General features: G+C 48.6%; 1 protein-coding gene across 1 annotated transcript; it reads right to left on the minus strand.

Annotated features, from left to right (window-relative positions):
- Window positions 1–8,922: 8,922 nt before the first annotated feature.
- On the minus strand, window positions 8,923–43,056 carry HOPX (HOP homeobox). The gene is made up of 3 exons (XM_030565566.1): window positions 42,707–43,056; window positions 18,288–18,474; window positions 8,923–9,493 (listed from the first exon to the last, which is right to left on the minus strand). The coding sequence occupies exons 2-3, from the start codon at window positions 18,429–18,431 to the stop codon at window positions 9,416–9,418; spliced, it is 222 nt and encodes a 73-aa protein (XP_030421426.1). The 5' UTR covers window positions 18,432–18,474; window positions 42,707–43,056; the 3' UTR covers window positions 8,923–9,415.
- Between the last annotated feature and the right edge of the window lie 28,479 nt (window positions 43,057–71,535).

A 71,535-nucleotide genomic window follows, 5' to 3' on the forward strand; every position in this document is an offset into this window, starting at 1 on the left:
TCTTCAAAGTGGCACCCTATGAGAGGATTTCGTCCATGATGCTGTAGCTCATCAAACGCCACATTGCCCTTATATAACATGTTTTAGTTTCATCTTCATGTGTGGGTCCTGAACCACCATGGTCTGCAAAGATATGCCTTTCGCTTCACCAGGAGGCACCTACAATCCAATGCAGAAATCCTTTCTGATGTTTTTCGTAAGAGATTTCCTTTCACTGTTAGAGCGGGGTGAATTTTTTCTCGCAAATAGTTTGTTCATCAAAAAATGCAGTTTCAGGTTGACTGAAACTATTTGCAAATTTGGGTTGAACTCAGTGAATAGTTTTGGCTGGAAAAAAAAGGAAAATATAATCTGAACATGCTGAAGTGAAACATTTTGATTTTTTGTTTCAAAATGATGATTTGTTTAAAAATTTAGCTAATTTCCCCCCAAAGTGTAAAAAGCTCCCAAAATGAAACGAAATATTCTATTTTGAGTTGAACTAAATGTTTTGTTTGACCCAAAACAAAAAAAAAATTCTTTTAGGGTGAGGAAATATTGAAAAATTATCATTTTGAGTTGACACGAAACAAAACATTTTTCTGTTTTTTTCAGTTTGGCCACTGAACTGAAAAAAAATCAGTCAGTCAACCAGCTCTATTCTCATACTTTTCTGAAACAGTTAAATAATACTTAGGATAGATTTACACTTGGATTACTTTGTAAATGAAGGATATTATTCACATATTGCTACTGTAACAGATAAAAGGGATGTGTGTGACAAAGTGGGGGGTTTTTCTTGGGTTTTCTGTGTTTTCCAGTGGGTTGCATGTAGAGAGAGGGGGACTCCTTGTCTCCAGGTTTTACAGGTTTAACGAGGTGAGGGGCGAGGGAATTTATTGTTACAGAGGACTGGAGAGGGAACTTGAGATTCCAGCCGATGGCGTGGAGGATGGAGACCCCAGCGATCATGATATGATCTGGGGACCAGGACACCCAGCTCAGGAGTCACAGCCGGTTTTGGCCAGTGGGAGGACAATGGGCTGCGAAGAGAGGACCCCAGTGACCTGACCAGCCTGTTCCGGCCAGAGGAGAGGAGACTCAGGCCTTCCTGTTTATGACCCTGTTTACCTGGAGAGAAGACAATGGACAGAGGCGGGGCTTGGGGCCGGGGATATCGGAGGCCCAACTGGGAAGCAGGGGTTCTCTGGGCTGGAGACGGGGAGCAGGCAGATCCCACCTGGCTGCAGGGAGACTGGGATGTGCTGTGCTGAGGGAGGCCAGGCCTGAGGCCCTGAGAGTTTCCTGTGCTGGGTTCAACTCTCAATAAACCCTCCTGTTTTAGGTTGGCTGAGAGTTGCTCTGGTCTAGAGAACAGAGTTGCATCAACCCCTTTGATTGGGGGCCCACGGCGAGAGACGGATGTGCTAAGGCTCAGAGAGGTGCGGCTCCAGGAGGTGGAGAGGCCTGACCCCAAAAGAGAGTGAACCCCCAAGAAGGGCTGTCGCACTGGAAGAGGCACCCCTCACGGACCGCACGGGGCCATGAGTGGGCACGATCTGTGAGTCTGTGACAATGTGTATATGCTGAAGTGTAATCTGTTCTTTGCTTTATGGACTGAAAATCCCATAAGGAATGCCAATAGGTGGGGAGGAGCACATATTTAGGGAACATAAGAACGGCTATACTGGGTCAGACCGAAGGTCCATCTAGCCCAGTATCCTGTCCTCTGACAGTGGCCAGTGCCAGGAGCCCCAGAGGGATTGAACAGAACAGGTAATCCTCAAGTGATCCAGCCCCTGTCGCCAGTTCCCATCTTCTGGCAAACAGAGCCTAGGGACCCCATCCCTGCCCATCCTGGCTAATAGCCATTGATAATAGCACCCCTTAGCAAAGCAGTTATTAAATGGGGTACTAGTAAAGAGGATAGGAAAGAAGCTGATAAAGTACAGGAAGAAGCTAGTGAGAAACAGTCAAGTGTAAAAGCGTCCCATTTAAATATGAGCTATGAAGGAAAGCAACTGAATATTGACAAACTGTACAAGTGCTTATATACAAATGTTACATGTCTAAATACTAGAGTGAACTAGCATGCCTGGCAATAAATGAGGATGTTGACATAACAGGCATAACAGAAACTTGGTGGAATGATAATAATCAATAGTATGTGGTAATACCATGGTACAAAATATATAGGAATGACAGAGTAGTTTGTGCTCGTGGGGGAGTGGCATACTGTGTGACAGAAAGGATAGAGTCAAATAAATTACAAATCTTAAATAAATCAAACTGTCTCATAAAATCTCTATGGCTAGAAAGAACAGAATTATCAGACTTAGATGGCCCTGAAATATTGAGGAAGAGTCAACACAGCTTTTTAAAAGGGAAATCATGCCTCACCAATCTATTAGAATGCTTTGAGGGCATCAACAAAAGTGGACAAGAGTGATCCAGTGGATATAGTGCACTTGGACTTTCAGAAAGTCTTTGACAAGGTCCCTCACCAAAGGCTCTTAAAAAAAGTAAGCTCTCAAGGTCCTCTCTTGGATCAGAAACTGATGAAAAGATAGGAAACAAAAAATAGAAATAAATGATCAGTTTTCATAATGGAGAGAGAAAGCAATAATGGGGTTCTCCAAGGATCTATCCTGGGACCTGTGCTATAAATGATCCGGAAAAGGGGATGAAAAGTGAAGTGGCAAAGTTTGCAGATGATAGACAATTACTCATGATAGTTAAGTCCAAAACAGACTGTGAAGAGTTACAAAGGAGTCTCACAAAACTGAGGCACTGGGTGACAGAATGGCAGATGAAATTCAGTGTTGATAAATTCAAAGTAATGCACATTGGAAAACATAATCCCAACTGTACATACAAAATGATGAGGTGTAAATTATTTGTTACCACTCAAGAAAGAGATCTTGGAGTCAGTAGCTAGTTCTCTGTAAACCGTTGCTCAATGTGCAGCGGGCAGTCCGAAAAGCGACTATAGGAAAGGGATAAATAATAAAACAGAAAATATCATACAGCTACTATATAAATCCATGGTACATCCACACTTTAAATACGATGTGCAGTTCTGGTCGCCCCATCTAAAAAAAAGTACATTAGAATCTGAAGAGGTGTAGAGAAATGCAACAAAAATGATTAGGGGTGTGGAACAGTTTCTACATGTGGCGGTATTAAAAAGACAGAGACTGTTTAGCTTAGAAAAGAAACGACTAAGATGATAGAGGGTCTATAAATTCATGAATGGCTTGGAGAAAGTGAGTAAGGAAGTGTTGTTTTCGACTTCACATAACAGAAGAACTAGGGGGACATCCACTTCACACAGCGCATAGTCAATCAATGGAACTCATTGCCAGGGGATGCTGTGAAGGCCAAAATTATAACTGGGTTCAAAAAAGAATTAGATAGGTTCATAGAAGATAGGCCCATCAATGACTATTAGCCAAGATGGTCAGGGATATAACCCGATGCTCCAGATATCCCTAAACCTCCAACTACCAGAAGCTGGACTAGACAACAGGGAATGGATCACTTCCAATTTCCATGTTCTGTTCATTCTCTTGAAAGCACCTGGCAGTATCAGAAGACAGGATACTAGGCTAGATAGACCACTGGTCTGATCCAGTATGGGCACTATTATGTTCTTAAGCACCCTCAGCAAATTTGTGGCTGACGCTACACTGGGGGGAGAAGTGGATACACTGGAGGATAGGGATAGGGATGGGTCCAGAGTGACCTAGACAAATTGGAGGATTGCGCCAAAAGAAATCTGATGAGGTTCAACAAGGACAAGTGCAGAGTCCTGCACTTAGGATGGAAGAATCCCATTCACTGTTACAGACTAGGGACCTACTGGCTAAGCAGCAGTTCTGCAGAAAAGGACCTGGGGATTACAATGGACAAGAAGCTGGATATGAGCCAGCAGTGTGTCCTTGTTGCCAAGAAAGCTAACGGCATTTTGGGCTGCATTAGTAGGAGCATTGCCAATAGATGGAGGGAAGTGATTATTCCCCTCTATTTGGCTCTGGTGAGGCCACATCTGGAGTATGGTGTCCAGTTTTGGGCCCCTCACTACAAATTGGAGAGAGTCCAGTGGAGGGCACATGACTTATAAGGAGAGACTGAGGGAACTGGGGCTTATTTAGTCTGCAGAAGAGAACAGTGGGGGAGGGGGAGTTGATAGTAGCTTTCAACTATCTGAAAGGGGGGGGGGTTGAAAGAGGATGGAGCTCGGCTGTTCACCTCCCCCTCATTTCATTTTGGCGAAGGGGAGAGAAAGTTGAGATGTGGTGTGTAAACGTGCAGAGATACTGCTGTGTATTGTGGAGGGGTTAAAACACTGTAAATACACTGTGCAGGAGGTTACAAGCAAGGTCTCTGTGTGGCCTGTGTTGTAGAAGAGGTGGGGGTGCAGCACGCTGCCCCATCACAATCTCTCCCATCCTGGACTGAGTTCTGTACCTAGTGGGCTATTGGACATAAGGGGGGCTGGCACTGCTACCAACACCTTGGTTTTTTGGCTTGGGCGCCTGGCTTCAGCAGAGGGTTTGCAGCCGTGAATCTCAAGCAGAGGAAGGTGGCTAAGAGGATGGGGCTTAGACCACTTCCCTTCTCCTCACTCTATTCTACTGGGTAGGTTGGGCAGCTCCCCTGCTCAGCATACTGCTTTTGTGGATCCCATTCTTGGGCGCTGTGATGCTCCCTGTGTCCTGGGCAGAGAGCCTAAGGGTTTGGCTACACTTGCAGCTATGCAGCGCTGGGAGTTAAAGCTGTCTTCATACAGCTGTGTAGGGAAAGCGCTGCAGTGTGGCCACATTGACAGCTGCCAGCGCACTGTTGTGGCCACATCTGCAGCATCTGGGAGTGGTGCATTATGGGCAGCTATCCCCCTTTCAAGTGGTTGCAACATGCTTTTCAAAAGAGAGGGGTGGGGTGGAGTGTGACAGGGAGCGTGGGGGAGACAGAGAGAGTGGATTTTTGGAGCCAACCCTCTGTCAGCAGCTGCCTTGCAAGTTCCGACCCCCTGCCCTACCCCACTCTCACTCACTGAAAGCAAACAGCAGCTGATAAGCAGCCTCCCCGAAACAGACCCCCGCTCCCTCCCTCCTGCATGCCATGCCGCTTCTCTCCTCAAGCCCCCTCCCTCCCTCTCTCTTCAAGCAAAAGCTAGCTGTGGGCGTTCCAAAGCGAGCCCCCTGCCTGCCGCTGCTCATTCACAGCAAACAGGAGCTGGGTTTGGTTTTTTGATAAGCAGCTTCGGGAGCCTGGAGTTCACAACAAAACAAAGAGTGTTATCTTTACTTAAAAGGATTATGGGAAGGTTCCGGAGGTCAGTTACAGCGTAGTAAGATTATTCCCTGTTTACACAGGCACCCCGGCGCTGCAGCAGCAGCACTATACTCTTTATTCCTCTTGTGGAGGTGGGTACAAGCAGCGCTGTAGCCAGGGAGATACAGCGCTGTATGTGCCTTGCCGGTGTGGACAGGGAGGGAGTTACAGCGCTATAAAGCCACTAACAGCGCTGTAACTCTCCAGTGTAGCCAAGGCCTAAGTCAAGGCTGAACATTCCGCTAAGCGGTAGGGCAGCTGTCGTTAGATGCTGCAATGCTGATGCTCAGTCACCTTCTGGCTCTGGTGTTGAGTGTGCCATGCAGTGCCCTTTAAATATTGCCCCCTTTATGGGCTGTATTCATGCTCATTGTTTGGAAGCTTAATGCAGGATGTTAAGTGTTTCTCCTTGGCATCAGTTCTTAAACCTCCCCTCCCCGCTAAAAACAACCTGCTGCTTTTCTCTCTTCTCTAGTGACTCAGACATCACTGCATCAGTTAGACCAACTCCAGCAAGGATAAGTGTGATATTGCTTTAAATACAAGGGCCTAGGATGCTAGGACTCTAGCTACTTGCACTGTAACTCTGCTCCTGCGTGAATGTCTAGCCTTTGCTACTCTCCATGGTGATGTGACACATCCCAGTGCTGGGCCGAGCAATTCCACAGCTCTTTGAAGGGCTGGTATTCAGAGCACTGGGGGGAATAAATATTTAGCATTCATGACAGCTGCCATATTGGGTCCTCTTTGAGATAGGAAAGGAATGCATGTCAGCCAGTTAGGAAATAGCAGAGATTCCACTCCAGCCTGTCAGGGAGAAAAGCTTACATTGCACTCAGGCCTGTTGGTCTGACACTGCAATAGTTCTTCCCTCTCACTTTTGTTGCCATACTCCCAAACCTACCCCACCCAGCTGTGGGCCAGCACAGCTAATATTTAGAAATCTCTATGAAAACTGTGAGCAACATGATCTCACCTCATTCAGCACCTTTGCCCCTAGCTGCCTCAACTTCCCTGCTCTCAGGCTTTCAAATCATGTCCCAGATGCTTGGGCAAGTCAAATATCCCTTCCAGGAGATGGTATTAAAACACCCCAGATCAGCTAAACAAAACAGACACTGGCAACTTCATGCTGGGCCTTCCCTGGATTGATAGGAGGTGCTTTACCAGGGCCTTGCACTGAGCAAATCAGGGCGATAGAAGAGAGACTTCCCCTCCCCCTTAATAAATAAGGGCAAGTGTCCAAGTCCCTCTTTGCTGTCGGCTTTTCAGTACCCATTTTCCCAGAGCCAGCTTGTTCTGCCTGAATGCTTCCCTCCAATGCTCCCTTTCTGGAGCTTCTGCCCCTCATGGCCTGGCACTTTTACCAGCCCCTCTCTCTGGGAAGCCTGGAGAGCCCCTTCCCCAGTCTGCTCTGACTCTGGCTTGCCTGTACATTCCCCTTTACCTTTGTATCAGGACAGCCCCAGTTCTTTCTTTCAGCCCCCACAGCTCTCTGCGCAGGGGAGTGCTGCCAACCCTGCTCCAAAGAGCTCTCCAAGGGCCTTCCTGGGCTCTTGAGCCCCCTCTCATGGGAAGCTTTGCCTGGGGCTACCATCGCATGATGCCTAGTCACCAGCCCCAAGTCCAAACCCATCACGTGCCTGGCAGGCGGGCTGAGCTTAGCCCCCACCTCCCCACACACCCCCGAAGGACCAGGTCACCCTATGACACAGGTTTCTGGGCTGGATTCACAAAGGGATGTGGACACCTAACTGCCTCTTTCAATATTTAGGTGCCACTGATGTTCTCAAAAGCCCTGCTCAGCTGCCATCTCAATGCCCACAGACACCTAAGGTTCGCCTGGTGGGCAGCCTTGTGTGTGCCTAAGTCCTGATGCTGCCCCAGCAGGATGCTCCAGCCAGGCAATTCCCTGCCTTTCTCCTGTGAGGGACCGACTCTGGTAGGTGTGCTCCGATCTCACCCAGACAGGATGAGTGGGGATGTGTCCCAGGAGTCAGGTGGGCAGGGTGTTTCCTGGGGAGAGGGAAGATCCAAATTCAAATCCCTGCTCTGTCTGCTTAGGAGAAGGGACTTCAACCAGGCTCTGGCATCTTCAAGTTGAGGGCCCCAGTCGCTGGGTTAGAGTCAATCCCTCACTTGCTTTCTCTGAGCCAGGTGACTGTTTATACATGGTGGAATGATTTTAACAGGAGAGACTGAACTATCCCCTCCCCTGAATATCCCACAGGGCCTCTCCTGAGAGCTGGGAGCCCTGGTTGTGAGTCCCTGCTCCAATCAGTCAGAGCACGGTTTGAATCTGGGTGTCTCATGGCTGCTGGCTGTAATGGGAGGGGCCCCTTTCTGTTTTTTTCATGAGAAAGGGCTGAGCGTGGGGCCAATGCCAGGAACAGGTTCGTGGCTGAGATGCCTGAGCAGAGACAGATCCGTCTGTCAAAAGCAATGGAAGTTAGGTGCCTGCACCCCACCTCCTTCCTCTGCAGTTCAGTCCTGGTTAGCTTAGGTGGCTCCTGCTTCGAGATTCCCTTTCTTAGCCCCTAGCTCTGCCCATGCATTCTATGGGGAGCCTGGGCCCCTAACTCAGGGCTGGGAGTTCCAGGGGCTGGAGGAGTGCCCAGGCATTAAGCTTTCAAACAGCACAATGTTAAAGCGCACCAGGAAGCCAGTCCTGCACTTGCGACCCCCCCAAACCTGGTCTGTGACCTCCCTGGGGGGTCACAACCCCCAGGCTGAGAACACTGCTTTAGCTTGACTAATGACTCTCACCAGTACAGTGGGAACTGAGCTTTTGGGTACACTAATGATTCCCACCCCTTGGTTTGGTCTAAAGCAGTCGTTCTCAACCCAGGGTCCATGACCCCTTGGGGACCACAAGCCAGTTTCAGGGGGTCTGCCAAACAGAGCTGGCATTAGACTGGCTGGTGCCCAGCGGGACTGGAGCCCTGAGCCTGAGCATCTGAGCTGGACTGTGCAGTTTTTATAACATGTTGTGGGGAGTGAGGGGGTTAGAAAGAAAAAGTTTGAGAACCTCTGGTAAATCAGAGTCATCTCAGTAACCTGCATTGCCACACGTCATTGCCTGAGCTTGGAATTTGGAGGACAAATAATACATATCCAAAAGCTTTTTAAAAATACAGCAGATGGGACAAAACTCCTCCAGTCATGAGACTGCCCCACGGTCTGCCACATGCGGAAGGCCTGCAAAATGGCCAGCAACCTTTTAAAGACAGTTATTGTGGAAGGGAAGAAAAGCCCTGTGTTGTCATAGTGAATGCTTTGGATGGGCTGTGAGTAAAGTGGTGAGCATGTGCTAAGAGCACCCGAGGCTGATGCAAACAGGCTGAAGAATGTGAACATCTACTTCGGGTTGTTTGGCTTGGCATGTGGGTGGCAGGATGGTGGTCATTGGCCTGTGATATACAGGTCAGACTAGGTGAGCTGAGGGTGGGGGCTTGTCTGGCGTTGAACTGACTTTAGTGTGACCAGAACACAAATATTTTCAGTTTTAACAAAAAGTTATAATTTTATTAGTATGTCAGAGAAATATTCCTTTTCCTTTAGTGACATTTATTAGACACCCTTCAGATAAAATCAAGGGTGCTTGGCATGATCTAGTAATTACGAATGTCCTCAGTTCTCCTCTGTGGTGACTTTCAATGCTCTGTGTGTTGAGCTGAGGAAGCTCAGTTAATGACACATCTGGTTTTCTGTTCTGGGAACCAAGAGGATGTTAATGCTGGCACTGAGTGTGCATACGGGGATCAGAAGAAAAGGACATTTTTCATACTATCATTCTGCCCTTTCATAGTAGCTTTGCTCAGAGGTCCTTAACTGGTTCTGCTCTGTGCAGTTGACATTACATTTATATGCCATATGGAACTCTATTCCACACAGGGTACAGCTGCTCTCCTCTTAGTCACTTGTAATACGTTACAAGAGCTGTATACAATTTTATATCATTATTTTTTTCTGGTTATGTACACTTTAAATAAAACACCATGTTAAATAGCAGGATGTTACTTTGGATCATAGAATCTATTGCGAGAAGGAAAAGCAAACAGTTGTTTTCAGTGCGTAGGGAAAAAGCGAGTCATCTTCCTTAGTCTCTAACGGATCCACACTCTGATGGGAGTCCTTCGGATTTTCTCCACTCTGCAAGGCGCTGCTTGAACCATTTCTAGAGAACAGAGAATTGTACAAAGATGAATATTTTGAAGGAAATTAGAATGATGCACTTAACTTCTTTGAATTGCTATAAGTTCCATTGCAATCACACATAAGGTAAAATTTTCGGAAGTGCAGATTTGATTTAGGAGCCTAAAGTCCCACCAAAAATCAACAGGAGTAAAGTCCCTAAGTCAGTTAGGTGCTTTTGACAGTGTTACCCATACTCTTACGTTCTTGCTTTCTAAAGACTCTGTCAGTAGGATCTAGCTTTCCAATAGTCTTATATCACAACCAGATGAATCCAGGGTGGGAGAGAGCATCAGAGAGAATGAGAGATGTGGCTGTCTTGTAGCAAGGGTCTGCTTTGATACCAGGTGTGCAGCAGTCATGTGCTCCCAGTTCATATAGACATCAGAGAGTGGGGAAAGAAATGTGAGTCACTGGACTGAATCTTTTACATATAAAATAGGTATGAAAGCTCCCTAGGGCAGGGACTATAGCCCTAATCCTGCATGGGCAAAGTACCTGCAGGCAGATTTGTGCACGATGGGAGTTGATGTTTGCGCATCTCCAAGCACACAAATAGGGCTTGGTTGGTGGTAGCGAGTACAAGTGTATGTGCATATTGAAGGCTGTGATCACAGTGCACTTTAATATAAGTGTGGAAATTATCTTCACTATAGGACTAAATTCTGTCTTTTTGCTGCAGATTTTGTAGGACAGATCATCTAAGTCACATTTTTAACACTGGCATTTTTGATTTTCTAATTCATAGAAGTAAGTATTGCCTAAATGGCCAGAATATGATTGGCACTGCATGAGCAGCAATGCTGGGAAACCTGGAGTAGTGAAACTACCCTTGTCCTCCAATCCAATGGTGGGACCAACATATGCTTTAGATGACAAGGGTGGTAATCAAAGAGGAAACTATTTCAAAGTGCAAGAGGAAGAAGCAGAATGGCTCTCTGTGGATATAGGTACAGTTTGGTTAAAAATTTAGATCCCTGTGGTGCAGGTAGGCTATTTTCTAGGTTCTGCACCTTTAAGAGTAAAGTGAACTCCCTAGCCTGTCTGGAGGGGCGTGCCCTGTGAGTTAGCCCAAGATGGCAGCTAGTATAGAGTGAGTCACACACACTGTGCTCTCCACAGGAGACTGCATATTGTTTTTTCTTTGCCTCTTGTTTCTTTTAATCTAAAAAGAGTCATCCCCAGTAGATGCCTACTATACAATGATATAATGCCTCAGCTCTGCTGTATTTCCTTAGTGTTCGCCTTTGCCACCTTTTAACACTTACATAATAAAATGTGTCCTGTCATCAATTCCATGGGCCTTCAATAAAACGCCAGCAGCTGAAATAAGTCATCCATACAGACAGTCCAATGTTGCTCTTTGTCTGTGAATAAGCACAGCACTCCTGTGCCTGTGATCTACTATTCTGCAGTTAGCAGTTATTTCTGGAGCTATTGTGGTCACTAGAAACACGAGTGCCACAACACTTTTCCTAACACTTATCATCATTAACAGGGATATTGGCCCAACTTCAGCCTGGTAACTAGCTACTTAAACTTCTCCCTGTCAGTTCAATTAGATGGACTGTTTGACATGTCCTGTCCTAAACAGTTGACCAGTTACCACTTTGCACTTCACCAGTAGTCTCTCTGGTGTCTGATTAGTGACTGCAGGGCACTGCAGGCGGAAAACACTGATATTAATAGTATGAGATGCAGTACATGTGCTATATAACTAAAACCTCAGTCTTGATTTATTACATAAACAACCCTTTTTTCAAACATCCTCAGCTCTATAGGAGTATTTCAGGTTCAGGAGCAGACAAGCTTGTCTAGGAAGGTCAAATTTTAATGTGCAGTAATTTTCATGAGAGAGGGTTCTGTGTGCCCTTTGCCCTGTGTGATGTTTGATCGTTACTTTGTAAAGAAAGAAGAAGTGAAACTTTAGAGCCACAGCACATCTCTAACAAACTAACACACAGCAGGGCCTCTGCCCATCATCTGATGTCACCCTTTAACCAGGGAAATAAGTCTCTTAAGGGGAGACTCCAGTGAGGAGCACGGATTCACTCTTGTAGCTTGTTTTAATCAGGAGATCAGCACAAAGAAGCTCGTGTGTGACTGATTCCCACCCCGTAACAGACCTGGAACCAGCAGCGCAGTGTGGTGTTAGACACAGAGACCTGCACTGCACCCCATTGAAGTGTTACTTTCACTCACTCATGTCAGTTGCACTCTGGGTAAACTGAAGAGGGAGAAGGGTGCTGTGAACAAAGGAATGAATATTACACCAGCTCCACTTATGCAGGCCAGGCCAGAGACTGTTCTCACTATGTTTACACCATTGTGATGCCATTGACTGCAATGGTACTTCTGAGTTATACAGTGTGAGAGCTGGACGGGACCCTTTCCATTCCACTTCCCCTGAGCTCAGAGACAGCCTTCAGCACGTGGCTTTCTCTTTAGATGCAACTTTGGCAATTTTCAAAAAGAAAACTATCATATGGAAATGGCCCAGTGAGTGCTTCGCTATCAGGGCCAGCTCCAAGTTTTTTGCCACCTCAAGCAAAAATTTTTTCCTGTGTCCCCTGGCCCCGCTCCAACTCCACCCCTTCCCCACCCCATTCCAACCCCTTTCCCAAATCCCCGGCCACCCCTCCTCCCTGGGCGTGCCACATTTCCCCTCCTACCCCTCCCTCCCAGGCAAGCCTGAGAGGGAGTATGGAGAAGCGGACCAGCGGCGCACTCGGGGGAGGAGGCGGAGGTGAGCTGGGGGGGTTACTTTCTGCGGCCCTCCCTGCGCCCCCCACCGCCCCAGCTCACCTCTGCTCTGTCTGCTCTCCTGAGCTCACAGCCGCCAGTCTGCTTCTTCCCCCCCCAACCAGGCTTGTCGCAAAACAGCTGAGCAGGCAGCAGTGGAGCAGAGGTGAGCTGGGGGGGAGGGTTACTTCCTGCAGCCCTCCCCGCGTCCCCCCACCGCCGCAGCTCACCTCCGCTCAGGGCCGGCTCCCGGCTTTTTGCACCCCAAGCCCCTTGGAAAGTGCCGCCCAAAGCACATGTTTGGAGTGCTGGTGCCTAGAGCCAGCCCTGTCTGCTGTTCCACTCTCCTGGGTCTGCTCATTGTGCTTGGTCTCTGTGCTATCTGGGCTCATCTGGCCCCCTTCACTGTACTGGCCTCCCAAGACCTTAAGAAGAGACGTAACAATCATAGTCTTGCTTTTCAGCCTGTAGGAGAACTAATGTAGTATGACTGGGTGTCTCTGGGTGTGGGTTTGAGTGAAACACTTCCCGGGGGGAAGCTAATAGCTGACGATTGTCTTTCATTGTGTAAGTGGCTAGGTCTGCAGTCACTCTACTCTCTGGTGGGCATGAGTCTCACATAGGCCTACCTGCTGGGGATGATCTGTTTCCTGGACTCATGAGCTTGCCTCCTACTGGCCAGCAGTGTCTGTGCTCCAGTAGGCTGTAGCTGTTGTGCAAAGCAGAACACCAGGACTATGTGTTCTCGGTGACCCGGGCTGCTGCGTTGTGTGTATGAGTATGGACTGGAACGTTCTCAGGGCTGGTGGCGTCAGCCCTAGATAGAATGAGCTGCATCAATTCAGCCTTGAGCTGGCCACGAAAGCATGGATCACCTTGGGCAGGTCTGTGCCCAACAGCACGGAGCACCAGTTTCTGGCCAGCCATGGAGGGAAGAGAGTATAGTGGGGTGTCCTGGCTGTATGGGCATTCAAGTGCACGAAACAGGCCAAGAGTACCGCTTGGCCCTGGCCTGATCTAAGGTGATGAGGAATGGAAAGGAGGTAGCAAGCTCTTTAGATGGGGGACTTTTTCACTGATCTGATCTGAATGTGGGAGAGCTGGTGTCTCCTCACGCAGCTTGGAGAAGAGTATGGCAGCTGTCTTGGGAAGTAGTAAGGCCCTGTTCTCCCCCTGCCCCTATATATTCACAGGTCTTCTCCAGAGAAGAATGAAAACAAACACATTTGTAATGCCCAGGGGTGGAGGATAAGATCCTCAGCCCATGCTGAGCGTGTAATTAGGTTACACCCAGGTATCAGCCTGAGCTGTATGCATGCCCTTGTGTCTCTGGGTATTGGAATGAACTCAGGCTGCAGCGTGCCTGAGGGAAGCTCCTGACTCTGCTGACTGCCCTGACCAGTGCTGGCTCCGCAGTGCACAGGAGCTGTGCTGGCTGGTGCAGAGTTAGCCTGTCTGCCCTGCTCAGGCCTGGGAACTAGCTTTGGTCCCAAAGAAGGGAAGAACATACTGCAACCAACCACAGGCCTCTGAGCTCGGGTCAAGGCTGGAGGCTGTGGTGGGCCATGTCATGCTGCTAATGGTGGGACATTCTGCGGGAGGAAACGTCTCTCTGACCTCAGCAGGGAAGCTCCAGCCATGCCCATTGCCAACCAAATGCTTCCAGGGAAGGTGTAAAGTGCAACTAGCCAGCTGAGCAATGCAATTCCCGAGAGAGGGAATGGTTCCTGACCCTGGCTAACCTTGTAATGGCAGCCCTGCTTGGCACTGAAGCTGCTGTTCTTCTTGTTGGCCCTCTTCGCCTTGCAGCTTTCTAGCCCAAGCTACTCCCACAGGCTAATGAAATGCTGCATCGAAATGCATTCCCATGGCTCCTTTTAATCCAGTTGCTTTTTTAATGTCCCTGGTGCCCTTTCATCCTGGTACTGACAGCAGGCAGGAAGCAAGCTTTCCAGCTGCTGCGTGTGGCTGGCTAAAGAGCAACACATCAAGGGGCCTTTAAGGTCCAGCCCTGCACTGGGGGGCAGCACTGAGCTGCATGGCACCAGCTTGTGCCATGGGGAGGCTATGCTTAGGAATCATAATACGTCCTCCCTGCCTGCGTGCTGGGGGACTGTGTGCGCTGCACCGTCCCTAAGGAGAATGCCGCATGCCCTTCCCGGTGCATTGCTGGCCCGGGGGTGGTCCCTGACTCCATCTCCTCTCTGCCCTCTGTAGGGGTGCTTGGGAGCACAAGCAGGAGGGGTGGGCTGGAGACTTTTTGTGTGTTCTCTCCCACCAGCACCTGCTCACTTTGGCCTTAATCCATATAATAAGATGCCAGGATTGTCTCTGCCTGTGTCACACAGAAGCCTTGAATAGCTGAGTCAGCGAGAAGCGATGGGAGCAGCTACGAGCATGGCTGAGAGCTTTTTGTTCAGCATATCACCAGGTTCAATCAGTTCTGGGATTTGCGGCCTGCTGCTGTGCAGTCTGTAAGTTCTGATGTTATGCATGACACCTGGGCGCCAGCACGACCTTTCAGCTATGCACTAACTTTCCGGTGGTGAGCTCCAAACCGTTCCATGACCCGGGCCTTGCACCCAAACACACGTGGCTCATAAGTAGTCCTGCCACGAGTAAGTGTGTGTCTGTGTGAGTCTGTCCAAGCAGTTCCCCAAGAAAAATCCATGGCCTGGAGTTTCTCAGCCGTGAGTGAGCTGTGTGTGTGGACAATCCTCCAAAGACTCTGTGTGCATGCACAGCACCCCACGGACAGTCTGGCCCACCTCCCAGGCCTGACCTTGCATCTTGCAGCCAGTCTGGCAGCTCCTGCCTCCTGCTGAAGGAACTTCCAGGATTTCTTTGACCCCTTTTAGTCCACAGAGAATTCTGCTGATGCTACTGATCTGATCGAAAGGGACGGGAATGAGGACACAGAGAGTTAAAGGGGCCACAAAGCAGCCGGCTGGGGGTGGAGCGGCAAAAGGAGAGAACAGCCAATGGGAAAGGGGCCGTTGTCAAGGTGCTGTAAGTTGCCTGATTGGCATTGTAAAAGCAGAGACAGCCAGGGCTGCTGCTGGGAGCCCAGCAATAGAGGAGCCACGAGGAGCCCAGCCAGGAGGGGAAGTGACAGCTAGAGCCAGCCAGCGGGAAAGAAACATGCTTGAAAGGAAGAGAGAGAGAGAGAGATGAAAAGGGGCAGGCCAGGCAGGCTGGTGGGAAGGGACAGAGCCCTGGGGTAGCAAGGGCAGGTGCTGGCGAAGTTCTGGGGAGCAAATTGAGGCTCTGGGAGGGAGTAGGGGAGCACTTACAGGGGTATGGGGCGGGATGGGAGCAGGCTCATGGGTGTGTGTTGAGCATAGGGTGAATGGAGCTGTGGCGTGGGGTGAGGAGTGGTGGGGTGGGAGTCGGGTGGAAGATGGACAGCATAGTTATGGGGCAGAGCGGTGAGATTGTGGGGCTGTGCTCTGGACAGCAGGATTATGGCAGTGTGATGCAGCTGTAGGAAGGTGTGTTGTGAGATGTGAAGTTATGGGGTGGGTTGTGGAGTGGGTTGGGGCTGTAGGGTTATGGGGCAAGGAGGGCGTTATGGGGTGGAGTGGGTCGGAGCTGTAGGTTATGGGCGAAGAGTGGAGTTATAGGGCGTGTCGGGGCTGTAGGGTTATGGGGCGAGGATGGAGTTATGGAGTGTGTTGTGGAGTGGGTCGGGGTTGTAGGGTTATGGGGCAAGGAGGGACTTATGGGGTGGAGTGGGTCAGGGCTGTAGGTTATGGGGCAAGGAGTGGAGTTATGGGGCGGTCAGAGCTGTAGAGTCGTGGGGCGAGGAGGGAATTATGGCGTGGAGTGTGGAGTGGGTCAGGGCTGTGGGGTTATGGGGCAAGGAGTGGAGTTGTGGGGTGGGGTGTGGAGTGGGTTGGGGCTGTAGGTTATGGGGTGAGGAGTCTAATTATGGGGTGGGCTTTGGGGTGGGTCAAGACTGTAGGGTTATGGGGAGAGAAATGAAATTATGGGGTAGTTTATGGAGTGGGATGGGGCTGTAGGTTATAGGGTGAGGAATGGAGTTCTGGGATGGGTTGTGGAGTGAGTCGGGGCTGTGGGGTTATGGGTCGAGGAGGGAGTTATGGGGTGGTTTGTGGAGTGGTTCTGGGCTGTAGGTTATGGGGCAAGGAGGGAATTATGGGGTGTGGTGTGGAGTGGGTCAGGGCTGTAGCTTCTGGGGCGAGTAGGGATTAATGGGGCGGGTTGTGGAGAGGGTCAGGCTATAGGGTTATGGAGCGAGGAATGGAGTTATGGGGTGTGTTGTGGGGTGGGTCAGGGCTGTAGGGTTACAGGGTGAGGTGTGGAGTTATGGGTCAGGTTGTGAGGTGGGTCAGTGCTGTAGGGTTACAGGGATAGGAGTTGAGTTATGGGAGGATTGTGGGGTGGGTTGGTGCTGTAGGGTTACAGGGCAAGGAATGGAGTTATGGGGCATGTTGTGGGGTGGGTCGGTGATGTAGGGTTATGGGGTGGGTTGGTGCTGTAGAGTTACAGGACAAGGAATGGAGTTATGGGGCGTGTTGTGGGGTGGGTTGGGGCTGTAGGGTTATGGGTCAAGGAGGGAGTTATGGGGTGGTTTGTGGAGTGGTTCTGGGCTGTAGGTTATGGGGCAAGGAGGGAATTATGGGGTGTGGTGTGGAGTGGGTTGGGGCTGTAGCTTCTGGGGTGAGTAGGGAGTAATGGGACGGGTTGTGGAGAGGGTCAGGGCTGTAGGGTTACGGGGCGAGGAATGGAGTTATGGGGTGGGTTGTGGGGTGGGGCAGGCTGTAGGATTATGGAGCGAGGAATGGAGTTATGGGGTGTGTTCTGGGGTGGGTCAGAGCTGTAGGGTTACAGGGCGAGGTGTGGAGTTATGGGTCGGGTTGTGAGGTGGGTCAGTGCTGTAGGGTTACGGGGGGAGGAGTTGAGTTATGGGGGGTTGTGGGGTGGGTTGATGCTGTAGGGTTACAGGGTGAGGAGTGGAGTTATAGGGCATGTTGTGGGGTGGGTCGGTGCTGAAGGGTTATGGGGTGGGTTGGTGCTGTAGGGTTACAGGGTGAGGAATGTGGTTATGGGGCATGTTGTGGGGTGGGTTGGGGCTGTAGAGTTACGGGGCAAGGAATGGAGTTATGGGGCGGGTTGTGGGGTGGGTCGGGGCTGTAGGGTTACGGGGCGAGGAGTGGAGTTATGGGGTGGGTTGTGGGGTGGGTCAGGGCTGTAGAGTTACGGCTCGAGGAATGGAGTTATGGGGCGGGTTGTGGGGTGGGTCAGGGCTGTAGGGTTATGGGGGTGTGTTGGTGCTGTAGGGTTACAGGGCGAGGAATGGAGTTATGGGGTGGGTTGTGGGGTGGGTCGGGGCTGTAGGTTTAGGGGTGAGGAATGGAGTTATGGGGCGAATGGTGGGATGGGTTGGGGCTCTAGGGTTACAGGGCGAGGAGTGGAGTTATGGGGTGGGTTGTGAGGTGGGTCGGGGCTGCAGGGTTACGAGGCGAGGAGTGAAATAATGGGGCGAGTGGTGGGATGGGTTGGGGCTGTAGGGTTACAGGGCGAGGAATGGAGTTATGGGGCGGGTTGTGGGGTGGGTCGGGGCTGTAGGGTTACGGGGTGAAGAGTAGAGTTATGGGGCAGTTTGTGAGGTGAGTCGGGGTTGTAGGTTTATGGGGCGAGGAATGGAGTTATGGGGCGGGTTGTGGGGTGGGTCGGGGCTGTAGGGTTACGGGGTGAAGAGTAGAGTTATGGGGCAGTTTGTGAGGTGGGTCGGGGTTGTAGGTTTATGGGGCGAGGAATGGAGTTATGGGGCAGGTGGTGGGGTGGGTCGGGGCTGTAGGGTTACGGGGTGAAGAGTAGAGTTATGGGGCAGTTTGTGAGATGGGTCGGGGCTGTAGGGTTACGGGGCAAGGAATGGAGTTGGGGTGGGTAGGGCTGTAGGTTTATGGAGCGAGGAGTGGAGTTATGGGGTGGATTGTGGGGTGGGTAGGGCTGTGGGCAGGATGGCTTTCTCGGCCCCAGAGCAGGGCTGTGGGCGCTGGGGCACTCACCAGGGTCTGCTCTTCGGTCAGCCCCGCCTCGGCCGCGATGAGGCAGAGGGTGGTGGGGTCTGGGTGCTTGTTGACCTTGCTGAAGTTATACTCCAGGATCTCCAGCTGCTCCTGCGTGGGGCCCACTGGCTGCTCGGTGGCCATTTCCTCTGCACACGGGGTGCTGGGCGAGGGGCTGAGGAGGCACCTGGGGAGAAGAAGGTTCTTCCTGAGCCCAGAGCAGGGAGTGGAGCTGCGTCCCCTCCTGGCCTGTGCTGCTGGTGCTCAGCTCAGCCCTTGACACACAGCTCCAGCCTGTACCCCCCACAGCCAGCTCTACTCAGCAGCCAGAACGGCCATGTTAGCAGGGCGCTGCTGCCGCGCAGCACGTGCAGCACCTGGTCTCTGGGCCCTGCGGGGCCTGCGTGCGCTGTGACTGCCACACTGGCAAACGCCAGGGGAATCTCATGCTGGAGGCTGTCCCAAACCAGGCTAATCTGAATGAGTGAGATTTAGTGTGCTGGCTCATTGGGACCCCCCCTTCATCGTAGGCAGGGCAGAAACAGCCGCCAAAGATACCTGAATGGAGTAACCAGGCCCCCGATGCACAGGCCCAGCGGGCTAGTTATTGCGAGACAATGTGCACCCAGAGCAATGCTCAGTTTGCTACGTGTAAACCAGTCAGAGGCTCCATATCGTTATGTTCCTTGTTCCCACTTGGGTTTGAGCAGAGCCCCTTCACTGGTAACACCAGGAGCTGCTTCCCCGTGAGCAAAAGCATCGCTCCTTCCCCTGGGAGCTGGCACAGACCCTTCCCCACGTGATGGAGGGGACAGAGTGTTGGGCCGGTGTGATTACAACTGTTCAGCCCAAAGATTAGCAGAAAGGCCTAAATGAAATTGTTTAGGGGGATCTGGAAGAGAGGAAATGGGGGGAGAGTGTTAGCTGGTTCACATCAATGTGTATCTGCTTGAGATGTAAGAGCCTGTAGAGCAGAAAACCACCTCTTTCCGTGCTGATTCTGTGATCTGCTGGGCAAAGCTATTTTGCCATGTTTACAGTTCCAGCAGACTCCTGCAGGGCTGATTCCTGTCCACAACTTTAGGTGTTGGCGCCGCTGGTTGGGGATGTTACAGGAATGTGCAGGACTCTGGGAAGGAAGGATGCTAGTTATAGCACTGGGAGAGCCAGTCCTCTGGATCCTGTAGTGCCCTGCAAGCCCTGGTAACAAATTAGTGAATTAAGGGTAACTGCTAAGGGGAAAAAAATGCATTGTGCTTTTTGATTATTTCTCCCTGATGTTGAAAGAATGTCTGAAAGGTTTTTTTACGGCCTGTTTTTTTCCTTGGGTGTATCAGCAATAGAATGGCTTCCCTGCAAGGCTGGACTCCTTATAGAACCGCTGCATTGGAGTGTGACCTATTGGCCGTGATTAGAGCAGTGTGGGGAATGATTTCCCTTCCCAGGAGAACTGTCTAGAGTTCAAAAGACATTTCTGTCTCAAAATTGTCAGAAAAGTCAAAATGTCAAAAATTTTCACGAACTGAAAAATCTGCATTTTGTTTCAGATTGGGTCAATTGAAATGTTTCATTTTGATTTTGACCTTTCTTTGAAAACCACTTTTTTTAAACTATAAATTAACTTAAAAGTTGAACCAAAGTCATTTTAAACTGAAAATGGGATTTTTCGTTTTGAAAATGTCAAAACGGGACATTTTTGACAATTGTGGTTTTTCTCTCAACTTTTTTGAAAGGGGAAATGTGTCAAACCTGCCCTTTTCCCAGGTGACGTTTGGGTTTTGACAAACTGGTATTTTTCCAACAAATAAAGTTATGTGAAAAATTCCCACCCAGCTCTATGTGGGACATGATAATGGCAGGACAAGTTTTGCTCCCTCGGGGTCAGTGGGAGCCTTTCCAACCTCTGGGTGTGCACAAGGAGGAGACAGAGGAAAGCAAACAGGGAAGGGGGCTCTGTCACTGTTTGGAGGAGTGAGAGGGACAGGACGGGGTGGCAGCTGCGGATGTGAGGCGGTTTGTGTGAAGCCTGTATATGAGTTTTCCTGGGGGAGCTGGCGTATGTGTGTGTGGCTGGAGCTGAGGGTGACCAGACAGCAAGTGTGAAAAATCAGGACAGGGGTGTGGGTAACAGGCACCTATAAAAGGCAAAGCCCCAAACGTCAGGACTGTCCTTATAAACACAGGCCAGCTGGTCACCCTACTGAAGCTGGGGCCAGGGGGAGGTGTCTGCATGGAAGAGTGGGTGCATGCTGGCTGGATTTTCAGGGAGAGGCAGTGTGAGATTTTGGGGCGGGGTTCTGGAGTGATGGTGAAGACGGAGGCAGCACAGAGAAGTTGGAAAGGGGCACATAAGAGCAGGAAGGAGCACAGCGATCTACACGTGGGGATGGAGGCTTAGCCTGTTTTCTTGAATAGAAAGTGTAGGCATAAAGGGATTCGCTAACGAGCCATGCTTGAAGCAGGGCTGGGATGCAATGGGCCCAGCTGGCTCCCACTGTGTCTATATCGAACAGTCCCCTCGTGCCCCTATTCCATTATTTCTCCTGCAGGTCCACCTTGGCATGTCCCAGTCCTGATTTTGGTCACTGTGCATGCAGGGCCCAACACCCCCTGGTCTTTTCCAGCCTTTTCCCCCAACCCTTGTTTATTAGCATTGGTAATGGTGTATGGCCAACATATAGACCTGTTCTGCAAAGATTTAAGAATATGAGGAACTTTCCTCACACGAGTAAAGCTCCATTGGACTCAATTATTCACATACTTAAGTCTTTGCAAATGCAGATCTTTAGCTTGCAAGACCCTTAGCAGAGGGACATTCCAGTATTTAGTTTTTGATCTGTTAAGTGTCATGTTCTCCTATGTCACTTCAATGAATGAGAAGGCCAGGGTAGATTCTACTGTCAGTCAAAGCAGTGCATCTTCCCACGGCCCAGAGTCCCATGGTTTGTTCTCAGTGATCCCCACAAGTGCTTTATAGTTCTACTGGACAGCTCCTGCTGGGCTCTCAGGAGGATGAACATCCATTCCCAAAGAGCCCAACCTAGACAGAAGGAATGCAGTCCTCCAGGAAAGCAACTGAAGATTTTCCACACCTGAGATCACCTTGGGGAAATGTTACCCAGTGAGCTTCCAAGGCAATACATTTGCTTGGCACCTAAACAACTCCGACACAACTTTTGAACTACTGATTGTGGAAATATTTCTTATATGTGCTAAGCCTGAGTTTCCCATGCCTATCTTCTGTTTCATTGCTGGGGGATTTCTGTAGTATTTTGACATACTTCTCATTCTAAGGCTGAGCAGGTCACACTATTTCACATGGTTGTGATACGTGTTCATACCCTGTTGGAGAACTGCAAAACAAAGGTTTGTTTGCTAGCTCTTAGACACCAAGAGGACATAGCTGCATAAACTGTAATCTTAATAGCTCCAAAATATTCCTGTGTTCTCCCAGGTTACTGTTTTGTTCGTAGGCCCTAGTGCATTTCTAGTACACAGCACTGGGGGAAAAGCTTCATGCGAAACCTTTGTTTGCCAAAAAAAAATAATAATGAAGATTCTGGTCAGCCAGAACAATTTGTGAATTCAGCAAATTGTTTTGGTTGGATTTTTTTTCCCTTGGAAATGTTGAAACAGTTTGTTTCAGCTGTTTTGAGATTAAATGTTTTGACTTTTCATTTCAGAAAAGCAGTTGGTATTGCGATGTCCCGTGGTCACTGGACAGGTGACCTGCAAAACGCTGACCTCTGCTACCACTCAGCAGAGGGGCAGAAACCTAATTTGTGCATCAATCTACAAGCTGCTGCACAGGCAGAGGATGCAAAGGCCACCTGAGGCACAGGGCAGTGGAAATGTGTCCTGGCAATGTGCTGTCACCCGGTGCAGTGCACGTAGAGTTGTGTGACGTATTAGTGTTGCTTTCCAAGTCACCACAGAGAACTGCAGTAAAGGAGTCAGAGCTCTTTAACTGTCCCTGTGCTGGGACATCCCTCCTGAGCCCCTGGCCTATACAACTGCACCTGCCTTCACATCCATCCTCAAAAGCCACATCTTCCCTTGGGCCTTACCCTGCCCCAGCTATCATCTAGCGCATTGCCCCCAAATGTCCAATCAAACATAATGTCCAGCTACCCTGATTTCTACCCTGGTTCAGTCCAGCTCTGTGGCTCTAGCTGGACCCTCTATAGAAGCTGCATTGTAGCCTAATGCTGGAGTGATGGTTTGGGGGCTCAGTGTAACAGCCAGGTTAGACAGAAAGAAAGAAGGAAGGGAACAGTCAAGTCAGAAAAACGTGCAGTTACCAGTGTGAACCCCAGAGCTAGAGCGCTCCTCCTGTAGGAGAACAGGGAAGGAACGAGCTGTGGCAGGCTTCCCTTACACATGTTGCATGTGTCACAGTGGGGAAGTGAGGTACCAGGAGGAAGCATGAGGAGAGCGCAAGAGGGGAGGACTCCTACCTCATACTAAGCCCTAGTCTACACTATGAGTTTAGGTCGAATTTAGCAGCGTTAGATCGATTTAACCCTGCACCCGTCCACACGATGCAGCCATTTTTGTCGACTAAAAGGGCTCTAAAAATCTATTTCTGTACTTCTCCCCGACAAGGGGATTAGCACTGAAATCGACATCACCTGGTCGAATTTGAGGTAGTGTGGATGCAATTCGACGGTATTGGCCTCCTGGAGCTATCCCAGAGTGCTCCATTGTGACCGCTCTGGACAGCACTCTCAACTCAGATGCACTGGCCAGGTACACAACAAAAGCCTCAGGAACTTTTGAATTTCATTTCCTGTTTGGCCGGCATGGGGAGCTCATCAGCACAGGTGACCACGCAGTCCCAGAATTGCAAAAAAGCTCCGGCATAGACCGAATGGGAGATACTGGATCTAGTCGCTGCATGGGGAGAGGAATCCATGCTATCAGAACTCTGTTCCAAAAGACGAAATGCCCAAATGTTTGAAAAAATCTCCAAGGGCATGAAGGACAGAGGCTACACCAGGGACCTGCAGCAGTGCGGTTTGAAAATTAATGCACTCACAACAGCTGGAGAGCAGAGTTGCAGAGGAAGTGGTGGGTGATGATGGTTTGCAGACCTACTGCATCGTCTGCTGCCAGCAGCACCCCAGTACACAGCAGCAGCGGTGATGGTGAGCTGAGCTGAGTGGGCGCCATGCTTGCTGTGGTATGGCATCTGCACGGAAAAAAGGCATGAAACGATTGTCTGCCGTTGCTTTCATGGCGGGAGGGACGACTAATGACATGTACCCCAAATCACCTGCAACAGTGTTTTTGCCCCATTAGGCACTGGGAGCTTAACCCAGAATTGCAATGGGCAGCGGAGACTGCGGAAACTGTGGGATAGCTACCCACAGTGCACCACTCTGTGACTCGATGCTAGCCACGGTATTGAGGACACTCTCTGCTGACCTACTGCACGTAGTGGGGACATACACGATTGACTGTATAAAATCAATTTCTAAAGATTGACTTCTATCAATTCAACCTCATTTTGTAGTATAGACATACCCTGAGAAAGCAGGGCAATCAGCAAGTTATCTTAAGTGCTTATACACAAATGCAAGAAGCCTGGGAAACAAGCAGGGAGAACTGGAAGTCCTGGCACAGTCAAGGAATTATGATGTGACTGGAATAACAGAGACTTGGAGGGATAAATCACATGACTGGAGTACTGTCATGGATGGATATAAACTGTTCAGGGAGGGCAGAAAAGGTGGGGGAGTTGCATTGTATGTAAGAGAGCAGTGTGACTGCTCAGAGCTCCAGTATGAAACTGCAGAAAAACCTGAGAGTCTCTGGATTAAGTTTAGAAGTGTGAGCAACAAGGGTGATGTCGTGTTGGGAGTCTGCTATAGACCACCAGACCAGGGGGATGAGGTGGACGAGGCTTTCTTCCAAAAACTAACAGAAGTTATTAGATCACATGCCCTGGTTCTCATGGGGGACTTTAATCATAGGTGCTGATTCCATGGGTGGTCCAGGATGGAGCACCCACAGGGAAAAATTGGTGGGTGCTCTGCACCCACCGGCAGTTCCCCGCCCTGCCCCCAGCTAACCTTCGCCTCCACTCTGTCTCCTCTCCTGAGCATGCCACTGTGTCCTGCTTCTCCCCCCTCCCAGCGCTTGCGCCGCAAAACAGCTGTTTTGTGCGAAAAGTCTGGGAGGGAGGGAGGAGGAGAGGGAAAGTGGTGTGCTTGGGGGAGGAGGCGGGGTTGGGGTGGGAATTTGGAGAGGGGTCCAATAGGGGCAGGGAGGGGCAGAGTTAGGGAGGGTACTTTGGGGCAGGGCGGAGTCAGGGCAGGGGCGTGAGCACTCACCGACGCAGAAAAAAGTTGGCGCCTGTGACATCAATCACCTTGATATCTGCTGGGAGAGCAATACAGCAGTGCACAGCCAATCCGGGAAGTTTTTGGAAAGTGTAGGTGACAATTTCCTGGTCCAACTCTCTAGGAACCAACCAGAAGCAGAGCTCTTCTCGACCTGCTGCTCCCAAACCAGGAAGAATTAGTAGGGGAAGCAAAAGTGGATGGGAACCTGGGAGGCAGTGACCATGAGATGGTCGAATTCAGGATCCTGACACAAGGAAGAAAAGAGAGCAGCAGAATACGCACCCTGGACTTCAGAAAAGCAGACTTGACTCCCTCAGGGAACTGATGGGCAGGATCCCCTGGGAGAATAACATGTTGGGGAAAGGAGTCCAGGAGAGCTGGCTGTATTTTAAAGAATTCTTATTGAGGTTGCAGGAACAAACCATCCCACTGTGTAGAAAGAATAATAAATATGGCAGGTGACCAGCTTGGCTTAACAGTGAAATCTTTGCTGATCTTAAACACAAAAAAGAAGCTTACAAGAAGTGGAAGACTGGTGAAATAACCAGAGAGGAGTATAAAAATATTGCTCAGGCATGCAGGAGTGAAATCAGGAAGGCCAAAACACATTTGGAGTTGCAGCTAGCAAGAGATGTTAAGAGTAATGAGAAGGGTTTCTACATAACAACAAGAAAGAAGGTCAGGGAAAGTGTGGGCCCCTTACTGAATGGGGGAGGGAACCTAGTGACGGAGGATGTGGAAAAAGCTAATAGACTCAATGCTTTTTTTGCCTCTGTCTTCACAAACAAGGTCAGTTCCCAGACTGCTGCACGGGGCAGCCCAGTATAGGGAGGAGGTGACCAGCCCTCTGTGGAGAAAGAAGTGGTTCGGGACTATTTAGAAAAACTGGATGAACACAAGTCCATGGGGCTGGACGCGCTGCCTCTGAGGGTGCTAAAGGAGTTGGCGGATGTGACTGCAGAGCCATTGGCCATTATCTTTGAAAACTCATGGCGATCGGGGGAGGTCCCGGATAACTGGAAAAAGGCTACTGTAGTGCCCATCTTTAAAAAAGTGAAGGAGGATCAAGCCAGTCAGCCTCACCTCAGTCAATGGAAAAGTCATGGAGCAGGTCCTCAAGGAATCAATTTTGAAGCACTTTGAGGAGAGGAAAGTGATCAGGAACAGTCAGCATGGATTCACCAAGAGCAAGTCATGCCTGACTAACCTAATTGCCTTCTATGAGGAGATCTGTGGATGAGGGGAAAGCAGCGGATGTGTTATTCTTTGACTTTAGCAAAGCTTTTGATACGGTCTCCCCTGGCTTTCTTGCTGGCAAGTTAAAGTATGGGCTGGATGAATGGACTATAAGATGGATAGAAAGCTGGCTAGATCGTCGGGCTCCATGGGTAGAGATCGATGGCTCCATGTCTAGTTGGGAGCGGTATCAAGTGGAGTGCTCCAAGAGGGTTCCAAAGAGGATGTATCTAGACTGTGCATAGTGGTACCAGATGACAGAGCAAGGAGCAATGGTCTCAAGTTGCAGTGGGAGAGGTTTAGGTTGGATATTAGGAAAAACTTTTTCACTAGGAGGGTGGTGAAGCACTGGAATGGGTTACCTAGGGAGGTGGTGGAATCTCCTTCCTCAGAGGTTTTTATGGTCAGGCTTGACAAAGCCCTGGCTGGGATGATTTAGTTTGGGATTGGTCCTGGTTTGAACAGGGGGTTGGACTAGATGACCTTCTGAGTTCCATTCCAACCCTGATATTCTATGATTTTATGATTCTATGGTGTGTTGTGTTGCATTGTCTGGAATCTGTTTGTGTTCTGTTTCTAGGAATGACAGCAGTTTGTTAACATGGCTGGTTATGAAAAGACATTTGAATTGTGCAAGATACGCCCAGTAGGAAGTGGGTCACCCTGAGCTGACAGATTGTGTGTGGTTTGATAGGCTGGGAATGCATGCTTCCAAAAGGAAGAGAGGGGCTGTACTGGAAAGGGAAGTGCTTTGACCAGGAGTCCTGCCTGGCTCTGGGTTTTGTACCTGGGGATAGATCTGGCTTTAGGTAATGCGGGGCCCGATTCAAAAGAGCTGCTGCCGAAATGCCACCGAAGACGGCAGCAATTCGGCGGCAGCTGAATCAGTTGCCGCTGTTTCCGGCGGCACTTCGATGGAGGGTGCGGGGCCCAATTCCCTGGAATCCGAGGAACTGCCCTAAAGCTGGCCCTGCCTGGGGACCCTGAACCCTCCATAGGGCTGTCTTCACTGCACTAGGCTTCCTGGTGGCAGAGATGAACTTCGTGGGGCCTGCGCAATGGCGACAGACCTAGAGCTGAACATCATGTGTGCCCTGAGTGCTGGGGCAGGAGCTCAACTGGCTGAGACAGTCACAGATCAGCAGGGGACCTGGTGGGGTGGGTGTTGCTGGTACAGAGCAGCCTGGCTGAGGAGTCGCCTCCTAGCGCCCACTTGATGAGCACTGGGCCTAATGGGATCTGTGAGTGAGGTTTTAGATGGATGTGGGCCCACAACAAGCAGGACACCTAATAACTGGGATTGTGGAGTGTGATCATAGAGTCACAGGGTTGGAAGAGACCGCCTGGGTCAGTCTAACCCCCTGCCAAGATGCAGGATTTGTTGTGTCTAAATCATTTGAGACAGGTAGCTCTGTCCAGCCTCCTTTTGAAAACCTCCAGTGAAGGAGTTTCCACAACCTCCATAGGCATCTGTTCCATTGTCCTACTGTTCTGACAGTTGGGAAGTTTTTCCTGAGCTTTAATCTAAATCTGCTGTGCTGTAGTTTGACCCCATTGCCTCTTGTCCTGCCCTCTGTGGCAAGAGAGAACAACTTCTCTCCGTCTTCTTTATGGCAGCCTTTCAAGTATCTGAAGACAGCTTTCATATCTCCCCCTTAATCTCCTCTTGTCCAGACTAAACATACCCAGTTCCTTCAGCCTTTGCTCGTATGGCTGCATTCCATCCCTTTGATCATCTTTGTCGCTCGTCTCTCCACATCCTTTCTATACACCAGTGACCAGAATTGGACAGCTTGGGTTTTGCCCATTTTACTGCTGGTAAATATATAGTGACTGTGTTTTTCCCAAATAAAAGGTGTGCGCGGTTCCTTGTTCCCACGGACTCTGAGTGCTGGGAAATGGGGAAGAACTGCCTGCAATGGTGACCAGGGAATTTAAAAGTTAAGTTCTTGAAAGATGGACATGACTAAGGTTTTAATGGGGGAGAGAGGGAGGCTAGAGCCACATGTTTCTAGAAAGGTCCCCATGGCATCTCATTGGAGCTGGCCTGGATTAGAGTCATGGACAGCTGACTGCTCCACCAGCTGAGAAAAAATGGTCTCCAGGCACAGGTGTACTTGTGGAGGTGGAAATTCCACTCTCCCCATTCCTACTCCCCTTCTCCAAAACACAACGAAGATCTGGCTTGAACTTGCTGTGAAAAGGCAGCAGATTCTGACTTCAAAATCAAACCTTGTATCCTGCTTTGTCACCAGATATTGCTAGGAATATTGGCCTCTCTCAGGACCCCCATGTAGCAGCTTTATTTTCATGTCCCAGAAGGACTTGGTACAACCCCCCAGGCCCACAAACCAGGGTGGCTCTCTTGAGGCTGACAGTCATAATCTCTAAAGTGCCAAGGTCTTATTGAAAGACTATGACTCCTAACTGCCAAAGGCATTTCTGAAAACGGGGCAAATGCTCGTAAATCACAGATGCAACCATTTAGGCGACCTAGGCGGTCGCCTAGGGCACTAGGATTTGGGAGGCGGCATTTTCTTCGGCAGTGACTGCAGCGGCCGGATCTTTGCCTGCCCCTGTCACCACCGGCATTTAGGGGGAGGGAGCTGGGGCAGGGGAGCGCCTAGAGGGCTGCCTGCAGCAAGTAAGGGGGTTGGGGCAGCATGAAGGGGAACTCTCTGCCCCTAAGCTGACTGGCGCAGCAAGCCTGGGAGACAGGAGAAGTGAAGCAGAGATGGCGTGTTGGGGGAGGAGGCAGGGCAGGGGTGAGCTGCTTCACTTGTCCCGCCTCCCAGGCTTGCGGCGCCAATCAGCTTAGGTGCCACAAGCCTGGGAGGCAGGAGAAGTGAAGCAGCGACGGCGTGCTTGGGATGGAGGCGGAGCAGGGGTGAACTGGGGTTGGAGGCGTGCCTCAGGGTGGAGGGTGGGGGGTGGGGAGCTGCCACAGGGGGGCACCTCAGGGTGGAAGGAGGGAGCTGCCGTGGGGGGCGCCTCAGGGCGGGGGCTCGGGGACGGGGGAGGGCGCAAGGTGGAAGTTTCACCTAGGGTGCAAAACATCCTTGCACCAGCTCTGGTCACAGAGGGTCTTTTGAAATGCTACCCTCTGTCTCAATACCCTTTGATCTTTCTGCTGCCAACTCCCTGTCTGGAAACTCCTGTTGGAGCCACTTCTGCAGAAGGCAGCATTTGCTAGTGAAATCATTGTTTGGCAATATGGAAAGTGGTTATAAATAACACTGTGCCCCAGCTGTGCAACCTCCACCATCACATGACTCATTGGTTGAACACTGATGGTAAAATGCATTGCTCAAACACAGAGCTTCTTTCCTGTGTCCGAGAATGCTGCAGGACAGTAACCACCCACGTGGCTCTGGGATGTACTGATGTGTGAAATGGGTAGGACCAGCTCATTTCTTCTTGTTACAAAACAAAAGAATGACCAAACAATTCGCTTACCTAGTGAGAGGAATAGGACATCATTGCTTGTGCAAACTTAATTACTGCCTCTCCCTCACTAGTGACCCACACAAACAAAATGAGTAGCATGCTTTTCTATTGCGTCCTCCAGCACCCAGCTACAGGAAAGCCAGTGTCGTCCTGCCTGATCAGCAATGTGGAGTACTTTGCTTAGAAATATGAGTGACTCCAACAGAGCACGCAGTTGAGAGACAAACATAAGAACATAAGAACGGCCGTACAGGGTCAGACCAAAGGTCCATCTAACCCAGTATCCTGTCTACCGACAGTGGCCAATGCCAGGTTCCCCAGAGGGAGTGAAGCTAACAGGTAATGATCAAGTGATCTCTCTCCTGCCATCCATCTCCATCCTCTGACAAACAGAGGCTAGGGACACCATTCCTTACCCAGCCTGGCTAATAGCCATTTATGGACTTAACCACCATGAATTTATCCAGTTCTCTTTTAAACGCTGTTATAGTCCTAGACTTCACAACCACCCCAGGTAAGGAGGTTTTCCTACCCAGCAGTGGGGAGGCAGCACATGTAGACATACCCGAGCCAGTTTGGATCAAGCTAGCTCCAAGGCGGCTCAAGAGATGATAGCAGTGAAGCTATGGCAGCAAGGGCAGGGGCACGGCTAGCCCCATTCGGGACTTGGGTGTGTAGTTGAGCCACTCGCTCTAGATCAATGGGAGCTCAGATACAGTATGTGTAGACATGCTGCAGTCGCACCTCCTGACTGCACTGTAGACACAGACCTGCCGCAACTTAGACAGGTGGTGTTTGTCCGAAAAGATAGTGGCCCCAAACTGGAAACCTATATCTGGATGTAGGCTCCTTAATTAAAATAGCATGTATAGGCTGAAATTTAGGCTGGCAAGCAAAGGACAACCCAGCTGATTGTAACTGCCTTGTGGGGCTAGAAGGCAGTAAATGGTCCTGCGAGTACCTGAGTACTGGATTTGCCAGGCTGGCTGAGTCCATCCCAATGCCTGGAATTGTCTCACTGGCCACCGGTGTCGTTTGCCGAAGGCCAGTTCCCTGCCTGCCATCCAGCAAGGGAGCGCGCTGGAAACCCCGATGCTTCTGGCTGAACTGGAAGGAGCAGGGAAGGGCGAATTCCAACCCCGGCCAGGAGGTGGTGTCCTGTGTGCGCCCAGAGACGAGCACTCAGGAAAAGGGCAGGCTCTCCAAAGAAGCTGGTGCTGGCCATGCTAGGCCAGAGCGGTCTTCCCTGGTGAGGGAGCAGCCCCCAGTGACCCCTGCACCTAGAGTCATTGCCCCAGGCACTCTGGGCTGGAGCCTCAGCACCCTGAAGCAACCGCTAGGCCTCACTCTTCCAGCACCACTGGCTACAAGGTTGATGTAACGCTCTTCACGGGCGTTCCCCTGGCCTAGAGGAATCGCTGCCTCTCCGCCATCACCGTCATGTGGGGTGAGGAGCAGGGGGCAAGGTGTTCCCTCCCAGATGCCAGGCACCTGTCTAAGCACCTATACAGGCCCCATTCCCATGCAGCCTGAGCATTCGCGCTGCTCAATGCATTTGCCCTCCTGACACCTCATGGGGTGGGGCCAGACTGTTAGCTTCATTACACAGGTGGGAGCTGGAACACGGGGGAGAGTAAGTGTTGAGCACAGGGCCCCAGGGAGTCAGGGGCAGAACAGGGGCTGACCCAGGTCTTTGCATCTCACTTTCCTCTGCCACCAGCTGTTTGGAAATGTCCATCTGTCTCTCTGCCCCATCTTCAGACCTGCTCCAAAACCAGATATTTCTGGCTGTCTGCTGTTCTGCAGCTCTGTGGGGTCTGGGCACGGCGGAACCCACCCAAAGGAAAGCTGTCGTGTCTTGCCGTACAGCAGAGTCGCAATGGTTACTCCCCCAGCCCAGCTGTCTAGCCTCCCACTGCGGAGATAGGGCTGGTTTCCATGTAGCACGGCTGTCTAGTATCTGCTTGGGTGTGCAGGGCGAGCTAGACCGGTTTGCCCTACGTGTGTGTCAGCTACAAGCCCAGCCTGGGCAGGTTGTCTGTGCTGTTTGGAGGGAGATGTGTTTTCCTCCAGCTCCCACCCCTCCAGTCTCTACTGTCATGTCCTCCCTATTGCCTCTCTGTCCTCGGTTTCATCTCTTGCCAGGCCCCAGGCCTGGAACGCCGCCCTCCCTTCCTGCTCGGTGTTCAGATCCTGCCCGTGACATTCTGTTGAGCGTCACTAATCTCACTGCTTCAGGCTAGGCCAGAGCCAAGTTTACAATGGCACCAGTGGCTCCATGGAGCCAGGCCCATACGCAGAAGGAGCCCCGGCCTGCTCCACTTGCACTGCGCCCCGAGACCCCTGCTGGCTCCCCCCCACAGCCCTTGCTCCTCTCGGCCTACCCCCCAGCCTGGCCGAGGGCTCCTCTCTACCCCCTGGCCCCACCCCGATCCTCTTAGCCCCCAGTGCACCTCCAGCTCTGGACAGTCTCAGCTTCCCATCACCTGCGGGGCCCCACCTGTCTCCCCAGAGCTGACTTGTCTGGGACTGGTGCAGAAGCCTGGCCAGTCTCAGCCGCCCAGGGGCAGGTGAGGGGAAGAAACAGTGTGGAGGGCTTGGGAGGGCCCCTCCAGGCAAGGTCGTCTTGAGGGACCCCAGCTGGGGCAGGTCCTGGCCTGGCTGATCGTGCCACTCCCAAGGGGCCGGAGCAATTCCGGGCCCTGGCTGCACTGCCAGCTCAGCCTGGCAGACACAGTCACCTCCCAGCAAGGCTGGGAGGCAGGGCTTGGGGGAGTGGGTCTGTGGAGAGTCTGGGGGTGCTGGGCTGTGAAGGGGCAGGGAGGATGTGTGTGTGTTGCGGCACTAGGGAGTGGGGGTTCTATGGGGGGGTGCTGGGCAGTTAAGGTGGGGCTGTGGGCAGGGGGGCGCTGGGCAGGGGTGGTGGTGTGCAGGGCGCTGTGCATTTGGGTGCTGGGTCTGGGGGGCGCTGGGCATAGTGGGTCCAGGGGGGCTCTGGCCATAGAGAATTGGGGGATATTGGGTGGGTGAGCTTGGCATGGGCCCGTCCCCGAGGGAAAGGGGCACACTGGCAGCACCAGGCTGGGCAGGCCACTGTGGTTCTGGCAACTGCTGGTTTGTAAATAGTGCCCTCGTATTGGGCGGGCCACTGCCATGCCATGCCATGCCCCATTGTCTCTGGCTGGCCCCTCGCCCCAGGGAATAACCTCCCCGCGCCATGCTCCATTGGCTCCATGGGCGCCCACAAAAGGCCCACAAAAGGTTAATCCGGCCTCCTGGGCCTTCATCTGCCCAGCGTCTGTGGCCGACAGCACTGGGCCCAGCACCGTGGCCCTGGGGCAATCTGGAGCCCGTTTGGGGTGCAAGCTCCCCTGGCAGGGCTGGGGCCAGCTGTGATAGGCTCAGAGCCCTGGGCATGCTGAGAATACTCAGTAAACAGTCGTTCTTTAAAATGTGTTAATTTTATGCATGCCAATTTGCATATGAAATTTAACACGTGCATATTTGTTTCCCCAGTTCAGCTTTATAGCTGTTTTGTTTCTTTTAGCACTCTCCAGTGAGTGACTGGAGCCAGAGGCAGCTCAGTGGCAAAGCAGTTTCCAACGGGAGAGATATCCCTGCAATGACTTCAGGCTCAGGAGCGGCAGGGGCTGCTGTTCAGTGTTCACCACTCATGACCTCTGGCCTCAGGGTCTGTGGCCCTCAGCCTGCCGATTCCCTTTCCCTCACTAGCCCCAGTCTGAGGCTTTGATCGCGCTCCCCTGACTTTGGAAACATATGGTAACCTCAAGCTCGGTGTGTTTACACTGCACACTAAACCCAGGCCTGGACGCAGGTTTGAGGCTATCCCCACTCTGGTCCACACAGAATCAGACACTCAGGATGTGGGTCTTAGGACCCTGCGAAGGGGGCCAGAGCCTAGTTCCTGGTGTGACCTGTCGCTTTGTGGCCAAGCCCTGTCACTTTGCAGCATGGATGCTGATCTAGCTGCAGACCCGAGACCGTAGGGCAGTGCAGTGCAGTGTGGATGCATTAGCAGGGCTGTGAGACCAGTCTCCAGCAATGGTAAACCCAGATTTCCAATGCGGTGTGGAGGCTCAACCTTGGGCTTGGAAATGCTGCGTTCCCAAGATTGGGTCCCCCAGACCCGTGCTTAGTGTGCAGTGTAGACACAGGCTATAGAGCCCCCAAAGGCAGAAGCTTTCAAACGGCTCGTGGCCTCGTCTCTGCTGTTGGGTAAGCTATTTCCCTAGTGTACGTGTGTTCTGTGCTATCCACAGGGGTTAGGGCTACCTGAGGCTTCCCTGAAATTCTCCCCCATTGCTCCAGTGCTGATTTAGCACCATCAGTGCTAGCAAAGGCGGGCACGCTAGTGCAGCCTGCCCAGAGGTCTGTGCCCTAGTCACAAGGCCATGCTACACGCACCATGGCACTGACTTGTGCCTCACAAGGCTGTGCACCAGTAAAATAATGTCCAGCTCTGAGTGTTGGATTAGAGACTCCCCGTAACTCGGGCCAGAAACCGGACAGGTGCACTGAAGAATACAGATTTCTTTGGCACTTCGTTAGAGTGAGCTGAATAACTCTCTCAAATCTTTGCCACGCAGCTGTAGTGTAGTCAGTCTAAACTCCCACTAATAAATACCTTGCATACAGAGCCTACGAGAATTGTTAGTTGTCACCATTCACAAAGTGACTCTTCCGTAACTCTATAATGACTGAAGCATTACAGGCCAGGTGTCACTGAGTAAGTCCTGGAGTGAGTGCTGTTGTAAGCACTAAGGTGGCTTTTCCATTTCCAATGGGACAGATCATCATGATTTAAAATCTTGCAGAAATTAGGGCAAACACTATTCCATTGTTTACATAACAGTGTTTTGTTTGCTGAATTTTCAGCAGATTTGCTTAAAACAGTACTTTTTGCTTTTAAAATTGTAACGTGTTCAAAACATTTTTTAAAAATGTCAATACAATTTTTTGATTTGGGGATAAATATTCCTGTATGGATCAAAATTGGTAATTAAAAATCCCCACAAAACAAAACAGAAAAAAAAAATAAGAAACAGTCAATAGAACAAACAGGCAAGCAGCAGAATACAGACCCTGGACTTCAGAAAAGCAGACTTTGACTCCCTCAGGGAACTGATGGGCAGGATCCCCTGGGAGAATAACATGTTGGGGAAAGGAATCCAGGAGAGCTGGCTGTATTTTAAAGAATCCTTATTGAGATTACAGGAAAAAAACATCCCACTGTGTAGAAAGAATAGTAAATATGGCAGGCGACCAGCTTGGCTTAACAGTGAAATCCTTGCTGATCTTAAACACAAAAAAGAAGCTTACAAGAAGTGGAAGACTGGACAAATGACCAGGGAGGAGTATAAAAATATTGCTCAGGCATGCAGGAGTGAAATCAGGAAGGCCAAATCACACTTGGACTTGCAGCTAGCAAGAGAGGTTAAGAGTAACAAGAAGGGTTCACGGCCGCCCAGAGGATTCAGGGGGCCTGGGGTCTTCGGCAGCAGGGGCCCCCCGCTTCGGCTGTAATTCGGCCGGGGGGTCCTTCCACTCCAGGACCTGTTGCCGAAGTGCCCCAAAGACCCGTTGTGGGGGTCCCCCCGCCACTGAATTACCACCGAAGTGGGACCTGCTGCCAAAGTGCCAGGTCTTCAGCGGTAATTCGGCAGCATGGGGTCCTTCCTGGAGACCTAGAGCGGAAGAAGCTCCGAGGGCCTGGGCCTCGAGAGTGTTTTTCGGGGCCCCTTGAGCGAGTGAAGGACCCAGATCTAGTAGCCCCGAAAAACTCTCATGGGGGCCCTTGCGGGGCCCAGGGCCTGGGTAAAATTGCCCCACTTGCCCCCCGCCCTCTGGGCGGCCCTGGAAGGGTTTCTTCAGCTACGTTAGCAACAAGAAGAAAGTCAAGGAAAGTGTGGGCCCCTTACTGAATGAGGGAGGCAACCTAGTGACAGAGGATGAGGAAAAAGCTAATGTACTCAATGCTTTTTTTGCCTCTGTCTTCACAAACAAGGTCAGCTCCCAGACTGTTGCACTGGGCAGCACAGTTTGAGGAGAAGGTGACTAGGCCTCTGTGGACAAAGAAGTGGTCTGGGACTATTTAGAAAAACTGGAAGAGCACAAGTCTATGGGGCTGGGTGCACTGCATCCGAGGGTGCTAAAAGGAGTTGGCGGATGTGATTGCAGAGCCATTGGCCATTATTTTCGAAAACTCATGGCGATCAGGGGAGGTCCCAGATGACTGGAAAAAGGCTAATGTAGTGCCCATCTTTAAAAAAGGGAAGCAGGAGGATCCGGGGAACTACAGGACCTCACAGCAGGTCCTCAAGGAATCAATTCTGAAGCACTTAGAGGAGAGGAAAGTGATCAGGAACAGTCAACATGGATTCACCAAGGGCAAGTCATGCCTGACTAACCTAATTGCCTTCTATGAGGAGATAACTGGATCTGTGGATGAGGGGAAAGCAGTGGATGTGTTATTCCTTGACTTTAGCAAAGCTTTTGGTACTGTCTCCTGCAGTATTCTTGCCAGTAAGTTAAGGAAGTATGGGCTAGATGAATGGACTATAAGGTGGATAGAAAGCTGGCTAAGTTGTCGTGCTCAATGGGTAGTGATCAACGGCTCCATGTCTAGTTGGCAGCCTGTTTCAAGCGGAGTGCCCCAAGGGTCGGTCCTGGGGCCAGTTTTGTTAAATATCTTCATTAATGATCTGGAGGATGGCGTGGACTGTACTCTCAGCAAGTTTGCAGATGACACTAAACTTGGAGGAGTGGTAGATAATGCTGGAGGGTAGGGATAGGATACTGAGGGACCTAGACAAATTAGAGAACTGGGCTAAAAGAAAACCTGATAAGGTTCAACAAGGACAAGTGCAGAGTCCTGCACTTAGGATGGAAGAATCCCATTTACTGTTACAGATTAGGGACCGAATGGCTAGGAAGCAGTTCTGCAGAAAAGGACCTAGGGGTTACAGTGGATGAGAAGCTGGATATGAGTCAACAGTATGCCCTTGTTACCAAGAAGACTAATGGCATTTTGGACTGTGTAAGTAGGGGCACTGCCAGCAGATCGAGGGATGTGATCATTCCCCTCTATTTGACATTGGTGAGGCCTCATCTGGAGTACTGTGTCCAGTTTTGGGCCCCACACTACAAGAAGGATGTGGAAAAACTGCAAAGAGTCCAGTGGAGGGTAACAAAACTGATTAGGGGGCTGGAGCACATGACTTATGAGGAGAGGCTGAGGGAACTGGGATTGTTTAGTCTGCAGAAGAGAAGAATGAGGGGGGATTTGAAAGCTGCTTTCAACTACCTGAAAGGGGGTTCCAAAGACGATGGATCTAGACTGTTCTCAGTGGTACCAGATGACAGAACAAGGAGTAATGGTCTCAAGTTGCAGTGAGGGAGGTTTAGGTTGGATATTAGGAAAAACTTTTTCACTAGGAAGGTGGTGAAGCACTGGAATGGGTTCCTTAGGGAGGTGGTAAAATCACCTTCCTTAGAGATTTTTAAGGTCAGGATTGACAAAGCCCTGGCTGGGATGATTTAGTTGGTGATTGGTCCTGCTTTGAGCAGGGGCTTGGACTAGATACCTCCTGAGGTCCCTTCCAACCCTGATATTCTATGATTCTATGATTAGCAGGATTGTTGTAAACAAGACACGGGAAGTAATTATTCAGCTCTACTCCATGCTGATTAGCCTCAACTGGAGTATTGTGTCCAGTTCTGCTCACCACATTTCAGGAAAGATGTGGACAAATTGGAGAAAGTCCAGAGAAGAGCAACAAAAATGATTAAAAGTCTAGAAAACATGATCTGTGAGGGAAGATTGAAAAAATTGGGTTTGTTTAGTCTGGAGAAGAGAAGACAGAGTGGATGTGCTAACAGTTTTCAAGTACATAAAATGTTGGTACAAGGAGGAGAGAGAAAAATTGTTCTTCGTAACCTCTGAGGATAGAACAAGAAGCAATGGACTTAAATTGCAGTAAGGGCGGTTTAGATTGGACATTAGGAAAAACTTCCTAACTGTCAGGGTGGTTAAGCACTGGAATAAATTGCCTAGGGAGGTTGTGGAATTTTTGTCATTGGAGATTTTTAAGAGTAGGTTATTAGACAAACACCTGTCAGGGATGGTCTAGATCAGAGGTCGGCAACCTACGGCACGGGTGCCAAACACGGCACCCGAGCTGATTTTAAGTGGCACGCAGCTGCCTGCCGCAGTCCCGGCCCTCAGCCTAACTCATCCCTCCCTGCCCACCGCTCTCCCCTGCAGGGCAGGAGGCAGAAGCTTGGTTCTGTGGCAGCCAAGCTTCCCCCTCCCCCTGCTTCTTCCCCCAGCGTGGTGCTTTCCTGCCCTGCCCCCTCTCCATCCCTGCGCCAATCAGCTGATGGCTCTAGCCAGGGGGCAGGGGAAGCAGGCAGCGTGCACACAGCTCCGTAGAGGAGACAGAGAGGTAGGGACAGAGCCTTGGGGAAGGGGGTGGAACAGGGCATATCCCTTCCAGCCCCCTGCTGTGAGCCGCTCAGGGCAGGGTGCTGGGAGCACCCCTACGGGCTGAGCACCCCAGCCCTCTGCCCTGACCCCCCCTCACCCCCAGCCTTCTGCCCTGAATCCCCATGCCCCCAGCCCTCTGCCCTGACCCCCTCACTCAACATTCTGTCCTGCACACACCCACACCCCCCAGCCTTCTGCCCTGACCCCCCCCACCCAAAACACACACCCATCCCTCTGCCCTGACCCCCCCCACACCCCCAGCCCTCTGCCCTGACCCCACACACACACTCAGCATTCTCCCCTGCACCCCCCATGCTCCCCAGACCTCTGCCCTGAACCCCCCCACCCAACACACACACCCAGTCTTCTGCCCTGCATCCCCACAGCTCCATCCCTCTGCCTTGAACCCCCCCCCACATACCCAGCCTTCTGCCCTGCATCCCCACAGTCCCATCCCTCTGCCCTGACCACCCCACACTCAGCATTCTGCCCTGCACCCCCATGCCCCCAGCCCTCTGCCCTGACCCTTGAATTCCTCCACACACCCAGCCTTCTGCCCTGCACCCCCGCACCCTCCAGCCCTTTGCTCTGAACCCCTCCATCCCAACACACCCAGCCTTCTGCCCTACATCCCCACAGCCCCATCCCTCTGCCTTGAACCCCCCCACACCCAGCCCTCTGCCCTGACCCCACACACATACTCAGCATTCTGCCCTGCACCCCCCACACCTGCCAGCTCTCTGCCCTGAACCCCCCCACCCAACACACATACCCAGCCCTCTGCCCTGCACCCCCACAGCCCCATCCCTCTGCCCTGACCCCCACACATCCAGCCTTCTGCCCTGCATCCCCTCAGCCCCATCCCTCTGCCCTGAACCCCCCCAACACAATCAGCCTTCTGCCCTGCATCCCCATAGCCCCATCCCTCTGCCTTGAACCCCCCACACACACCCAGCCTTCTGACCTGCATCCCCACAGCCCCATCCCTCTTCCCTGAACCCCCCCACACACCCAGCCCTCTGCCCTGATCTCTGAACTGCCCTACCCCAGCCCTCTGCCCTGACCCCTGAACCCCCTGCCCCGTTCTGGGGTCCTGGCCGCAGGCCCTGTTCAGCCCGCTGCCAGCCTAGGTGAACAGAACCCCAGGCTGACAGGGAGCTGAGCAGGCTGGCGGCGTAAGATCAGCATTTTAATTTAATTTTAAATGACGCTTCTTAAACATTTTGAAAACCTTGTTTACTTTACATACAACAATAGTTTAGTTATATATTATAGACTTAGAGAGAGACCTTCTAAAACACGTTGAAATGTATTACCGGCACGTGAAACCTTAAATTAGAGTGAATAAATGAAGACTCGGCACAGCACTGGTGAAAGGTTGCTAACCCCTGGTCTAGATAATACTTAGTCCATTCTTGAGTGCTGGGGACTTGACTAGATGACCTCTCAAGGTCCCTTCCAGTTCTATGACCCTCTGATTTCACTGGATTGATTTACATCAGCTGAGGATCTCGCCCTAGATTTCCAAGTGGGGGTATTAAAGTGAAGGACCAGTCAGATAGAACCTACCCCAATGCAAGCAGGTGTCACACTGGGGCTGTGCCAGGGCCTCTGGGGGCAAATGGCAGGCTTCTGCATTCAGAAATGTGCTAACGGGGCGAGTGATTTGTCATATGGCTAAACAGCTACTAACTGTTAGGGGTTTTAAAAATGAATGTAAATAAAAGATGTGGGATTTGCATAAGCTAAGCCCTACAGAGCAGTGCTGCTGGGTTCACGTAAACCCAGATAGCTTTGTAGTTGGATGGACTTTGAAAATATTTCTGCGGAGCCACTTAGGTGACTATTTATATGATTCTTATCACTGTATTAGCTGTGCATCTCCCAGTATTTAACATCTTAATCCTCACACCACCCCTGTGAAATGGGGCAGGACCATTATCCCCATTGTCCAGATGAAGAAACTGAGGCACAGAGAAGCTACATGACTGGGCACCTAGGTCTTCTGCACCCCAGGGTAATGCCTTAAATGCTGGAACAGCCTTCATCTCCAGACTGGTCTTCTCACAGTCACTCTCAGCCAAACAGTGAAACACTAGGTGAAATCCAGATCTCATGCAATTTCAGGGTTTAAAAAAAAAAAAAAAGAAAAAGGCAAGCACCTCCAAGCCATAAATACAAACGTCAGATTCACTGGGGCTTTGCAGAGGGTCAGTGTATCTGCTGAGGCGACGCCTTTACTCCAAACGACCAAGGAAGGCCACTTCATAGAGAACAGAGGTGTCTTCTACCGGCGCCCCCACTCCCCGGTAGCGCTGCTTGTCACGGCTGATTCAGTCACGTTAGAGCAATCAGTGGTGGGGAGCGCATGTGCGAGAGCCCATGTGTAAACAAAGTGCTTCCCACCTCTTTTACCCTTTTTAACCAAAAGCTCATCCTCAGAGTCTCGTAGCAAAGTCAGAGCGTTTCCCTTTCTATGGCATGAGAGTGAAAATAAAGGAACAATTCGCCCCTCTCCCTTATGCAATGAACACGGGCCAAGACTATCTCTGCTGCCCTACCCCCCTTACAATGCTCTCTCTATCCCAGGGTCCCTCCCTCGGGCTCCCAGGTGCACTAAAGCCAATAAGCATCGCCTACCTTCACAGTGCACTGCAAGAGGGGGCTGCCGACAGGAGCTGCCCCCGTTTTGAACAGAACCCTAATACTAGGTGAACCTTCCTTCCCTGGACACACGGCCTCCTGGGCACGCTTCGCTCAGCTAAGGCAGCACTGTCTCTGGCAGCAAACTCAGCAGCCTGACTGGTTTCCCAGAGGAAAAGCAGATTGAGCTGGTGCTAGGTTCTGGAGAGAACCCCTCTGCGCTGTGCCTGCTCACGCAGAGAATGCTGCATACAGAAGAGGCCTTCGGCACCCATTGTGAGGGTGCGTTTGCCTGAAAATATTTCTTTGGAACAAGAGTTTAGAGCAGCCTGCCCTGCCACACGTTTGCAGAGTCCTATTGCCAACCCTGAGGTTTGTATCAGGTCTAGGGGCCGGAGGTGCTGAGCCTTTGTGGGGTCCAGTGACATCTCTTGAGGGTAGGTGCTCCTCACTGCTGAAAAGTAGCCCCTAAGGAGTGAGCTTTCCGAGAGCATTCAGTGCTGGCCTCACCCCATGGATGTCAGTGCTGAAACTCCCACTGGCTTCACGGTGAGCAGAGTTAGGCCCAAACTGACCCCCCTCCTCCCCCACATTATAAAGCATCTTTCCTCCCAAAGGGGCCCCAGGCTGTAATCCGCATCCTGCAAACACACATTGTTCACAAAGTACCTGAGTCATCTCAAGCAATGTACTGTAGGGTTCTCATTGAGCCCTGGTTCCACAGGCAACTGAATCACAGCTATTGACCATGGGACAGACCATAGTCTTCATGCATAGGGCTGGTCCTGACAGCGCAAACAGGGCCGGCTCTAGGCTTTTTGCCGCCCCAAGTGCTCAAGCAAAAAGAATGGTCGGAATGCAGCCCCTGGTTGGGCCGCCCCAAGCACGTGCTTGCTTTGTTGGTGCCTAGAGCCAGTCCTGAGTGCAAGCAGCAGAAATGACTGGCTCTCTGAAGCCAGGCCAAGTGCTTTCAAGGCACCTAAATCATAGGCTCAATGATTTCAATGGGAGTCAGATGCCTCCATTTCTTTGAGGTTCTGGGCCTTAGTGTCTGAGTGCCAGATTCGCCTGCTACCTGCAAGCTATTGCCAAAGGCTCGTCCTTTATGCAATAGATAATATTGCAATTTCAACTAAGTACAACCCAGCTCTAGTTTCCTGCCTTGCTGAAATCCTCTCCACCACAGGAAGCAGTAATCTCGGTTCTGGTGCTCGGACATTATACACAATGGTCATACAAAGGGTTAACGGTGTTCTGTACTCCCTGGTGAGTCGTTACAAACAACACCTATCCTCTCCACTGGGTCATTTGAATGCTACGCACAATATCTGGCTGGTGGCTGCTTCTGTCAATATTTACTGAGCGATAACTCTCACTTGAAGTTTGGCCTCTTTTTAATATTTCATGCTTTGCTAAGCTGCAGCAGCACTGACTGACCCCCACTGCTGTGCTCTGTCTCACTGACCCCCCTGCTATCTATTCTTCAAACACAATCACTCAGCTGTCAGTGGGCTCTACCCTGACTGAATGTTTAAGTGGCTATTTTTAGATATCCCCTTTTTCCTGCCACTGGGAGGATCAAAACAACAAACCACTAGCAACCAAAAGGCAAATGTGAAAAGCCGAAAAAGCCCCCAGAGCATGTCCGTCCTTTTCTCTGCTTCAGCAACATGTCCTAGTCCCGGGCTCGGTTCTGCCACCTTTACTCTTGTTGATGCATACCGTACTTTTGTTGGTGGTCCTGCTGACACCAGTTACCATTGGTTCTGAACTCAGCTGGGGGGTGTGTGTGTGATGCACACAATACGGTACCAGTCACTGTAAACAAGGTAACAGAATCTGCTCCTTAATACATAAACTATCTTAATCAGTGATCATGTAAGATAGTAACATGCAGCATCTAATTAATCTCCAGCTGGCTTCAGCAGCTCCATATTTATAGCAAAATATCTAGTAAAAGCAGACGAAATAATAATCTGAATGCAACAACAGCCAGCAGAGCCAACTCCCTACCTTTTAACACTGTGAAGTGCGGCAACACCTGGTGTTATTACACACCTCTTTCTGCACCTGGGCACTTTCTTCCACCAGTACCTGTGCAGGGTGGTGCCAGTACAGTTCTGGCCCTCATCCCCACACCCCTCTGCTTCCCTCTTGCTGCAGCAGAGTCCCTGACAGTCCTCAGTTCCACCCTGGGTTCTCACTAAAGCCACTGCATTCAAGTCACAGTTTGCACTCACCTGGAGCTGTAAGTGACTGTATCGTTCTCAAAAATCCAGTGTCCTATGCGCCTGTTTAAGTAGCTGTGCGGGCGGTTGCCCCTGATAACAAGCCTATCTGTGTGTGTGACAAGCAGGTACCTGAAAAACCTGCAGCACACTGTCACCTGGCTGGCTGTTCAGCCACACACACTGCTGGTAATTCAGGTTTGGCATTCAGCTCGCCGAGGCAGGAACATCCGCTCTTATTCAAACCCACCGGTTCTAGAGCTCACACGAAGCCTGGTGAGAACAGAGGCTGAGGATACTTGGCTTCCCTCTCTGTCCCTGGCTTCTCACTAGCTGCTGCAGCACTTCAAAGAGCTCGCTGCTGATGTAATGAGTTCGCCTGGCCGTGTGCCAGGCTGGGTGTCATTCTGACGGTTGTCTAATTAACACATCCTTGTTTCCCTTTAGGGACAGAATGTACACATACCATATAGAAGGGAGGGGATGGCAGGTATGACTCACCCGCAGCTCCACCACAAGCGCTGGTAAATCTGTTTTCTTTCTCAGTGTGTCCTTCCTAGCTTGCCTGCCCTGACATCTCAGCAAAGAACTAGAAGGCTTTTCATGGCACTTCTGCACCCAAGTTTGTGCATGTGCAGGTGTATAATTGTCTTGCTGTTGGCATGCTGCACTCAGTTATGCCTTGGAGTCCCCTGCGCAGGGCACGAGGACCACTTCTCAAACTCTCCTGGGTGGGCGAACTGGAGCAGAGGGATCCTTGGCACTGTCCCCGCAATATGCAGGCCGGTGTGGCTGAGTCAGCGTCCAGGGGTCACTGTGCACATGGAATAGCCATTGAAGATTACCACCACCAGTTCTGGGAAGGAGGCTGGTGAGGTCTCTGGCCTATGTTTCATGGGGGTCAGACTGATCACAATGGTCCTTTTACCCTTGGAATCTGTGACCCCTTCCGAGCTCGGATGAAGCCAGAGAAAATTGTGCATCAATCACAAGGGCTCCTAGGGCTCCTCGTGGAGGCCACGTCGCACACACCACCTGTCTCGTGGCTGTGCTGACAGGCACTGTCTAGCTTTGAAGAGGAAGGAGCCAGTTGGGTCTCCTGAAAGTGACGACCAGTGACAGGAAAATAAGTGCCAGCAATGGGGTAAAATGCAAATACAAACCCTTCTGTGGCAGCCCTGCCCATGAAAAGCCCCCAGCCATTAAACCTAGTGGTAGCTGGGGGAGCTGACCTCTTACTCCCATCGACTTGGATTCCAGGTGCATTAAGTACACAGGCCAACACTTAGTGAGCCTGACTGCTAGAGCTCTGGGGTGCCCAGACAAATACTGAAGGTCCCTGGAGGTCCAGTGGGCATCTGCTGGGGCTATATGTGCAGGCCAAGGCAGCTCCGCTTGGGCACTGAACGCTGGAGGCCCCTAAAATCAGTGGCTACGTTTGACCATATGGTCCTTAGTGTCTGGCCTCTGCTGCCATGAAAGGTGTCTGCCCTGCCATTGGAGCATTGCCGATGGGCATCTCTAGTGCCCTTGCTGAGGACTTACCTTTGGTTTGTTTCCTGCATTCAGTGGTAATGAACCTTTGGCTGGGTTCCTGCCATTGCAAATTAGCAGTTTAGAACTGGCTTTAATCTGCCCTCTAACCACAAGGATACTCTGGTGGTTAAGGCACAGGACTGAGTGCTGTAACCATCTGCAGTCAGTTCCTGGCGTGGCCACGAACCTCCTGTGACCTTGAAGTCCCATTGGCCTGGCTCAGCCTCTCCTGCAGAGATACCTTTTCCACGGGGTGTCTGAAGAGAGCTCCATAAGGAATCCCTCACTTCGCTGATTAAGCATAGCTCTAATGTTACTATGGAAACAATTTTGGGGAAGGAGGAAATACATTAGCAAAAATAATGCGATTTAGGGTGAGTTTTAGCCATGCACCCTCCTGCCCTCAGACTTTTATAGAAAATTGGTAACAGCTGAATACCTGCAGAGAGGCACAGTACATGCCACTTCTGCAAACTCCTACATCCACACGTTACTCCCTCTGGTGTGGTGATGGGAGGACGGAGACCTCCTCTGGGGGTTGTTCCTGCCTCCCAGTGAATGTGGCTCAGCTGGATTCTGTCTGCAAAGCGCCCAAGTGCTGTGGGAATTTTCTGGTCTGTTTTTTGGAATTTCCATTGGTTTAGGGGTTTGTGTTCAGCTGTGTTGGGACTGAATAAAACTAAACACTGAATGAGTGAAAGGGCAGAAATGATGAGTGTTGAAGTGCTGAGAAGGCTGGAGGGGAAAAAAGCCTTCGGTTAAGAAGCTTGCAGCTACAAACAGGAATGCAAACTTTTCCTTAAGGAATAGCAGAGAGTTACTTGGTTGTCAGCCAGATGAGTTGCAAATTAGCCAATCAGAGGCAGCCAAAACAATCCATGGTAATCTGACAGCACAGAAAATGTGCTGTAAATATCAGGGGAATGCTAAAATCTCTTTTCCCAGCCTCACAGGCCAGTTTGAGATTGATATCTAAGCCCCGGGGTTAAAAGCATCCCAGGACAGTGCTTTAATATCCAGTACCTGCAGCCGCCCTCCCATGGGGTTTTAGTACTGTACTCTTTACTTATAGATACATTGTTCTTGCCCGTGTTGCTTCACCACTAGGAGATGTTTCCTCAATAATTTCCATGGCCATGTGCTACTGCTTCACTAGATAAGTTTCTTGTGCTTGACCCTGTAGTCCTTACTTAGGCAAACTGAGTTCAAGCAGAGTTTTGCTGGCACAATAACTGCAAATTCAGTTGCTACTAAAACTCTAATTGAAACGTAGTGAGAGCTGGGTTAAATATATGGGTCATAGATGGTTCCCAGGTTTAAAAATGAAGTTCCAGAGACACGTGGCAGGCCATGGGATATGTTGGATTTTGTGGGGCAAATTCACTGTGGCTCTCAGGCTGCTTTGGGCCACCCCATGGCGTAAGGAACCATGAGCCATGGTTTGTGCTACTGGAGTGGGGCAAGACAGGTAGTGTCCTGATGAGTCTTCCCCTGTCAGTACTGTAAGAGGCTCAACACCAAAGAACAGAAAGAAAAATGAGTATGCAAATGACTGGGGTGCCCTTGGAAAGCAGTGACTCTGAAAAGGAGCTTGGACAAGTAACTGAACATGAGCTGCCAGTGCAATGCTGGGACACAAAGGCTCATGCAATCCTTGGCTGTAGAATGGGGAGTAGTGTGAGCAGGAGCAGGGAGGTGAGCCCGATGCAGGACTATTGAGTACAGTTCTGGTGTCCCCACTGAAAACTGGAGAGGGTGCAGAAAAGAGCCACAAAAATGGTTGCAGGTCTGGAGAAAATGCCTTACTGTGAGCCATGTGAAGAGCTCAATCTCTTCGGTTAGCAAAATGAAGAATGAGATTATAGACTAGAAGATCTTTCACATTGAGAAAAACCAGGTACTAAGGGTCTCTGTGATCTAGCAAAGAAAGGTAAAACAAGAACCAATGGCTGGACACTACTGCTGACACATTCAAACTAGAAATAAGGCAGTTTGTTACCAGTGAGGGTGATGAGCCATTGGCACAAACTCCCAAGGGCAGTGGTGGATTTTCCATCTCAGTGTCTCAGATCAAGACTGGCTGCCTCTCTGGAAGAACTGCTGTAGCCAACCACACGTTATCGGGCTCAGTACAGGGGGAACTGCGTGACTGGATGAGCTGATGGTCCTTCTAGCCTTGAACTCTATGAACCTGCCAGGTGGAGCAGGCACTGTTTGCAATACAGTAGTAATCTTGACACCTGCTAAAACAAGCTTTGCTTTTAAATCTTTGTAAACAGACTTCCAGGGACAGAGCACCTGGTCCTACACGCTTTACTTAGGCAGAAGGCCAGTGCCCCGTGTCCTGTTTAGCAGCACTGCCAGGCACAGAGCATGGACAGCCTTCCCAGTGAGAGACTGGTGCTACTGAGCAGCTGCTGAAGATATGTCATGAAGATTAGCTGAGAAGTAGGGCACTCAGCAGAGTGTCTAAGCAACATATACCAACAGTCGCACTTGGAGCAGTCCATCTTGGGACGGGGAGGGGATTTCTGCAGCAGTGCCTTCAAGAGCCGCAGTAATAAATTTTACATATATATATAGTGACAGGGTCAGGCCAGATGGATACAGGAGAGTGTTAGAAGGCAGATATATTAATCTCAGATTAAGTAGATCACTTTTCCCTGGAAGACTGAGGAGTACAAGTGTTATCAGACACCAGGAGGAAGGTCCTGTGGTGAGGATAAAGAAGGTGTTTGGAGGAGGCCATGTGGAAGTAGCCCAGGGAGTTGTAGCTGACATGCAACTGTACCAGGAGGCACTATAGACAGCTGCAATCCACAGGGCCCTGGGCTGGAACCCGGAGTAGAGGGCGAGCCCGGGTTCCCCCCAAACCTACCAACTGCTGATCAGACACAAGAGGAATTGACCTGGACTGTGGCTTCTATCAGAGGGGAAATTCTCTGGGCTGTTTCCTGACCCACATAGTGAATCTCTGAGGTGAGCAAATCTGCCAATAAGGGCAGGACCCACCAAGGTAGAGGAGGAACTTTGTCACTATATATTTATTGTGACAGACCCAGGCCAGTGCGTTACAGGAGTCTGGTAGAGGGCAAATATACTGGTCACTGGGTGAGTAGTTTTCTGTTCTCTGAGTGACCAGAGCAGGGGCTGCACTAGAGTAATCAGGAACCTGCTAGAACCAATTAAGGCAGACAGGCTGATTAGAACACCTGCAGTCAATCAAGGCAGGCTAATCAGGGCACCTGGGTTTAAAAAGGAGCTTGCTTCAGTTTGTGGTGTGCGTGTGAGGAGCTGGGAGCAAGAGGCGCAAGGAGCTGAGAGTGAGAGGGTGTGCTACTGGAGGACTGAGGAGTACAAGTGTTAATAGACACCAGGAGGAAGATCATTGAGGTGAGCAAATCTGCCAATAAGCGCAGACCCACCAAGGTAGAGGAGGAACTTTGTCACTATATATATGTAACCCTTCTGCCCCTCTGAGCTGGCAGCAACAAGGGCCGGTTTCAGTATCCAGGGGTTCCGTTTCAATAACCCAATGCCAAACCAGCTCGAGCCCCCACCCAGTGACCTGGGAAAATCTTACACCCCCCCCCCCCAGGCCCCTCAAAGAGGCAATGCTTCCCCTCTCGCAAGCACAGAGTCTCGGTGTAGCAGAAAAGGTTTAATTACATGAGATAAACAACAAGCATTAAATTGGGAAAACACCTCAACTAGAGTTCCTAGACCAAACCGTGAGCAAAGACCCACCCCAGGAAATTGGGCTGTGTCCTTTTCCCTGGGCTCTTGAGTCCAGCAACCCCCAAATCACCCACAGTCCCAAAAGTCCCACAATCCAAAAGTCTCTGTCCTGGGTCAGTGCAGCCCCAAAGTTCGAGAGTCTATCTGCAGAGGTCCCTCCCCCCAGCCTGGATAGAAAGGGGCACCTTACGTGGTCCGGGGCCAACTGCCCTGCCTCTCCGTGGGTTTTGCTTCCGCCTTCTCCACGAACTGTTCCACTTTACCAGCCACTCCTTTCTGCTCCTCCAGCCATCCTCACAAACTGCTCCGCTCTGCTCCGCCAGCCACTCTGCTCCACCAGCCGTCCCATGATCCTTTCCAGCTGTCCCCTCAAACTGCTCGTCTCCGCTCGCTCCGTGGGCCGCTCCACCCATCCCACAGCTACTCCGCTCTGCCAGCTGCTCTGCTCCACCAGCTGTCCCGTGATCCGCTCCAGCCACCCCCACAAACTGCTCCATTCCACTCTGCCAGCTGCTCTGCTCTGCAGTATAGCTTCAGGCTCCCCCACTTGTTAGCACAGTACTCAGTGCTCTCAGCTCAATAATTCCAGCTCTTTAATAATTTCAACTCTTAGTGATCTCAGCTCATAGTAGGGGAGCCCCAGTGCTAGTGCACCATCAGCCCAAAGTGAGTTCAGCTCAGTCACCTGTATCTAGATTCTTAAGGGAATAAAAAAATCAACTCTGACATTCCACAGTGGAGAGAGGAGTGGGTGGAACTAGTGCTTCTGGCACCACAAGGCAACTACACCACCAGGCACAGATACCTGCCCCCAGCCTCTCTCAATTCACTGGGTTTTGGAACCCATGTCCTTTATCTAGCAAGTACCACCCAACTGAGGTTGAGTCATTTGTCACAAAGCAGGCCCACAGCTCAGCAGCCTGGGATGGGGTAGGTGTACCTATGCAAATACACTCTCTGAAATTCTTTCCCCCAGATGTCAGGGTAGAGTTTACAGATATATATAATGATTGTGTGTGCATATATATATATATATATATATATATATATATATATATATATATATATATATATATATATATATATATATATATATATATATATATATATATATATATGCACACACAATCATTATATATGTTGATCATGTATATTAACTATGCATTATAAATGTATAAAAACGACAACAAAAACAACTTAATCTTTTACTTAGTGGGACTTCTGGCAATCTTTGCATTCAGCAATTCCCTTGAGGTTTGGTTTGTGTTTAGTTGTGTTCACATGCAGCAGTTCTCTTAAGTGTCTCTCTGTCAAGCCAGATCACTGCTTGGATTTCATGTTTTGAGTGTCAAGAAAACACTCAAAGATAGGTCAAGGCAAACATCGAGATTAATTTTAGGGCCACAACTCTGATGTTGGTGTATATTTCCTTTGTTACAGATTTTCAGAAAGTAAGGGTCCCCTCTGTCTTCTGAACAGATTCATTCTATTATTTCCATCTGGGAAGTTGCTTCATCAGTGACTAAAGGGGGCTTCAGACAATTGGCTTCAGCCCTAAAAAGGTCAGTCAGAAATCTGATTTGAGGTCTTTTCTGCTGCAAATCCTGGAATGTTTCCTCAAAACTGTTCTTAAGATCTTTAATCATGCTCACATACCTAGTTGTGCTCCGTTTTAGGGGTTCTGCTGCATCTTCTTTTGATCTGGCTGGAAGTTGTGACATTGAGGGAAAGTGTGTCAGCTCTCTCTCAAGCATTTGTCTGTTTGTTCATGAATGCAAATACACCTTGCACTAGATTAGACAGTAACCAGAATTGTTCTTGTATGTCCACATTTAGTTTATCCAAGTGCAGCAGCATGTCTGCAAGAAATGCCAAGTCTAGAACCCACCCAGGACCTGTAAGCTCGGGGTGTATTCTATGCTTCTCCTACATAACCAATTTTACTAGTTCCAGGAGCTAAAAAAAACCAGTGGAAATAACGTTACCTCTCGAGAGCCATCAAACTGCGCAATAAAATGACAAATCGGCAGGGGAGCCACCTTCATCCAGTTCTTCAATTAGATTTTGAAATTGTGTGATTGAGTGCATTTCACAAAGTGCAAGACAGGTTTCATGACTTGATCAAATTTGAGATTTTTAAATATCAGTTGCTCCTGATGAATAATACAGTAAAAAGTCCAAAATTTGGGAAAGCTGTCATTAGACTTACAAAGCCCTGCAAATTCATTTGCAGAGCCACACATGAACAGAGCCCCATCCATTGCAATGGCAATGAGCTTCTGTAAAGGCAAGTGGCTTTTCACAACTACCAACATCAACACCTCCTTTAGCTCTCATCCACGAGTTCTGTCCTTTAGTGACACGATATCAAGGAATTCTTCCCTTACAACACAGTCATCAGACACAGTCCGGACAAATACTGATAAGGTTTATCCTGTACATCAGATGACTCATCCAAAGTGATGCTCAAATATTCACACTGCAGAAGTTGCAAGTGCAGTTGCGATTCGATGTCCCTGTTCAGGTCGGAGATTCTGCATTCTATTGTGTGGGGTGAAAGCTGCAAGCCAGACATTTTCTTCTGTAGATTCTCGTTCTCTGGTAACAGGATTGAAATCATATCAGTGAGGCATGTTTTTAAAGGCTCTCCTTCAGACTAGGGCTTTTTCACATGGGCTATGTGCCAGGCCACATAATAGGAAGCTCGCCTTACAGTCTGCGATCAGTTGGCAAATCTGGTGTGGTGAAGAACTAGGCCTCTACATCTGTTTGTTTTTTCAAAGTTTTCAGTTTTAAAGTGCAGAGTTCAGAACCTCATGAAAATTCTTGATCCATATGTACATGGCTAGAAGTGAAATGACGCTGCAAGTTTGAAGATTTGAACTGAGAGATACACGTCTGGCAAAGACATGGCCTTACCATTACGTTCAAAGAAAAGTACTTATCCTTCCACTTCTGTTGGAAGCCTTGATTTTTCATCTGTGTATTTTCTTTTCTGTTTGCACTTGCCTCCCATTGTTAGATGGTGTAAGAAACATTTTGATTAAACATTTCCACACCTGGCTAGTCACTGTGTGCTTTATTCAAGACAACACCAGTGCCAGCCAGGGGGTGCTGGACCCTGACTCTGTTCCAGGCCCCACTCCCACCTCTGCCCCACCTCTTCTCACCCCCTCTCCTGAGTGAGCCATTGTCATAACATATTCCCAGATTTGGACCTTAGCATCCAAAATATGGGGGTTAGCATGAAAACCTCCAAGCTTAGTTACCAGCTTGGACCTGGTAAAGCTGCCACCACCCAAAAAATTAGAGTGTTTTTGGGCACTCTGGTCCCCCCAAAAACTTTCCCTGGGGACCCCAAGACCCAAATCCCTTGAGTCTCACAACAAAGGGAAATAAACCTTTTCCCTTCCCCCCCTCCAGGTGTTCCTGGAGAGATACACAGAAGCAAGCTCCGTGAATCTAAACAGAGGGATTCCACCCTCCCCATTTCCAGTCCTGGAAATAGGTACCGAGAGAGAGAGCCAAGCTCCTCCCCACCCCCCTCCTTCACCCAGAGGGAATGCAAAGTCAGGCTAGTAAATCTAACACACACAGATTTTCCCCCTGACTTCTTCCTCCCACCAATTCCTTGGTGAGCACAGACTCAATTCCCTGGAGTTCCCCACTAAAGAAAAACTCCAACAGGTCTTAAAAAGAAAGCTTTATGTAAAAAGAAAGAAAAATACATAAAAATGGTCTCTCTGTATTAAGGTGACAAATACAGGGTCAATTGCTTAAAAGAAATATGAATAAACAGCCTTATTCAAAAGAACACAATTCAAAACACTCCAGCAACTACACACATGTAAATACAAAAGAAAGAAAACAATAACCCCTATTGTTTTATGATCTTTGTACTCACAACTTGGAAACAGAAGATTAGAAAGCAGGAGACAGAAAAATCCTTCCCATAGCCGAGAGGGACAGACACAAACTTCCCTCCACCCAGATTTGAAAAAGTCTTGTTTCCTGATTGGTCATCTGGTCAGGTGTTTCAGGTTACTCCTTTCCAGGTGAAAGAGACATTAACCCTTAGCTATCTGTTTATGACACGCCCCCCAAATTGCAGACAGTGGGGAAGCTCACTGGTGGCGATTTTCTCCTAGAACTTTAAAATAAACAGATTAATACAACACATGCACCTTTACATATACCACTAAGTATATAACTAACAGACTTTTACATTTTAAGAACACTTTTTAACTACTGGATTCTGGGAAACTCTCACGGGAGAATGCATCAGCTACTTTGTTAGAAGCTGCTGAGATGTGCTGAATTTGAAAATCAAAATCTTGGAGAGCTAAACTCCAACGAAGAAGTTTCTTGTTGTTCCCCTTGGCAGTATGAAGCCACTTTAGCGCAGCATGGTCAGTTTGTAGCTGGAACCGCCATCTCCAAACATATGGGCGTAGCTTTTCCAGGGCGTACACAATCTTTGTACTTACAACTTGAAAACAGAAGATTAGAAAAGCAGGAGACAGAAATCCTCTCATAGTCGAGAGAGAGTACAGGCAGAACACAAAGAAGTCACACCCAAAACTTCCCTCCACCCAGATTTGAAAAAGTCTTGTTTCCTGATTGGTCCTCTGGTCAGGTGTTTCAGGTTACTCCTTTCCAGGTGAAAGAGACATTAACCCTTAGCTATCTGTTTATAACAGCCATGTCCTCACTCCTCCCCTTCTGAGCTTTCTGTGCATTGCAAAACAGCTGATTGCAGTGGGCAGGAGGCAAAGGGAGGGAGGAGGTGGCGGCGGCGGCGCTGGGGGGAGGGAGAGGTGAGGCTGCGCACCACATCCTTGCTCCTCAACCTCTCCCCAGAGCCTCCTCAATGCTGTGAGACAGCTGATTGTGGCAGGTGGGAGGCAGGGGAGAGGGCAGAGGCGGCGTTGATGGGGGGGCGCTAGCGGGCTGGAGGCGCTGGAGAAGGGAGGGGGGGCTGATAGGGCTGCCAGTGGATACTTAGCATCAACTATTATCCCCCAGAGTCGGCTCCTAGCAGGAGCCTCGTGCAGCTCTGGAGCCACAGGTTGGCCACCCCAGCCTAGAGAGTGTGGAACTGGTCTACTTTCTAGACTTGTCGGTTTGGCACTGCAGCAGCAAGACCACCATCTACTCAATTTGGTGTGATTTGTGTGTGTCTATTCGTAGCACATCAGAAGTTTTCAAGACTTAACTCCCCTTACCCCTGGCAACTGCTTTATTGCCTCCTAGGAAAGGAAGGAACCCCTAATGTGGCAGGAATTCTTTTCCTTCACCTCCTGATCCACAGCAAGCAGGCCACTGATTTGTAAGGACAGGGCATTAGGCAGAGATGTATTTCATTTAACAATGTGTTATTATAAATTTAGAGTTATTATTTCAGCAATATTCCTCTGAACACTAGAGCTGGTCAAACATTTTCAGCTGAAAGATTTATTTTGACAAACAAAGACTTTTCAGTTACAGAGCTTTTCAGTTGTGTCAAACACTCGTTTTTTTTTGTCAAAAATATAATGCCTTTAAAGCTAACTTTTATTTTGTTTTCCAGTTGTTGAATCAGTCCCCCAAATTGTTCATCTTTTGGGGAGGGGTTTAATGAGAACCTGCAAAATTTTGATGAAAACTAAAAGGAATTTTATTTTCAGATTTGTCAAATAATATTCTGACCAGCTCTACTGAATACTCCTGTCTGAAATCAGTCAGATGTGATTTTGCAGGATGTAAATCTATTACCATTAGCTTTGTAGGAGGTTACACATAATTGCTGTGTGTGGGATGTTCAAAAGGGAAGGTCTGAATAATTCATCTGATGAGTCATCTCTTTCCACTGAAAAGCTCACAAAGGAGCATTAGATTAGATTTGGAGGACCAGTGACTGCTACCCTCAGAAAGTTTCTCTCACCAACAGAAGTTGGTCCAATAAAAGAGATTACTTACCCATCTTGTCTCTCTAGTATCCTGAGACCAACACGGCTACACCATCACTGCATACCCTCAGAACAAACATTCTGAAATAGGCCTTCCTCAGAAAAAGCCTGCATCTTATGCACTGTAATCCGGCCAAATTCTGCTCTCAGTTATAAGCTTGCAAGTCCCTCTGAGCAGTCCCATTTGGATAGTCGAGGGGCAGATGCTTGTGCCCATGTAATGGAGAACAGTATTTGGCCCTCTCTACAAATTATCTGCTTGGGTAAGATGGGAGAATTGCAGGATTAAGGGCAGAGGGCAAGTTGGCCAAGTGATTTTAACTGAGTTTCTCCATACATTCAAATATTTGCTTTGTTTTTAACCTGGAGCCTGCACCTTGATTTCCAGACTCCCTAATGTTAAGTTTCTTGGTTTTTTTCAGAAAACTACCGTAGTATTTGATGGTGCCCCCCTGAAGTAAGTGATATTGGGGAAAACTTAACTTCAGCTGAGCGAAGTTTCTGTCTGGGGATATGACTGAGAACTGCGTTGCTCCCTGCACTGGCAAAGATACAGCAGCAGGAGCCACCAGTCCTTCTGTGTCTGGGCATAGTGCACTAAGGCCCCACTGGGGCCTCTAGGCTGTTCTCAAGGTGAACTATGCCTTCTTGTGACACCTTGGTCCTTGGCTGCTTTCAGAGACATGCACAGGCAGGATTAGGTAACCCACAGGTCTATTGCTGCATGGCAAATTCTAGCTCATGGCCACACTGGTTGTATATTACTAGGACCCTACCAAATTCACGTCCATTTTCACCAATTTCACAGTCACAGGCTTTTAAAAATGATCCATTTCATGGGTTCCGATATTTACCCCTGAAATTTCATGGTGTTGTAACCCTGGTGGTCCTGACCCAAAAATGGTTATGGGGCTATTGAAGGGGAAGTTGTGGGATTGCTCCCCTCATTTTGGTGCTGCTGCCAGAGGTGCTGCCTTAAGAACTAGGTAGCCGAAGAGCAGATGCCAGAGCAGATGGGAGGGTCACATGGTATTGGTGGGGGGCCATCACTCTTTTGGGGAGCAGGGCATGGTCGGAGCCCCAGCTGGGGCACCCCCAGCCCTAACCCTCCACAGCAGATTTCACTGAGATTTCATGGTCCATGATGTGTCTTTCATGGCTGTGAATGTGGTAGGGTCCTATATATTATCCTATATATTACTGACCAAATGTTGAGCAGAAGCACAATGACCTTTTTCATGTCCTCTCAATCCTCTTTTCTGAGTTTCTGTTTCTTTAGTAAGATTTTATTATTTGACAAATAGCCTGGGTTTCACTGCATGGCCTATCCCAGAGGTTACACAAGCGGATGCAAATTTCCCCAAAATGTCCCTTGCCCTACAGTTAGGAGCGCACCTTTTTCTCTGCCCCTGCCATGTGCCATACAGAGCCATAGAGTTTAAAGCTAGAAAGGACCACCAAATAATCTAGCCTGGCCTCCTGTATATCACAGGCCACCAGCCCCAGCTGGCACCTGCACCTTAAACCCACCTACTTGCATGGGATTTTTTACTGCTCGGCCAGCTTTTCATACAAACGAGACATCTGCTTGGCATTTCCAGTTGTAAGCTGTGCCAGATATAGATCCTTTCCCCAAAAACCTTTAGGCATTGCTACTGAGTGACTAAAACGGATACAGAGTCTGCAGCTCCCTGCCAGGAGGCATCTGACAATGCCGTTGTCATCCTTAGGCACAGCATGCCCCAGCAGGTCAAGGAAGTATGCTAAATATCACACATGCACACGTGTGAGTTGGCTGCCTTACCCACTGCACAGAAACATTTGCTTCTCATTGGAAATCCTAAGACCTGGAGAAACACTGTAAGAGGTAACAGACCATTCATTTGGTCTTGGAAAGTTGGGCTGCTTGCCGAGATGAGAAATACCATTGTGGTTCTAAAAGGCTCCTCAATGGGTAATCATCACCATGACGTTCCCATTATGCCTCTGGAGTTTAGGGCAGCGACAAAGCTCCTCCACTCCACCTCCCTTGTAAGGTAACTCCCTTCTCTTCATGTGCCAATATAGTTATGCCTGTATCTGCATTTTCCACTCCATGCATCTGAAGAAGTGGGTTTTTTAACCCATGAAAGCTTATGCTCAAATAAATCTGTTAGTCTTCAAGGTGCCACCGGACTCCTCGTTGTTTTTGTGGGCATAGACTAACATGGCTACCCCTCTGATTCTCAAACCAGAAACAGACAGGAGTGAAGTTTGTTCTGGGCCAAAATATATGGAGGATTTTCCTGAAGCCGTTTGTATGGAATGAAGACAGTTTGGCTATGTCATACTTTTCCATTCCCGAGCATTCTGCACTGTAAAGTAATCTTGAAAGTACACAGCTCTGATAAAACTTGAGTTTGGTTTTGTATGTTGATGATTTCCAGACAGTTAATTAAGCTCCTGAAGGTGTTCCTGGCTTTACTGATTTTGTTCTAGATGTCCTGGCTTGTTCCACCTCCTGGCTGATGGTGCTTCTCAGGTATGTGAATGTTTCTACATTGGTGATTTCTATCTATACTGGTGATGGTGAGCAATATGAAGGGTCATGATATCTGTCTTATTGCTGTTGATTTTCAGTCCAATTTGCTGGCTGAATGTGAGTCAAGTTGTTTTTTCCTGTATATGGTTTTTGATTTTTCTTGCCAATAGGTAAGGCAGATGCATTTTTAGACACACTGAGCTTTGAGACTCATTACAACGTGCTGGATAGCTCTGTTAAAATAAATCCTCTACCAGTGTCTCCATGAGAGAGCCTGCATTTTTATGGTGTTATAAGGCAGACATAATGAATCTGCTACGGGCTGCCACTGGGTATACTTGGCAAAACAGATGTTTATCCTTCAGTAATAAGAATTAACTTGGCAGGTTTGTGTTACAGGACAGCTTTACTGAAAGAACAACACATCAGTAGACCTGACCCATAAGACAATAGAGGGCCAGATTCTGCCATCCTCGGGTTTGCAGAGTACCCTATGAGCAGCCCCATTTAAACCAGTGTAGATATCATGGAGTATAGTACTACTCTGGGTGAGCAAGGATGGTAAAAATATGCCCTAAATGGTGATAATACATAATCATTTACTTTTATTTAGTGATTTTCACCTCCTGGAGTCCTGAAGTACAAACTCCCAGGCCAGTCAGTAAGTTACATTTTTAATAAAACAAAACAACCAGAAAATCTGGACATACTCAACCCCAAGTCAACCTTAACTCTCACACATAGCCCTGATCACCATTCATCCCCTTGCTTACCACTGCAGGCCACAGATCCCCACTGGTCCAAAGAAAACTCCATGCACTGGCTTATAAATTGCCAGACCAGCCACTAATTAAGACCAAAAGACCAGGTGCTTTCCAACCTTCACCACCTGGGCCAGAGACCACAACACCTCACATTTTATTCTTAACACATGGCCCTGTACTTGCAGAATCTGTAAATTCCTTCGGTCCTGCCCACTTGGCTGGTGGAGTTTACAGATTTTATCAGCTACACTTGCAGAGTTAGTAAAGTTCATGAGGCGTAGGAAGAAATGTCTAAATATCCCCAGGATGGAGCAGAGAACTTACAGGCTCCAATGTTTGTAACAATTTATTCCAGAATGAACCACCCAGTCTGATCCAGCAGGAGCAGCAGTGGAAGTAGACAAGGTTTTAACTACCTTAAGTGAAATCCTGGCCCCATTTAAACTGAGGAGAGTTTTGCCATTGACTCTAGCATTTCACTTGAGGTTGTTTAGCCCAGTCTAGTATCAGCTGACTACCCAACTTGTGCTTAGTCCACTAGCACACAGAGTTCCCAGGCAAGTCACTCTATTTCCCCAGTCGTACAGTCTGTAAACTCAGTCTGTAGGGAACCTTCACTACAACATTCACTATTACCATGTGCCATGAGCATATCACTGGGGGAGTAACAGTGGGAGCGAGAGGCAGCCAGGTAAATAAAGCCTACCCTGAGCTTATCATCGCCTCTTCATGTCCTCTTCCCGCTTCAAGGTGTGGCTCAGTTATTCTTGATCTCCAAGTTGCATAGCTGCACCTTCTGAAGTGGGAGAGCCCTTCACACTGGAATGTCGAAGGGGAACATTTTTTTTATGAGCAAGAAATGCCTTGCAATTGAATTTCAGGTGATGAGGAGGCAGGTGCTTTTGCATATGCAGTTGCTGGAATCTGTGATGGGCTGTGGCAGGCTTGCTGCTGGGATTTGGTTTTAATTTCCTCTGAGAGCCATTTCTGTCAGAGTTGCTTGTGAAGGAGGCACTTGGGTTAATGTGGCCTAACAATGAAAGACATGCTGATCAGAAAGTATGAACGGGAAGAGACAAGAAGTGGGCTGTAGCCCACGAAAGCTTATGCTCAAATAAATTTGTTAGTCTCTAAGGTGCCACAAGTACTCCTGTTCTTTTTGAGGATAGAGACTAACACGGCTGCTACTCTGAAACTTGTTTGGCCATGTTCTTTTTATTAAATTATAATTTTCTTAGATGTTTAGACCAGAAGGGACCAGTAAGATCATCTAGTCTTACCTCCTGCATGACACAGGCCAGAGAACCTCACCCTGCATAATTTTCATGTGACATACTGTTCATGCCCACTGCAAGAACTTTCACAGGATTAGAACCATTCTAAGCCAGGATCTTACCCCTAGCCCAGTAAACCTCTTTACGTTGCAAAATGCAACAAAATCAAATACAGAAGGTGTAGCAAATTGCCTTTTGATAGCATGTCATGTAGCTCTCCAACATGTTACCCTTTTCTTACATATTACATACACAAACTCTGTTAAAAGAACATTGTGAAGGTTCTAAATTCAAGCATGCAAAGGTTTGGAAATGCCAGATTTACAGTTGTCCATGCAACCTTAATTTGGCCCTCTTGTGAATATACATTATGCAACAGTCTTTAATGACATGATCATATATTGATTTTGCCATAGGACCCCATATTCATTCAGTGTTCTTTTAACATAGCTTTTTGTGCACAATTGCGTAGGTTTTAAAAATAGCAACTTGAGAAAACAGAATTTCCATCATGTGGCATCATATTGACACCCACATAGGTCTTTGGTAGGGCTTTGGAACTTTTAGATCCATCACACAGCCCTCTGACACCTGAGTTAATGGAGGAACTGATAGCAGTAGTAGGTTGTCATCCTCTTTGTGGATCAGTACTAGAGGGTGAGGCACATATTTTGCCAGCTGGTTTCACAGCTATTTGCTGACAGAAGAGGAAGGGTGAGACTCTGGATTCTTGGGTTCCATTCCAGGCTCTGGAGGGAATGTTCTCCAGTGGGTGCAGATTCTTCAGCCTATTTCCCACCAGCTTAACCCCTGGTGCCCGAGGTCAAAGACACCCTGTCTTTGTCTCAGTCCTCACCTGCTCAGTCCCAGTCTCCACTCCTCAAGCTTATTATCTCAGGCCCAGTCTCCTTATTGAGAGTAGTCTCACTGTACAAGTCCCAGTCTTTCCTGACTCCCAGTCTGTCCTTCTCCTCATACCAGTCCCAGGCTCCTGCCCAGCCAGTCCCCATTCCCCACACCTTATTCAGTCTGTCTTTTCTATGCACCTCCTCCCAGGCTGTTTGTCCAGCTAGTCCCAGTTCTCCTCCAGCACTCACAATGGGGAGAGGTGGGGATAGCTCAGTGATTTGATCATCGGCCTGCTAAACTCAGGGTTGTGAGTTCAATCCTTGAGGGGGGCATTTAGGGATCTGGGGCAAAAATCTGTCTGGGGATTGGTCCTGCTTTGACCAGGGGGTTGGACTAGATGACCTTCTGAGGTCCCTTCCAACCCTGATGTTCTATGATCTGTCTACCCTGTTCCTCTAGACAGCGGTTCCTAATGCCAGTGTCTTTATCCAGCTAGTTCCACTCTGTGACCCCTCCAGTCAATTGGGGGTCCCAGTCCCACTCTCATTTCACTCACAGTCACCAGTCCCAAGCTCGCTGTCTCCAACTTTCAGGCACAGTTTCTCTCCCCGCTCCAGTCTCAGGCCATGTCTCCACTACAGCTTATGCCAGCATAACCACTCCCTAAGGGGCGTAAGTTAAACTGACCTGGTGTGCACAGTGTTATGTCAGCAGGAGAGTTTCTCCAACCAACATAGCTACTGCTGCTTGTAGAGGTGGTTTTATTATGCCAACAGGAGAGTTCTCTCCTGTCAGCATAGAGCATCTTCATCAACGTGCTGTATGTGTAGCCAAGCCCTCAGTCTTAACAACATCTTTTTCCTCGGCTGTTCCTTTCCCCCTCCAAAGTCCAATTTTTGTCTCTTCTGCATTCAAATAAGTTTGCTTCCTCCTACACACTGCCTGCATGCCAGCAGACTATCACTGAGCACACACGACTGACAAGGCTCCCCGCACTCTATTCTAGTGCCCAGCCCCATCCTGACCCAGAGTAATTGGGAGCAGAAGTTATAGAGAAATCCTGTAGCCTATAGGCTGATGCATACTCAGCTACACTGTGGGAATGGCACATGCAGAGTCTAGGCAGCTGTGAGGGAACTGAGCATGCTGAGTGAGGATGGACTCTTTGAAGATTTTAGCTGCTAAAATCTATGGCTCTGCTGAGCATATATGAACTGTGATTTTCGAAAGGCTCATAAATTGGCAAAATTTGGGTTGATTCGCACAGGGAGAGTTAAAGGCACATCTCAGACACAAAGGCTACCCCCTTTCAAATTTCAGACTCCGCTCCAAAGTGTAGGGGGAGCACTGCGGCATCTCAAAACACACCAGCTGGAGACGTCTGATCGATATGCAGGAATGGCAGCGCAGGACTGGGTCTAGGAGTGGGAGAACTGTTTGATTCCACCCCAGAAAAGATGAAGGCATGAGGCCAGACACCAGGGGGATGGTGCTCGGAGACTGGAGAGGGTACAGATGGCAAAAATCACTAGAGCTCTTTCCGACCGAAAAGCTCTTTTTGGCCATTTTAGAGGTAATTCCTTTTAGTGTTTTGCTCCCTCTACAGCGGGAGTGTCAGCTAAGCCTCCTGGCTTTCCAGGAGGAAGGATGCCTGAAATAGCATGAGTTCCTTCTGCAACCTCTTTGTCTAGAAAGTCTGTGGCAAGTGTAGGGCGCATGCTGGTATGGTGCAGCATGAAGGTGGTAGAATTATTCTTACCATTAATTTAAAGCATCCAGAAGAATGAAAGACACTTAATATAAAACATTGACAGGCATGGCCTCTGCCCTGAAGCTCTTACAGTCTAAACTGTGGGCATGCCAAAGCGAGCAAGCGTTACAAACAGCAGGTGACAATCTCACAGTCACTTCCATCCGGTTGGTTCTGCTGACACAACACCCAGCAAGGAAGCTAGATATGTGACAGTGAACAGTCTTGGTTGCAGGCATCCCAGAGGAAGCGAGCGTTGGGGAGGGATTTAAGTAAGGGCAGGTGGTGGCCTGGGGGACTCCAAGGAACAAAGGTGCAGAGACAAACCTTGGGTCAGGCTGGCTATCTGGGAGAGCAGAGGGTGAGCTGGGATACAAAGCAGTGGAGTCCAGGGATAGGGCACTGGACTAGGAGGATGCAGGACCCCTGAGTTCTCTTTCTGGGGCAAGTCTCCTCTAGGGTGATCAGTTGTCCTGATTTTATAGGGACAGTCCAGATTTTGGGTCTTTTTCTTATGTAAGCTCCTATTACCCCCCACCCCCTGTCCTGATTTTTCACATTTGCTGCCTGGTCACCCTCCGTAACCTCACTCTCTAGCCTTTTGTTAGACTCGTCCATGTAGCCGGTCAGTCCTATGGGGAAGGGGTGGACTCTATTTTTCAGTACCTAGCACAATGGGGCCCTGTCTCACCTGGGGCCTCCAGATACTACTGTCATACACACAGTAGCGTGAGCTAACTAGGGCAGGGTGGAGTTATCCAGCATTTTGAAGGCAAGGACAAGAAGAGAGAACCAGTGGCTGCTCAGGAGTAATGTAGCAATCCCAAGGGACTGCTGACAAAACTCTTCTATGACAGCACACCGTCATGCAGCCCACAGCTGGCACACATGGACACACATTGCTTACACACGTGTTTCATAGCATACCAGTCATTACAGGGGCTCTCAGAGTTGATTGTGCAGGGCTTGAAGGCTGGGAGCAGCAGTGTTGGGCCCCAGAGTTGTTGACTCTAAATGAACTGCTGCAAGTACAAGCTTAAGCATTCTATCCTGCATTGTTTGAGAATCTACGTCAGTTTCAACCATCCCAGAATAGCTGTAGGGAGATGCATGAGCTCATTTGCAAGGGCAGCAGAAGTGTTTTAGTTACCATGCCTGTCACAATAATGCCATTGTTACAACAAATAAATCCAGGGGAACAAATCACAATGACATTTTTAAAGTCAATCTTGTTCCCTTTTTCTTACAGCTGTTATTGGTTCCAGTGGCATTCTTGCAAGATTAGACCTTTAGCCATGAAGAAGTTAAAAGCCATCTGCCTTTTACACATGAAGAAACTGAAGCTCAGAGATTAAATGACTTGCCCAAGGTTACACAGCAAATCTGTGTCAGAGTGAAGATGGAAGACATGCCTCCAGCCTCTCAACAAATGGCTATCCTCCTAGACCACACTTCCTCCCAAGCAGCCTGTCTAACCGTTCTTAGGGGCCTCGATTCCCTAGCCTGCACATTCTGTTGCAGATTACCTGTCCTCTGCTACTTACTCTGGCTTCCCACAGGATATCTGTGCAGGAGACAACCTTTTCAGGGGCTGGGCCGAGACTGTGGAATGAACCCCCCGGGAACTAAGAACCATTGCAAACCTCCCCACCTCTTGCTCCCGGTGCCAGGCGCGTTGTGCCAACCTGCCTTCTCTAATATAAACATATAGCAACGTATGAATCGAATCTAATCTCTGTATATACACACATGAAAAAAATATTCCAAAAGAGAACATTTCACTCTACACCTGTCATGGTATAAACCCCCACTCTGAACCTTAGCGTCCAAAAGATGGGGTACCAGCATGAATTCCTCTAAGCTTAATTACCAGCTTAGAACCTGTAGTGCTGCCACCAACCAGGAATTCCAGTGCCTGGTACACTCTGGTCCCCCCAAAACCTTGCCCGGGGACCCCCAAGACCCAGACCCTCTGGATCTCAACACAAGGAAAGTAAACCCTTTCCCTTACCTTTGCCTCTCCCAGGCCTCCCCTCCCTGGGTTACCCTGGAAGATCACTGTGATTCAAAACTCCTTGAATCTTTAAACAGAGAGGACAATTCACCTTCCTCCCTCCTTCTCTCTCCCCCTTCCCAGACTCTTCCCTGAGAGAGAAAGTAATCCTAACACAGAGAGAGATTAGCCTTCTCTTCCCCCTTCCCTGCCTTTCTCCCCACCAATTCCCTGGTGAATCCAGACCCAGTCCCCTGGGATCTCACACCAGAATAAAAAAACCAATCAGGTTCTTAAACAAGAAAGCTTTTAATTAAAGAGAGAAAAACAGTAAAAATTATCTTTGTAAATTTAAGATGGAATATGTTACAGGGTCTTTCAGCTATAGACACTGGGAATACCCTCCCAGCCTAAGTATACAAGTACAAATTAGAATATTTTCAGCAAAATACCAATTTAACTCCTTCCCAGCCAAATACACATTTGCAAATAAAGAAAACAAACATAAGCCTAACTCGCCTTATCTACCTAGTACTTACTATTCTGGACATATAAGAGACTGTATCAGAGAGATTCACGAGAATCCTGGTTGCACGTCTCGTCACTCTCAGAACCCAGAGAGAACAACCACCAAAAACTAACAGCACACACAAAAACTTCCCTCCCTCAAGATTTGAAAGTATCCTGTCCCCTGATGGGTCCTCTGGTCAGCTGACAGCCAGGCTCACTGAACTTGTTAACCCTTTACAGTAAAAAAAGACATGAAGTACTCCTGTTCTATTAACCCTTAACTATCTGTTTATGACAACACCTTTCTCCCCCTGGGGAGAGGAAGAGAGAATAAACAACGTATGACAGTGATTAGTGGTGTCGGAGAAAAACTCAGTTCTCACTTTTTGTTTGGGTGCAGCAGAGTCAGATACTTTATTCTGTTTAGCAGCTACAACAGAGAGAGAGAATGCACTAAGACATAAGGTCTCCCCTTCCTAGACAGGTATCTCAACAGGTAAACAATTATAACAAGCATTTATACTTTTGTTACAGATAATAATAAGCAACAGCTGCATTTTGTTTATACATAGGTCATCCTGATATCTTGTTTTTCTCACTTAAGAGACACCTTTCTACATATTGTATTATCTACACAAGGTCGAAAAACAACTTTGCACATAGTTCTTTTCCACTTGCCTCACACAATCCTTGCTTCTACAAATCTTGCGTTATTAGGGTTACAGCTAGCCTAACTCTTGCTAACAAAGACTGTCATGCATTAAGATCCCCTACAAATCCCTGTCAGCTCTTTCTGTACTTCCACACTCCTCCCTTTTGTACTTCTAGTACAACAGGTATTTTCAAATCTCTATTTGCATTAAGCCATGGATTTCTTATTCTACATCAGATGTTTCAACCTTAGGGGTTTTCATTGGATATAATGACAAAGCATGATTAGCATGGAATGAAAGGTATTACTATTATTATGTCTTTTACAACAACAACAACAACATAATCCTAAACTAACTAACAGCAATACAGGCAATAACATTCTCATAGCAATAATATGATGGGGTTGTTGTACAGTTTTGGTCACAAAGAACAATATATCATACTTAGTACATAAAGTAGACACTCTATAAGCTGTATGAAAGGCATTCTTTTCAGTTTGATATATATTTTGAAGCATGTGAATTTGCCCTTATATTTTAGAGATTTTTTTGAACCTTTGGTAACAATGAAAGCAAATTTTGAAATTGATTTGGTACTAAGCTGGTCCAATTAAAGGGTATTTGGAAACTAAGGGCTACTTGCAAAATTCTATTTGCAGGCCAATAAACAATATGATTGCCTGCAGTGGTAATAAGATTAAAATGTATATCTTGCAATGTGGTGGTTTTAACATACACACAGCTATCATTAGCTTGAAAAAGTAGGTGTCCTGTCAGGATAGTTCCTTGTCCTCTACCCTCCCAGCAAATGTCATCATGAACAGTGACAACTTCCCCTGGCTTCAGTTTATGGATACACTGAAGCTGTAGGGTTTCTAACAGCCAAATGTCCATTGACTCCCTATTCCTACCCAAAATATCAGGTGTTATTCTAGGGGCACTGACTATAAATCAGTTAGATATACCAGGTGGTCTAATTTCCCAGATGTCACGGTGAATAATCCATTTCCACATGCATCCTCCCCATGGACCTGTCAGGATTCGGTATGTGGGAGCCCACATCCCCCTAACCAGTCCAAATTCTTGGGAGGAGCACTGTGAATGTCCACACTTCCACCCAGAAAGTCTCCAAGTATGTCTCCAAGGCCATAGATCAGATGATCTGTAAGGGCAGTGGGCCAAGCCTGGTGCTCCAGATCACTCCGAATGGCCATCAGCTGGTCATTCAGGAAATCCCAAATTCCTGAACAAGCTAGATCCCACTGCAATGCCTTCCCAGCCTCAGTGATTTTTAACACCATCTCTGTCAGTAACTTCTGGGTCATTGAATTAAGGGTGGAAATGACATGTAAATCATCAACTCCAGCCTGTACTTGGGTTAGCTAAGCTCCAGAAATAAGGCTAGTGGCCTTTTCTAGTTGGCCCAATTTCTCATCATGTTCTTGGCTTTTAAGAATATTCCAAATGGCTGCTGCACTATTGGCTCCATCCCATAGGGATCCGGTCCAGTTCCTCTTCTTCCAGAGGAAATAACCCAGGCCCTCTGTTGCGCTAATCTAATGGCAGCCCCTTGTGAGCAATTTAGGTATGTAGAGATGATTTGAAAATTAGATAAAGGCAATTTAGGTAAACTTGACAGTCCCTAGTGTTGTATTAATCACAGTCCATTGATATCCTAATACATCTCTCTTTGGTGTAGTACTATATCACATCTGTTCTTTAACTATTCTCAGGTACTTTCAAGAGGCATTAACATTAATAGCAATGGAGGGGGTGTATTGCAATAAGGTACAGACTACATTATTAATCACTGGAATAATTTCAATACAGGTAAAATTTCCAGTGGCAGAACTAACTCTTTGGGTATTTGTTTAATTAATCACTAATTGGGTGACCAAATAACTGAGGGCTTCTTTAATGTAAGAGTACAAATTCCAGGAATAACCATCATATCTACTTCACTGTGGAACCCATCAATTTCAGTTCAGATTCTTGGGGTTCATTTGTAATGATGTCATAGATTTCTATTTCCACTGATCCATTTATTCTCCACTCAATTGTTCACTTATTTTTGAAGTTCAGGATATCTCATATATTTTTTCTTTTCCAAACAATCTTTAAATAAATCACTGAAGTGTGAAGGCCTTGGCCATTGGTATATAGCATTATCTGTATTTGGATGTATTACATGGGTAATAGTGTAATGGAGGAGATGGCAGAGGCAGTGGCAACAAGGTGCCTTTGGTACTTGCCATTTGAAATCCAATTACAGAGGGCAATACATGCTGAAGGATTTATTCAAAACAAAAGGCGCAGCCTGTAGAATAAACCCCAAAACAACATAATCAATACCACATTCCCAAGCATGGGTCCCACAAATTTCTTCCTGCCAGTGTATAATTCTTTGTTTCTTCACCAGGATCAGTTCTTAGTGTCCTTTCTAGTCAGGAATTCCTGGACTTTGGCAATTTCAGTGGAGCAAATGTTCCTTCTTTCCTGAAGCAATCATGGTTCAGCATCCTACAGGGGAGAGGTTACCAGCATATCACCCCGTAAAGGTTTTACTTCTAGAAAAATCCAAAGGCACAGTAGATCTGTCAGTGGACAAGGGAGAGGTTACTAGCACTCCACCTTGTCCTTTTTCCCTGCTGTCCAGAAGGCACAGAAGGAGAAATAGGCTAATCATAGGTAGAAGAATCCTCCCGATGTGGAGGGGTCTTTTTGCAGTGAGAATCATGGGTCCAAGCAGTCAGTCTTTGGCACTTCACAGCGGTGTTGGTAGTCAGCAGGACTTAATAAGGGCCTTTCCAGCATGGAGCCAAAGCAGTCTTTCATTCGTGGACCCTTACATAGATCCATTCTCCTGGTTTCAAGGAGTGGCAGGGCTGCTAGGGTCTTTGGGTAGAGCTTCTTTACCTGTGAGAAAAGAAACCTAACACATTTCATTAGTGCCTGGCAGTGTTTTGCAGATCTCATAGTTGCTTGGGCACATTCAAGTCCCCCCTTTTCTTGGTTGTCAGGCAAGTCTTAACTGTGAGCCGTGTCCTTGAATGGGGCCAGTGTCTTATCTTTAGTCTGAGCATGGTAGCTATTTTTTTTCCAGTTAATTCATTCTGTTCTTTTTTCTCTTTCCCTTCTTGGCTTCTTTTAACCTATAGAGGAAACTTCCACTCTTCACTCATACACTTTTTCCCAACAACGAACACATAAACATTGCCATTATACTATACAGTAGTCTTATTATTCAATGTATGCCACATATACCCTTCCAGTAAAATAGCCTTATTACAGAGCTTTGGAGCAACAAGACAGGACAAGCACACCCACTTTGAGGAGTTCACTCAATACAACCTCTGGTGTCCAATAGCTTCCCACCATCCCCAGCCCTCTGACTAGAAATCTGAGGTAGCCAGAAGGATCCCATGTACAATATGGGGAGTGGGTTAACTTTTCACGTCCTTGCTTCCAAAGACTGTTGGTATGCAAATTTTAATAACAATTTTCAATTACAAGATTTGGCCAATGAAGTTTCTTTTTCTTAAGGAAATGTATTAGACTTTAGTATATCACATTTTCCTGATTTATTCAAACACTTTGTATTCCAAGTTGAATGAAACAAGTATCTGCATTTTAATTTAACCCTTCTGTTTGATTTTAAACTAGACTATTCTATGAACAAATTAAACACAACAATTCTGGCCACGAGACAAACACCACAAGACAGGACATCAAACACTAAACATAATTCCTATTGTGCCAGTAAAAGCATGATACATTGAATACTGTTCAGCTGGCATCAGTTTTCTCTGATTATCTGAAAGACAAAAAAACCAGAGATCTACCCCTTCTGGGCAGTCAATCATCACTTAAAATACACAAATTCCCTTGTTGATTTCAGGCAGAACAGAGGAATTACCCCATATTTTCTTGTATTTGTTTCATAGGCAGCCCAGGTTTCAGTGGCTTCTACCTTATCAGTTAGATAATTTGCATTAATACAGATGCTTTCTGGCTTGCTTCTGGATCCAAAGCTATTCATAGCTTAAAGGTTCTTATCTTAAAAGGGGCATAATTAACTTTACCAGAATTTATTTACAAACATTTTAAAGACACCAAGAACTTTCCTCTTTAGCATTCCTTTCTGAACACCGGGTAAAGGCCATTTTTTTAACATGTAATCCAAAGGACTATCCTTAGAGGGTTTCTGCTGAGACCCACCCATCCCCTTTTCTGGCACTCAGAGAATTAAACAGAAGGAAGGAGGGAATAATGGTCTAATCCAAAAAAAATCCAAGCCAGCAATCTCTGCTTACACTGACTGCTACAGGGGATGGAACAGAAGGATCTTAATATGACCTCAGGGCTTCCTCGCACGCATACCAATAAGAAACTCATTTCCGCCCACACACCTAACACCCAAAGGTATAAGACAGAAATACAGTAACCAGGTAACCAGAATATAACCAGAACCCTATTATTTCCTTATCCTATTAGAGCTCACCTTTAAACATACAGTCCTCCACATATAACACTAACAGTACCAAGCAAAGCAAACATAAAATAACAAGGGTAAAACAAATAGAGGGTGTAAATTCTGCAGGGCTCCCCCCTTCTCAATTGCTCACCAAACTGTGACAAATTTCTGTTACCAATCTACCCCTCGTGTCAGGTGATCTGGCTGACACTACAGGATCGTTGGGGGAAGATAAAGAAAACACACCATATAACTGAATTTTAAAGCTTCATTAATAAAATAATAAAACAACAATGGAGAGTGTTGGGAATGCTCCCACATCACTCAGGAAAACATTAATGCCCCAAGCCACTTTCATGCTCACACACGTACGTCCAGACTGGCCACTTCTGTGTATAGTGTTCAGAGAAGGGGGAGAGGTGGACGGGAGATTATCCTGTATACATCTTGTCCAGAATTTCCAACATGCTTCTGATGTTGGGAGGGCTGTTCTTTTACACCCTGGAATCTCCTGCGGCGTCTCTTTCAGAGATTCCAGTCCAGGTCGGCTGCCTCTGGCTTCTTCAGTGTCACCAGCCCACACTGGCTCCGAGGTCACAAAGGCACACTGTTGGATCTTACTGGACAGTTAAGCTTTGCAAATGTAATCTCAGTTCTGTAATTTGTATTGCCTTTGGTTTGCCTCTGCCAATTTTTTTTTTCCACAGCCAGCTGGGGCCGAAAGCAGTTTTTCTTTGTACTTAGCATAATCTGCGTTGATTCTTGACCTTGAATGCAGAGCAACTCTCTTTATCCCTGGGCCAAGCTGAATTTCAAATTAACCCGTTCCTTTCCTCAATAGACAAATTACTCACGCTGTGTCAGAGGCGTCTTTTTGGTGATTAAAAGCTCCTCTGAGATGTATGATCTTATCTAGTTTGAAGGTACCTTCTAGTGGGCATTTTTTAGATGGATTTTCACACGTGTAAAGATTCCAATTCTCTAAATACCTGCAGGTTATTGGACCATAACTTACACACATGAAATAAGATGGGGTACCCTTAGGGGGTGAGGTGGAATGTTTAGACTGTCCCCCACCCATTTTCCGCACGCGCGCGCGCGCGCACACACACACACACACACACACACACACACACACACACACACACACACACACACACACACACACGGAGGATGCCCTGTCTGCGCTAGCTGCACATAAACTAAGGATCTCTTCCTACAGGGTACTCACACAGGAGAGGCTAACGAGGATGGCCACGACCCTCCTACATCTCCCTTCAGCAAAGAGCGTCGGCTAGTCTCTGGGAGATGGCGCTGCTTACTCTGATTGCGTCCAGTGAAATGATCAGACTGTCAGTAGCCCACACGGAAAGGAAAGTGGGAGGGAAGATGGGTTCACATGCTCCTAGACCCAGGTAGCTTCCTCACCGGATGATGCCAGGCTGAGTCAGCCCACCATGGGTCGGACCTTCTAAGATCCTCTAGTTACTGGGCTTGCGTTAGAGTAGTCCTGGTCACGAGCTTTCGCTTTGCAGAGTACTCTGGGCGTCTTCCGCTAACACACACACACACACACACACACGCCTTTATTTCCATATACCACAATGAATCTGTACCTTACGTCCAGACCCAATACCATGAGGCGGTATAATAACCCTTCTTGAGGCGGTAAAAACCCCTCAGCAGCAGTGCATACCTAATGCATTTCCCTATGCATTACCTTGTTGGCCAACCAAGCAGTTCCCCAGTACTGCTATAAACTAACCTTGTTGGGGCCTTTCCCCACTACCACTCTGCATCTGATCTTGTTGCACAGTAAATAAGTTCAGATGACGTGAGCCCAATAGAGACAGAAGACCTCACGGACAGTCCTCCGACAATGCCCCAATAGAGATTTCAAAAGGTCTCATACCTCTATTTTGGTGCCATGGGGTTCGAAGGGGAATGATCCATAGCAGCTGCCTGTGTCTCAGTAGGCGTTGCCATCCTGGATGAGCCCCCAAATTGTCAGAGAAAAACTCAGTTCTCGCTTTTTGTTTGGGTGCAGCAGAGTCAGATACTTTATTCTGTTTAGCAGCTACAACAGGGAGAGAGTGCACTAGGACATAAGGTCTCCCCTTCCTAGACAGGTCTCTCAACAGGTAAACAATTACAACAAGCATTTATACTTTTGTAACAGATAATAATAAGCAACAGCTGCATTTTGTTTATATATAGGTCATCCTGATATCTTGTTTTTCTCACTTAAGAGACACCAGTGTACAGATTGTATTATCTACACAAGGTCGAAAAACAACTTCTCACACAATTCTTTTCCACTTGCCTCACACAATCCTTGCTTCTACAAATCTCGCGTTATTAGGGTTACAGCTAGCCTAACTCTTGCTAACAAAGACTGTCATGCATTAAGATCCCCTACAAATCGCTGTCAGTTCTTTCTGTACTTCCACAGTGGTGTTGCTTAGTGCTTTATGGAAGGTGCTTCGATACTATAGTGACAAGTGTAGTATAAGAACTTATATACACTAGACTAAAAGTGGCTCTTAGAAACCGTTCAGTAATGTTGGATGCAGGGAAAAAGGATTAGTGGCAGAGTGCCACTTCAATACAACGTTTGTGGCTCTGCAACTCAACATGGAGATCACAGCTATGTACAAGGTATACACCCGACTGACTGGATCGTTCCCTGTAAAGCAGTCTGAGCAGTATCTAATCACACTAGCCCCAGGCAGAACAGGAAGAGGTGATTAGACAGACAGACACACAGACTAGTGTTCTACAGTTGAGCAAGTGAACATAGTTTGTTACCAAATTATTTACTTAGTTCAAGG

This window comes from Gopherus evgoodei, chromosome 5 (genome assembly GCF_007399415.2).
Source record: "Gopherus evgoodei ecotype Sinaloan lineage chromosome 5, rGopEvg1_v1.p, whole genome shotgun sequence".
Lineage (NCBI taxonomy): Eukaryota > Metazoa > Chordata > Testudines > Testudinidae > Gopherus > Gopherus evgoodei.

What these genes read in the sequence shown, in the direction of transcription:
- HOPX (XM_030565566.1), bottom strand. Translation starts at nt 18,431, where the DNA reads ATGGCCACCGAGCAGCCAGTGGGCCCCACGCAGGAGCAGCTGGAGATC. An exon ending in TGACCGAAGAGCAGACCCTG is followed by an intron (nt 9,494 to 18,287) that starts GTGAGTGCCCCA and finishes TCTGTTCTCTAG; the next exon opens with AAATGGTTCAAGCAGCGCCT.